This window comes from Doryrhamphus excisus, linkage group LG15 (genome assembly GCF_037039965.1).
Source record: "Doryrhamphus excisus strain RoL-2023G ecotype Guam linkage group LG15, RoL_Dexc_Guam_v1.1, whole genome shotgun sequence".
Classification (NCBI taxonomy): Eukaryota; Metazoa; Chordata; class Actinopteri; order Syngnathiformes; family Syngnathidae; genus Doryrhamphus; species Doryrhamphus excisus.
Window position 1 is genome coordinate 17,615,709 of NC_136371.1, and position 72,089 is coordinate 17,687,797.

Consider the following 72,089-nt stretch of genomic DNA (forward strand, 5'->3'; position numbering starts at 1 on the left):
ATAATGTCAAAAAGTGTTTTAGAAGGTGATAAACAGGTTTTCACTGTCTTATATTGTCTTATAATGTCCACTATACTAGGTAACACAAGTGTAAAGGTGACTATAGGGGTGTTATTTCATGTCTGGAGGGCTCTAATAATGTCAAAAAGTGTTTTAGAAGGTGATAAACAGGTTTTCACTGTCTTATATTGTCTTATAATGTCCACTATACTAGGTAACACAAGTGTAAAGGTGACTATAGGGGTGTTATTTCATGTCTGGAGGGCTCTAATAATATTAAAAAGTGTTTTAGAAGATGATAAACAGGTTTTCTATGTCTTATACACTTTTGTAATGTCCACTATACTAAGCAACACAAGTGTAAAGGTGACTATAGGGGTGTTATTTTATGTCTAGAGGGCTCTAATTTAATGTCAAAAAGTGTTTTAGAAGGTCATAAACAGGTTTTCACTGTCTTATATTGTCTTATAATGTCCACTATACTAAGCAACACAAGTGTAAAGGTGACTATAGGGGTGTTATTTTATGTCTAGAGGGCTCTAATTTAATGTCAAAAAGTGTTTTAGAAGGTCATAAACAGGTTTTCACTGTCTTATATTGTCTTATAATGTCCACTATACTAGGTAACACAAGTGTAAAGGTGACTATAGGGGTGTTATTTCATGTCTAGAGGGCTCTAATAATGTCAAAAAGTGTTTTAGAAGGTGATAAACAAGTTTTCAGAGTCTTATATTGTCTTATAATGTCCACTATACTAGGTAACACAAGTGTAAAGGTGACTATAGGGGTGTTATTTTATGTCTAGAGGGCTCTAATAATGTCAAAAAGTGTTTTAGACGGTGATAAACAGGTTTTCCAAGTCTTATATTGTCTTATAATGTCCACTATACTAGGTAACACAAGTGTAAAGGTGACTATAGGGGTGTTAGTTCATGTCTAGAGGGCTCTAATAATATTAAAAAGTGTTTTAGAAGGTGATAAACAGGTTTTCTATGTCTTATACACTTTTGTAATACCCACTATACGAAGCAACACAAGTGTAAGGGTGACTATAGGGGTGTTACTTCATGTCTAGAGGGCTCTAATTTAATGTCAAAAAGTGTTTTAGAAGGTCACAAACAGGTTTTCACTGTCTTATATTGTCTTATAATGTCCACTATACTAGGTAACACAAGTGTAAAGGTGACTATAGGGGTGTTATTTCATGTCTAGAGGGCTCTAATAATGTCAAAAAGTGTTTTAGAAGGTCATAAACAGGTTTTCACTGTCTTATATTGTCTTATAATGTCCACTATACTAGGTAACACAAGTGTAAAGGTGACTATAGGGGTGTTATTTCATGTCTAGAGGGCTCTAATTTAATGTCAAAAAGTGTTTTAGAAGGTCATAAACAGGTTTTCACTGTCTTATATTGTCTTATAATGTCCACTATACTAGGTAACACAAGTGTAAAGGTGACTATAGGGGTGTTATTTTATGTCTAGAGGGCTCTAATAATGTCAAAAAGTGTTTTAGAAGGTAAACAGGTTTTCAGTGTCTTATATTGTCTTATAATGTCCACTATACTAGGTAACACAAGTGTAAAGGTGACTATAGGGGTGTTAGTTCATGTCTAGAGGGCTCTGATAATATTAAAAAGTGTTTTAGAAGGTGATACACAGGTTTTCTATGTCTTATACACTTTTGTAATGCCCACTATACTAAGTAACACAAGTGGAAGGGTGACTATAGGGGTGTTATATCATGTCTAGAGGGCTCTAATAATGTCAGAGTGTTTTAGAAGGTGATATACAGGTTTTCAGTGTCTTATATTGTCTTATAATGTCCACTATACTAGGTAACAGGAGTGTAAGGGTGACTATAGGGGTGTTATTTCATGTCTAGAGGGCTCTAATAATGTCAAAAAGTGTTTTAGAAGGTGATAAACAAGTTTTCAGAGTCTTATATTGTCTTATAATGTCCACTATACTAGGTAACACAAGTGTAAAGGTGACTATAGGGGTGTTATTTTATGTCTAGAGGGCTCTAATAATGTCAAAAAGTGTTTTAGAAGGTGATAAACAGGTTTTCTATGTCTTATACACTTTTGTAATGTCCACTATACTAAGCAACACAAGTGTAAAGGTGACTATAGGGGTGTTATTTTATGTCTAGAGGGCTCTAATAATGTCAAAAAGTGTTTTAGAAGGTGATAAACAAGTTTTCAGAGTCTTATATTGTCTTATAATGTCCACTATACTAGGTAACACAAGTGTAAAGGTGACTATAGGGGTGTTATTTTATGTCTAGAGGGCTCTAATAATGTCAAAAAGTGTTTTAGACGGTGATAAACAGGTTTTCCAAGTCTTATATTGTCTTATAATGTCCACTATACTAGGTAACACAAGTGTAAAGGTGACTATAGGGGTGTTAGTTCATGTCTAGAGGGCTCTAATAATATTAAAAAGTGTTTTAGAAGGTGATAAACAGGTTTTCTATGTCTTATACACTTTTGTAATACCCACTATACGAAGCAACACAAGTGTAAGGGTGACTATAGGGGTGTTACTTCATGTCTAGAGGGCTCTAATTTAATGTCAAAAAGTGTTTTAGAAGGTCATAAACAGGTTTTCACTGTCTTATATTGTCTTATAATGTCCACTATACTAGGTAACACAAGTGTAAAGGTGACTATAGGGGTGTTATTTCATGTCTAGAGGGCTCTAATAATGTCAAAAAGTGTTTTAGAAGGTCATAAACAGGTTTTCACTGTCTTATATTGTCTTATAATGTCCACTATACTAGGTAACACAAGTGTAAAGGTGACTATAGGGGTGTTATTTCATGTCTAGAGGGCTCTAATTTAATGTCAAAAAGTGTTTTAGAAGGTCATAAACAGGTTTTCACTGTCTTATATTGTCTTATAATGTCCACTATACTAGGTAACACAAGTGTAAAGGTGACTATAGGGGTGTTATTTTATGTCTAGAGGGCTCTAATAATGTCAAAAAGTGTTTTAGAAGGTAAACAGGTTTTCAGTGTCTTATATTGTCTTATAATGTCCACTATACTAGTTAACAGGAGTGTAAAGGTGACTATAGGGGTGTTATTTCATGTCTGGAGGGCTCTAATAATATTAAAAAGTGTTTTAGAAGGTGATAAACAGGTTTTCTATGTCATACACTTTTGTAATGTCCACTATACTAAGCAACACAAGTGTAAAGGTGACTATAGGGATGTTATTTTATGTCTAGAGGGCTCTAATAATGTCAAAAAGTGTTTTAGAAGGTGATAAACAGGTTTTCTATGTCTTATACACTTTTGTAATGTCCACTATACTAAGTAACACAAGTGTAAAGGTGACTATAGGGGTGTTATTTCATGTCTAGAGGGCTCTAATTTAATGTCAAGTGTTTTAGAAGGTCATAAACAGGTTTTCACTGTCTTATATTGTCTTATAATGTCCACTATACTAGGTAACACAAGTGTAAAGGTGACTATAGGGGTGTTATTTCATGTCTAGAGGGCTCTAATTTAATGTCAAAAAGTGTCCACTATACTAGGTAACACAAGTGTAAAGGTGACTATAGTGTAAAGGTGACTATAGGGGTGTTATTTCATGTCTAGAGGGCTCTAATTTAATGTCAAAAAGTGTTTTAGAAGGTCATAAACAGGTTTTCACTGTCTTATATTGTCTTATAATGTCCACTATACTAGGTAACACAAGTGTAAAGGTGACTATAGGGGTGTTATTTCATGTCTAGAGGGCTCTAATAATATTAAAAAGTGTTTTAGAAGGTGATAAACAGGTTTTCTATGTCTTATACACTTTTGTAATGTCCACTATACGAAGCAACACAAGTGGAAGGGTGACTATAGGGGTGTTACTTCATGTCTAGAGGGCTCTAATTTAATGTCAAAAAGTGTTTTAGAAGGTCATAAACAGGTTTTCACTGTCTTATATTGTCTTATAATGTCCACTATACTAGGTAACACAAGTGTAAAGGTGACTATAGGGGTGTTAGTTCATGTCTAGAGGGCTCTAATAATATTAAAAAGTGTTTTAGAAGGTGATAAACAGGTTTTCTATGTCTTATACACTTTTGTAATACCCACTATACGAAGCAACACAAGTGTAAGGGTGACTATAGGGGTGTTACTTCATGTCTAGAGGGCTCTAATTTAATGTCAAAAAGTGTTTTAGAAGGTCATAAACAGGTTTTCACTGTCTTATATTGTCTTATAATGTCCACTATACTAGGTAACACAAGTGTAAAGGTGACTATAGGGGTGTTATTTCATGTCTAGAGGGCTCTAATAATGTCAAAAAGTGTTTTAGAAGGTCATAAACAGGTTTTCACTGTCTTATATTGTCTTATAATGTCCACTATACTAGGTAACACAAGTGTAAAGGTGACTATAGGGGTGTTATTTCATGTCTAGAGGGCTCTAATTTAATGTCAAAAAGTGTTTTAGAAGGTCATAAACAGGTTTTCACTGTCTTATATTGTCTTATAATGTCCACTATACTAGGTAACACAAGTGTAAAGGTGACTATAGGGGTGTTATTTTATGTCTAGAGGGCTCTAATAATGTCAAAAAGTGTTTTAGAAGGTAAACAGGTTTTCAGTGTCTTATATTGTCTTATAATGTCCACTATACTAGTTAACAGGAGTGTAAAGGTGACTATAGGGGTGTTATTTCATGTCTGGAGGGCTCTAATAATATTAAAAAGTGTTTTAGAAGGTGATAAACAGGTTTTCTATGTCATACACTTTTGTAATGTCCACTATACTAAGCAACACAAGTGTAAAGGTGACTATAGGGATGTTATTTTATGTCTAGAGGGCTCTAATAATGTCAAAAAGTGTTTTAGAAGGTGATAAACAGGTTTTCTATGTCTTATACACTTTTGTAATGTCCACTATACTAAGTAACACAAGTGTAAAGGTGACTATAGGGGTGTTATTTCATGTCTAGAGGGCTCTAATTTAATGTCAAGTGTTTTAGAAGGTCATAAACAGGTTTTCACTGTCTTATATTGTCTTATAATGTCCACTATACTAGGTAACACAAGTGTAAAGGTGACTATAGGGGTGTTATTTCATGTCTAGAGGGCTCTAATTTAATGTCAAAAAGTGTCCACTATACTAGGTAACACAAGTGTAAAGGTGACTATAGTGTAAAGGTGACTATAGGGGTGTTATTTCATGTCTAGAGGGCTCTAATTTAATGTCAAAAAGTGTTTTAGAAGGTCATAAACAGGTTTTCACTGTCTTATATTGTCTTATAATGTCCACTATACTAGGTAACACAAGTGTAAAGGTGACTATAGGGGTGTTATTTCATGTCTAGAGGGCTCTAATAATATTAAAAAGTGTTTTAGAAGGTGATAAACAGGTTTTCTATGTCTTATACACTTTTGTAATGTCCACTATACGAAGCAACACAAGTGGAAGGGTGACTATAGGGGTGTTACTTCATGTCTAGAGGGCTCTAATTTAATGTCAAAAAGTGTTTTAGAAGGTCATAAACAGGTTTTCACTGTCTTATATTGTCTTATAATGTCCACTATACTAGGTAACACAAGTGTAAAGGTGACTATAGGGGTGTTAGTTCATGTCTAGAGGGCTCTAATAATATTAAAAAGTGTTTTAGAAGGTGATAAACAGGTTTTCTATGTCTTATACACTTTTGTAATGCCCACTATACGAAGCAACACAAGTGTAAAGGTGACTATAGGGGTGTTACTTCATGTCTAGAGGGCTCTAATTTAATGTCAAAAAGTGTTTTAGAAGGTGATAAACAGGTTTTCAGTGTCTTATATTGTCTTATAATGTCCACTATACTAGGTAACACAAGTGTAAAGGTGACTATAGGGGTGTTATTTTATGTCTAGAGGGCTCTAATTTAATGTCAAAAAGTGTTTTAGAAGGTCATAAACAGGTTTTCACTGTCTTATATTGTCTTATAATGTCCACTATACTAGGTAACACAAGTGTAAAGGTGACTATAGGGGTGTTATTTTATGTCTAGAGGGCTCTAATAATGTCAAAAAGTGTTTTAGAAGGTGATAAACAGGTTTTCTATGTCTTATATTGTTTTATAATGTCCACTATACTAAGCAACACAAGTGTAAAGGTGACTATAGGGGTGTTATTTCATGTCTAGAGGGCTCTAATAATGTCAAAAAGTGTTTTAGAAGGTGATAAACAAGTTTTCAGAGTCTTATATTGTCTTATAATGTCCACTATACTAGGTAACACAAGTGTAAAGGTGACTATAGGGGTGTTATTTTATGTCTAGAGGGCTCTAATAATGTCAAAAAGTGTTTTAGAAGGTCATAAACAGGTTTTCCAAGTCTTATATTGTCTTATAATGTCCACTATACTAGGTAACACAAGTGTAAAGGTGACTATAGGGGTGTTAGTTCATGTCTAGAGGGCTCTAATAATATTAAAAAGTGTTTTAGAAGGTGATAAACAGGTTTTCTATGTCTTATACACTTTTGTAATGCCCACTATACGAAGCAACACAAGTGTAAAGGTGACTATAGGGGTGTTATTTCATGTCTAGAGGGCTCTAATTTAATGTCAAAAAGTGTTTTAGAAGGTCATAAACAGGTTTTCACTGTCTTATATTGTCTTATAATGTCCACTATACTAGGTAACACAAGTGTAAAGGTGACTATAGGGGTGTTATTTTATGTCTAGAGGGCTCTAATAATGTCAAAAAGTGTTTTAGAAGGTGATAAACAGGTTTTCTATGTCTTATATTGTTTTATAATGTCCACTATACTAAGCAACACAAGTGTAAAGGTGACTATAGGGGTGTTATTTCATGTCTAGAGGGCTCTAATAATATTAAAAAGTGTTTTAGAAGGTGATAAACAAGTTTTCAGTGTCTTATATTGTCTTATAATGTCCACTATACTAGGTAACACAAGTGTAAGGGTGACTATAGGGGTGTTATTTCATGTCTAGAGGGCTCTAATTTAATGTCAAAAAGTGTTTTAGAAGGTCATAAACAGGTTTTCACTGTCTTATATTGTCTTATAATGTCCACTATACTAGGTAACACAAGTGTAAAGGTGACTATAGGGGTGTTATTTCATGTCTAGAGGGCTCTAATTTAATGTCAAAAAGTGTTTTAGAAGGTGATAAACAGGTTTTCTATGTCTTATACACTTTTGTAATGCCCACTATACTAAGTAACACAAGTGGAAGGGTGACTATAGGGGTGTTATATCATGTCTAGAGGGCTCTAATAATGTCAGAGTGTTTTAGAAGGTGATATACAGGTTTTCAGTGTCTTATATTGTCTTATAATGTCCACTATACTAGGTAACACAAGTGTAAGGGTGACTATAGGGGTGTTATATCATGCCTAGAGGGCTCTAATAATATTAAAAAGTGTTTTAGAAGGTGATAAACAGGTTTTCAATGTCACAAAGATGTTTTAATATGTTTATTTAAAAATGTAAAAAATATGCATATAAATATATATACAGACATTGTAGACATTTATTTTCTTTATTAAAAATAATATATATGCATATATTTTATTTTTATGTATTGTTAAATGTAAATAAATAACAAAAAAATTAGAACAACATTTTTTCAATTTATAACTTTTTTCTAATGCTACTCAAATGTATTTTATTTCACATATATAGTTTTTCTTCTTTTTCTACAATTTATAATTAAGAAATATTACTGAATAAATATACACATTATTTAATTACTTAATATACAATATCAAGTATTTTATTCCTAATATTACAATACTTTTTTTCTCATCATGGTTTTATTCATAGAATGACTTTTTTCCCAAAATTATCTTTTTTTTTTTTTAATAACTCACGTGAGTTCCCACGGCGCGACGGAAGAGTTTCCGAGGTCGGACACGTGCTGGAAGTGCGTGCGCTGATACTTGCTGGTGCGCGTGCACTCGTGTGGACAAACGCGAGTACTGCACGCCGCTCCCAGCAAAAGCGTCAACATCTGAAGACCCTGACGAGTCCACAAAAAGCAGGTCAGCACGTGAGGTGACAGTCGGCCGGCTTCCCGCTGCTCACCACAGGGGTGAGTTGGGTCAAGAAAAAGAAACAGGAGTTCAGAACTCACCAGGAGCAGAGGAGCGGATGAGGCGGCGGTCATGCTGAAGTGAGAAGACGCTAGCGGGTCTTGAAAACGGTGTGTGGAGTCACGGTGTGTCCAGTATGCAAAAAAGAGAGAGCGCTTGTGGTGGACTTCGGGCTGCGCCGCTGGGTTTTATGAACAACGGCGGCCATGACGCCTGCCGATATTTGCATGGCGGGAAAACGAGCGCTGACAGACCGCAGGCCCGAAAGAAATACCCCAACGACTTTAAATGTAACAATTTAAAATTCAACAAATCTTTAGAGTACCCGGAGAAAACCCACACATGCACGGGCAAACTCCACACAATGGAATTGAACTCAGGTCTCCTAGCTGTGAGGTCTGCACGCTAACCACTCAGCCCTTATTTTCCATTATTATTATTATTATTTATACATTTTAAATATTTTCCCCCATAACATTTCTTTAAATTAAAATTAGAAAATGTTTCTTCACATTCCAACTTCAGTATGTTAAAACTTAATATTTATTATTATGACTGTACGATACATGTCGATGTTATGTTGCCATAACACGTGTGTCACTGTATCGGTAACACACAGCATCAGCAGCAAAAGTTGTGATTCACGTTAAGCGTGAGTCAAACATAGCAACACAGCAAACACTGTGAAACCCTGTTTTACATATCGGTGTGCGTGTGAGAGGGATTCCCTGCCCGCAAACTTTAAAGCAAAACAATCAAAACATCAATACTGACTATATCTGCCTAGTTGTCATCTAGAATAATAGATTGAAATGTTTCCAAAAGGGGGAAAAGCATGATTTTGGGTGATTGCGTAATCCCAGCAGGGATATCAACAATATAAGTTACAGATATGGGTGGGACTCGTTAAGACCTTTATTTTGAGATATGACTCAATGTGGTTTGCCTCAAAGTGACCCCCCGCCCCCACCACCCACCTCCTGAACTTTGATCATTGGGGATCTTTTTAAGGTCTGAAAGTCTATCGTGAACAATAAGTCACCAGATTAAGTACCAATATAGTACCTGTGTACTACATGTACACATTCGGAAATGACTGGACAAAAATTGTGGGAAAATTTGTGTCATTTTTTTCAATGAAACCTTTAAAAATATTATTTTTGTGTGATTATGTAATCTTATTAGAAAATATCAAACATTTAGACACAGATGTAGAAAGAGGTCATCTAGACCTTTAATTTGAGATATGACTCAAGGTAGTTTGTTTTTATTTTTTTCCCCAGTAAATGTTCTTTGGATACGTGATTCTATGAAGCAATATTAAGGATATTGACACATATGTAGAACGTGTTCCTTAGGGCCTTTAATTCGTCAACAGTAACTCCCCAGATGAGCACCTGACAGCCAATCAACCAAGTTTAAAAATAACTGAACAAACGTTAACCAAAACGTATGACCAAAATTCAACAATGTTTACATTTTCAATCAAAAAAATATATATTTTGCTGATTACATCATCCTGTGCGGTAATATCCACAAACTAATAGCACCCCTAGAAAGCGCTCATCAAGACCTTTAATTTGAGGTGCTACTCAACAGTCGCAAATTGAGTCGATATTTAGTCGTAAATTACGACAAAGACAAACCGAGTTGAAACAATTGTTTATTGGATGTCAATCACAAAAGAAGCCTTTCACATCACGAGGCAGCAGGACAGAGAACAAGCACCAGCCTCCAGAACCCATCGATGACAACTCAAAACGTGTCAACTTGGTTTTTGTTTCTCTGCCGATGTGATAAAGAAAAACTAGCATTGTTTGACTCGTTTTTACACACAAACACAATTATCGTACAGATACACGACAATAAGTTTGACTCATCCCCCCTTGCCCACCAATGACGCAACAATGTCGGGCAGTCGCCGTATGATCTGTTGCCCCAATCTGCAGCTTCCAAAAAAAAAAAAAGGAAAAATTTAACAGAAAAAACTAGCATAAAAAAATCCGAAATTTATAATTATGTAAAATTGCTGAAAACTAAATAAATTCAAGGACATTTTTGGCCCAAGTCGACATCACAAGTATCGCCACGAACACACGACAATTTGAATGCGATCCAAATAAAACTGTGACCCAAAAAAAAAAAATCGATCCAATCGTCAGATAACGCTGCAGTAACGCCACTTGGACAAAAGAGGGCGCAAAAGTGCAACGGCAGATTGGGGCTTCAGGCGAAACGTTCCCGTTTTTTTTTCTACGTTGTCGTTGATGTGCAGTCGACGTAATAGTGCGGTGGTGAAGTGTACATTCTTGGGTTGGATTTCCGCGCCACAAACCTGGTAATAGTGGAGGTCCGACTCGGCTGTGAGGAATGTTTCGTTAGCATCACGCATTAGCATCACGCTCTATTGTGTCTTTTTCCGTGATTTTTTTGGTTGTTTTATATGAAACAGTAGAAAAAGAGGGCGCTGGCTGTTTGTTATGCTAAGCTAATCTCGAGTGTCATGTAGGAAGGAGGGCTAATGTTCCTGAAAGGAGCACCCCTGCTGGCTGCTGGGGTGAATTACACCTGCATTCAAATGACATTGTTATATACAATACATACACATAGCCGTTAAAAGCAAAGATTTTTTTACATTTTGGTCTTTTTTTTCCTGTTTTGACTTTTATTATAAATAAATTGTCCAGCTCCAACAACAACCGAGGAGATTTTTGTTGGGATTTTTTAAGGTCTTCTTTTTTTTAAAAAAAAAAAACAAAAAACGTGTCTGCGTGCCACATTTTCACCTGGGTGGTTTGAGCGATTTACACGAGGAACCGGGAAGGACGAACGTGGGTGGATGTCGTCTTCTCTCGTCGCTCGTCTCTTCGTCTGTTAGGTGGTCTGCGGGGGTGGATAGTGGAGTGTCACAGCAATGATTACAACCAATAAGGTCTTTACTACGAGTAAAAGTATAGCCATGATATAGAGGGGAGGGAGCCAGCGGCTGTGGCCCAGCAAAGTGCACTATAATCGGACACATAGTCCCGGCAGCTGGTCTGCTGCTGTGGAGGTCAGGAGAATAGTATAGAGCCCTCACAGTACGATTATGGAATACTAGAATAATTAATGACTGTTTTAAAAAATAAAAATAATTTATTGTTGTTTTATAATTTAAAAAAATATTTCTGAACAATGTCTAAATTTTTTAAATTTTTATTAAGAGTTTTACACTTGACTAAAATGGTGTTTGACATTTCTTCACAAAGGTTAAATATGCTGCAAGTGCATCACATCCCCTATTGTACTAAAGATGCAACAGATGCATTATGGGAGGTGACTCCTTCCTTCCTGTGTGTGTGCGAACCGCCACCGCCACCGCCGCCGCAGTGTTTGCATAGTTTGCGGTGCAAAACCTGTTTTGGATTTTGTCCACTGCAAGCACAGCAACTGGACTTGAATCCATAACACACATGACGCAATACTGCATGTGTCGCCATAGCGACCTGAGCAAATAGGTATGTATAGTATCGATAACATAAGCGGCAGCTTTTCATTGTATGGTACTTCCTGTTCATTTCTGATGGCTACACATACATGACATCATTGTATTGAGCTGTGGACTCCTATAAAGCAGCAACATACGATAACCCCCGCAGGAAGCTTTCTTGACCTTCCAGAATCTGCACCTATTCCTCTGTATTTCCTTGGCTTGACCCCGAAACAGATGGTTTGTTTTCACATTATTCTTAACAGTGGTTCACATCTTTATGAACTTGTACGACAGTTAAGAATTTTAAAATGTGTCCTGTACACTTTGTTTGTTTGACCCTGGAACAGACTATTTGTATTTACATACTAACTAGTAAAGGGAGCCAACTTCCTGTTACACTAGTGTGACAAATACAAATGTTAAAGTGTGACATAAAACATTACTAAGACACTTAATAAAGCTTTTATGGCGACCACAGTTTAACCCCGGAACAGACTATTTCTACTTACATTATTATTAAGAGTGGTTATCTTCTTTTTACACTTATATAATAGATAAAAATGCGACTTAATACATTTCTTGTACACTAAAAGCTTTTATGATGACTCCAGCTTGACCCTGGAACAGACTATTTGTATTTACATTACTAGTAAGGGGGACGAACTTCCTGTTACACTAGTGTGACGAATACAAATGTTAAAATGTGACTTAAAACATTACTAAGACACTTAATAAAGCTTTTATAACGACCGCAGTTTAACCCCGGAACAGACTATTTCCACTTACATTTTTAATAAGAGTGGTTATCTTATATAATAGATAAAAATGTGACTTAATACATTGCCTGTACACTAAAAGCTTTTATGATGACCACAGCTTGACCCTGGAACAGACTATTTCTATTTACATCATTGGTGGGCAATGACGACTTCGCCATATATCGTGATATTTTTATGACATATCATATGATGATATAAATTCTGCTGAATCTTGTATAAAAAGCTACAACCCTTAAGCCATATAATGTAATACGCTTGACTCAAATTATGTATATTTTATATTTATTCATGGCAAAAGTTCAAAAGGTTTTTTTTTAAACCCTAATTTACATTACCGGTGCTCAACTTCTTTTTACACTTGTGACTTAAATCATGTCTATAGACTTAATAAAGCTTCATGATGGCCACAGTTTGACCCTGGAGCAGACTATTTCCAAGAAAACAGACGTGACTGACCTCTGCGCTCTGTCTCTGCATCTTGTGGATGGAGCAGGATGAAGACTCTTCCTCGCCCGAGCCCTCGCGTTCCGACTCCCGCTCGCGTTTTCCTGTGATGCTGCCCCTGATGTGGGTCAGACCTGAGGGTACAAAGTCCGTTGTAAAAAAAAATTGCTTTTTTTTGGTGCCCGATCGGAAGTCTGGAAGTTCGCGTCGCCGCATCCTACCTGGATGCTGAGGCACCGCAAACTCGTGGTACAGTTGGCTGCCGGCAACAGCGGTGTTGTTTTCTGGCACTGTGTGGTATCCTGGCAACACGTTAACACTTAGCATTAACACTTTAACCGCAACCGAACCCGCAATGCACGTGTCACGTGACCCACCGTGCTGCTGCACCATTGGCTGCGGTCGCTGCTGGCCGACACCGCCGGGCCCCCTCGACTGCTCCTCGCTGTCAAAATTCAACAGGATGCTCCCGCTGCCGTTTCCGGTGGCGACGGGGCCTCCCGATACGCCGGGCACTGCGAGAAGCGATGGCGGATGAGCTGGTGGTCAAATGTGACGCCATCACGACAGGGGACTTACTGTGGGGGGAGCTGTTATTGTTGCCGGCGTTGGGGACCGCTGGCTGCTCCCCGGGCGAGTAGACCATCATTCCCCCGTTTCCGTTGCCGTTAGTGGACGGGACCGATGCCAGCAGACCTGAACGACACACATGTGGATGTCACTAAAGTATCAAAGTGACGCATGACTGGAAATGACATTAGCGGTGCCCCCTTATGGGTTGTGATGATACGGTGCTACTATTAGCACAATAGCTGCTGGACAATTAGCTGCTAAGCCCCACCCACATTTTATTTGATGTGCAGCGTGACGCCGCGTTTGCCATTACCGAGTCCTCGGTATCGGCTGAGCTGCTGGTAGATTTGCTTCATCCTCTCGATGTTGAGGCGGCTGGCCTCGGCGTGGTGCACCATGGGCTTGGGGTAGTGGACGCCGATGACGCACCTGGCGGCCGCCTGCACCGACTGGGGCGCGTTCCAGGGGTCGTAGATGAACTTGGCGGGGAAACCTCGGAGAATGGGCAAGTAACGTCTGGAAACAGAAATAAATCAGTCATTCATTTTCTACTGCTTTTCCTCACGAGGGTCGCGGGGGGTGCTGGAGCCTATCACAGCTGTCTTCGGGCGAGAGGCGGGGTACACCCTGGACTGGTCGCCGGCCAATCACAGCAGAAATAAATCATAAACCACATTCTAAGGAGAAAAACCGACCAATCAATGGGGGACACAGTCTAGCATTGGTGTAGTCGTCAGCAGGTAGAAGAAGGGTGCCCACCTGATGAAGTCCCCGTTGGGGTCGGTGCGTCGGCCGAAGCCCACGGGACAGTAGCAGTGGAAGAACTGCTGGAAGAAGGAGCTACAGGAGAGCCACATCCAACTGCCGGCGTTCACGCTCCAGTCGGCGTCCAGAAGCAGCTCCTCGAAGACCTGCCGTGAGGACGAGCGCTTAAAAGATTTGAATGGACGACAAACCCCGCCCCTCCGGCGTGGGGCTCACCTTCATGCCTTCCTCCCAGCTGATCCACAGGTCGCCTCGGGTGAGGAAGCAGGCGACGGCGTGGCGAGCCAGGTGGTGGATCCAGCCCTCCTGCCTCAGTTGAGTCATAATGGCGTCGATCCACGGGAAGCCAGTCTTGGCCTCCGCCCACTTGGCAAGCGCCTCGGGGTTTTTGTCCCAGGGGATTCGGACGCAGATGGGGTTGCCCTCCATTTTGTCGAAGCGCGGGTTGTTAGTGGCGGCCGTGTAGAAGAACTCCCGCCACAGCAGCTGTCCGTACAGCGACAGCGGAGGGGAACTGTTCTTTTTCACCTGAGATGACAAAAAAGACAGGAAGTGACGGCCGGCGGGGGGATGATATCGGGCGTGTCGCGGTCGAGAGCCCCACCTTGCGGTAGAGGTCAGTGAGTTTGAAGTAGAAAAGGCGGCAGGAGAGGCAGCCGAAGCGAAGGTAAGGGCTGAGGCCCGTCGGGCTCGCCAGCAGCGAGTTGGCGTTCATCCTGGGACGCTCGAAGTTGGCCACCCACGCCTGTGAGGTGCACAAGGAGAGCGGGGGAGGGGAGGTGCAGAGCATCCCACAGCAACCAACAGTAAGGCGATGTCCACATATGCGCGGGTATTTTTTTTTAAAAAAAACACAAGAGATCTCCATGCCAAAAAATAAATAAAACAGATCACGCGTTGTCAAGAGCGACGTTTCATTCAATCAGAAGCCTGAAGAAAGCCCTTGGAAGAAACCGCGACTAAAAATGGACCGCAGCTTTACGTTTTTTGAATAAAGAGCCCTTTTTTTTAATCAATTCCCATTAGGGCACGTGATAAAAAAAACTCCAATGTATCGTATGGATGACAAAAAAAACCTTTAAAAAAAAATACCCGTTGTTCTTTGTGGACATGGCCTTACGCCGGGCTCACACTGACTACGCCGCAGCTCCGCTCCGGCTGCAGAAACCATGTTGGCGAGATCAGATGTATTACGCAATAACTAGCCTCGTATCCAGGACGTTCTTGTAAACATTAGCTGGATCCCTCAAAGCCACGGTGTCGTAGATTTCTGTGTCATACAAAATGCCTACAACAGGGATTTCAACCTTGCGGAATGCTTCCAGCGGCCGCAACGGAGCCGCAACGGATTCAGTGTGAGCCCGGGTTACGCTGCATTCCAAAAAAAAAAAAACTGTAAAGTCCTGAATTTCATTTCTTTGATGTGAACTTTGGCGATGCATTTAGTTTATTAATAAAACAGTAAAGCCTTTTCAAACCAACGAGATAGACATTAAGTTACGATTTTTAAAATGGCCGCCATACTGCGCCGCTTACGGACTGGACTGACCAAGCTAATTGCCACTAGCCAGCTAACAACGTTTTACAAAAAAATAAAAACCGGAAAGTGTCATTTCGACAGTCAAAATACACCGCTGATTATTGTTAGCAAAATTTGAGTCCAAGCAACGCTAACAGAGGGGCTGCGTGATGCTAACAGAGGGGCTGCGTGATGCTAACAGAGGGGCTGCGTGATGCTAACAGAGGGGCTGCGTGATGCTAACAGAGGGGCTAGGTGGGGGCTAACAGAGGGGCTAGGTGGGGGCTAACAGAGGGGCTAGGTGGGGGCTAACAGAGGGGCTAGGTGGGGGCTAACAGAGGGGCTACGTGGGGGCTAACAGAGTGGCTAAGTGGGGGCTAACAGAGGGGCTAAATGGGGGCTAACAGAGGGGCTATGTGAGCGCTAACAGAGGGTCTATGTGAGCGCTAACAGAGGGGCTACGTGAGCGCTAACAGAGGGGCTACGTGGGCGCTAACAGAGGGGCTACGTGAGCGCTAACAGAGGGGCTAAGTGAGCGCTAACAGAGGGGCTGCGTGAGCGCTAACAGAGGGGTTACGTGAGCGCTAACAGAGGGGCTGCGTGAGCGCTAACAGAGGGGCTGCGTGAGCGCTAACAGAGTGGCTATGTGAGCGCTAACAGAGGGCTACGTGAGCGCTAACAGAGGGGCTACGTTAGTGCTCACAGAGGGGCTATGTGAGCGCTAACAGAGGGGCTAAGTGAGCGCTAACAGAGGGGTTATGTGAGCGCTAACAGAGGGGCTACGTGAGCGCTAACAGAGGGGCTACGTGAGCGCTAACAGAGGGGCTGCGTGAGCGCTAACAGAGGGGCTGCGTGAGCGCTAACAGAGGGGCTACGTGAGCGCTAACAGAAGGGTTATGTGAGCGCTAACAGAGGGGCTGCGTGAGCGCTAACAGAGGGGCTGCGTGAGTGCTAACAGAGTGGCTATGTGAGCGCTAACAGAGGGCTACGTGAGCGCTAACAGAGGGGCTACGTTAGTGCTCACAGAGGGACTATGTGAGCGCTAACAGAGGGGCTACGTGAGCGCTAACAGAGGGGCTACGTGAGCGCTAACAGAGGGGCTACGTGAGCGCTAACAGAGGGGCTACGTGAGCGCTAACAGAGGGGCTACGTGAGCGCTAACAGAGGGGTTATGTGAGCGCTAACAGAGGGGCTGCGTGAGCGCTAACAGAGGGGCTGCGTGAGCGCTAACAGAGTGGCTATGTGAGCGCTAACAGAGGGGCTACGTGGGCGCTAACAGAGGGGCCACATGAATGCTAACATGGAATTACATCAAGACAGTTGCCAATGCATTCTGGGTCTTGTAGTTCCAACTGGGTATGTTTTCAAGGCCAAAAATCAATATGCGGATCAAAAAGACCCGCTGTCGCGACTCCCAAACTTCCCAGTTTATTTTTGGAATGCAGCACTAATGTCGTTGAGGTTACTTTGGGGGACGTTCATGACAAAACGGAAGCACAACCAAATAAAACACCAAAGACGATACTGACTTTTCTCTCTAGATGGCGCTCTATCCGAGTCAGAGCCTCGGTCTCGCCACCCGGCCACACGGCGGTTGGCAGGCCCTCGGTGTCGAAGCCTGAATGCAACAATGTCACTCATTAGCCGTCCAATTAAAACAGCAAAGACAAATAATTGAAGCGTACAGTAATCCCTCATTGGCTGTGGCTAATTGGCTCGGCTTGGATGGTGTACCACATGCAGCACTCATTCATTTAGACACACGCTGCCACCTGGTACCTGAAGTACACGTATGAATGAAGCTCCAGGTGCGTGTGGCAGATGGGCTAACAAAGAGGATGATTGACACGGCGGGGGGGGGGCAGAGACTTTAAATACGCGAGAAGACTGAAGAGTGGCACAGGTGGCGGCAGCAGGTTAAACCTTTGCCAAAAAAAACCCAAACATCTGTGAATGGAAACAAGACATCTGACATAATGAATCCAATAGTCGGCTTTAGACGGCTTTTAGGCCTCAGCCTCCATTTGGCTAAGTTGCTAAATTGACTATCATAGAAACAAGCGACAGCAAACAAAACTTTTATGGAAGTTATCATCTGATCATCCCAAAACTGCCGTCTGGGATAATCTGCGGTACCTTCTCAAAGTTTCGTTTTTCCCCTGATGGGTTTTGAGTTTTTCCTTGCCTGGATGGGGGGTTCAGATCAGGGGATGTCGTCCATCATCTACTGTGCTTGAGGTGATAAATTGGTGATATATTTTAATTTTATTATATTTTTATTTATCTTTATTTTTTACACTTTTATTGAATTTTTTTTGCAATTTAATTAAATCCTTTTCCTTTTAATTTTAGTCTTGTTATGTTTACACTTTTTAGTTTTAAAAATATTTTTTTATCTTTAAATTTGTGTATTTTTAATATATTTGTCAAAGCCCTTTTTTCAACACCTTTATTGAATTGTTTTTTACTCTAATTTAGTTTTATTTAAGTTGAAAAATTTTTGATTCATTTGTATTGTATTTTATTTTTACTTTTATTTTACTTGGATTTAGTTATTCAAGTTATTTTGAATTTGTTTTTATTTACTTTTAAATGGTTTTATCGGAGTTATTTTTCACTTCATTTTTTTGTATTTTATTCAATTATTCTTGTTTTAATTTGGTTTTATTTTTCAAGCTTATACTTTTAGTGTTTTTGTATTATTTTTTACATTGTTATGTTTTATTTGTCATATGTCATTTTTATTTATTCATATTTGTTCAATTCATTTTAGTTACAGTTTTATTAAATTGTTGTTATTCTAATTTAGTTTTATTTTTACTTTAGTCATTTTATTCATTCATTTAAATTGTATTTATAATTTTTACTGTTTGTGTTTTTTATATTACTTACAGTACTTATTTTGGATGAGTGGCTAGCGCGCAGGCCACACAGCTAAGAGACCTGAGTTCGATTCCATCAATTGCATTTGTATTTATGTGTACTACTTTGTTTTTATTTTTTTTATTTGTTTGTATGTTTTTGTCTTTTTAAAAATACTTAACAAATAGTTTCGTTTTTTTGTTTAACCTTTATTCAAATTAAACGGACTATCAGAGAAACAAGCCAATCAAAGCCTTGCTCACCAAGCTCCTCTAGTGACGGCACCCCGTACTTGTCCCCGTGGTCCTCCGAGACGGGGGTGACGCAGTGCGCCATCAGGCTCTCCGACAGCGTCTCGGCGGGCATCTCGGGAGGATCCAGCCGACTGATCAAGGTCTGGAAACGCTTATATGTGAGAGGGGGCTGCCCGCCGTTCAACTCGATGATCCTGAAAGGAAAACACAAAGCGTCCGCCAACGTCACAACTACTTCTGGAGAAGGTTTTGAGCAAGCGTCCGAAGGTCTCTAGAAACGTACTTGTCCAGGTCGTAGAGAGTGTGTGATATCTTTACGATGACCTCCACCCCTGCCTCCATCGCCAGCTTCTTGATGGCGGCGTCTCTCTCCTTCCCAAACGGCTCCGAGTCGTACTCAAAGGTTAGTCGGGAGATCTTCCACTCCTGATGCACACAAACACACACACACCAAAAACCACGTCCACGCTTAATGAATGAGGCAATGAGTCCAGAAGGTCCTTTTGAGGAGACGCTGACCTTAAAGAGCCGTGGGAACACGTTGGCTGGTTGACCCCGGATGACAAAGAGGCGGGAGTTGAGTTTCCGAAGGTTAGCATCCAGGTCCTCCAAACACTGGAGGAGAAACCTGGTGGACACAGAGGGACGAATGCCATCAGTTACATGCTACAAACCTACAAATAAAGGTCATAGTCAGGTTTTCTATGTCTTATTTTCTCTTATATGTCTTATTTTTATCTTATTATGTCTACTATATTGTGTCATACAAATGTATTAGTTCATGTCTAAGGGCTCTAATCATGGTAAAATCCATATTTACAAGGTCAAACAGGCTTTCTATGTCTTATATGTCTTATTTTTATCTTATTATGTCTACAATATTGTGTCATACAAATGTATTAGTTCACGTCTAAGGGCTCTAATCATGGTAAAATCCATATTTACAAGGTCAAACAGGCTTTTTTATGTCTTATATGTCTTATTTTTATCTTATTATGTCTACTATATTGGGTCATACAAATGTATTAGTTCACGTCTAAGGCCTCTAATCATGGTAAAATCCATATTTACAAGGTCAAACAGGCTTTTTTATGTCTTATATGTCTTATTTTTATCTTATTATGTCTACTATATTGGGTCATACAAATGTATTCATGTCTAAGGGCTTTAATCATGGTAAAATCCATATTTACAAGGTCAAACAGGCTTTTTTATGTCTTATATGTCTTATTTTTATCTTATTATGTCTACTATATTGGGTTATACAAATGTATTAGTTCACGTCTAAGGATTCTAATCATGGTAAAATCCATATTTACAAGGTCAAACAGGCTTTCCATGTCTTATATGTCTTATTTTTATCTTATTATGTCTACTATATTGTGTCATACAAATGTATTAGTTCATGTCTAAGGATTCTAATCATGGTAAAATCCATGTTTACAAGGTCAAACAGGCTTTTTTATGTCTTATATGTCTTATTTTTATCTTATTATGTCTACTATATTGTGTCATACAGATGTATTAGTTCACGTCTAAGGGTTCTAATCATGGTAAAATCCATATTTACAAGGTCAAACAGGCTTTCTATATCTTATATGTCTTATTTTTTATCTTATTATGTATACTATATTGGGTAATAGGAGTGTAAAGTTGACTATAGGGGTGTTATTTTATGTTTGGAGGGCTCTAAGAATGTTAAAAACCATATTTAGACGATTGTAAACAGGCTTTGTCTGTCTTATAGGTCTTGTTATGTATACTATATTGGGTAATAGGAGTGTAAAGTTGACTATAGGGGTGTTATTTTATGTTTGGAGGGCTCTAAGAATGTTAAAAACCATATTTAGAAGATTGTAAACAGGTTTTCTATGTCTTATATGCTATACTCTTGTACTATGTTTTATTTTCACTCCTTATGTGGACTATATTTGGTAATAGTTATTTTATGTTTAGAGGGATCTAACATTATTAAAAACCATATTTAGAAGATTGTAAACAGGTTAGGTAATAGTGTAAAGGTGACTATGGGGTGTCTACCGGGCTCTAATGTTTAAAAAAACATATTTAGAAGTTTCGAAAAGTGTCGAAAGTGTTATATTTTCTTACAAAATGTCTACTATATTAGGTGATATTTTTCCATATGATGACCATTGTGTTAAGTAATAGTGTATAAGCGACTGTAGGGGTATTAGTTCATGTCTAGAGAGCTCTAATAATGTTAAAAAGCATATGTCTTAAAAGTCTTATGTGTTATATTTGGTGTTATTATGTATACTATACTGTATTTGGGTAAGAGGAGTGTAAACGTTCACCTATTTCACCCCTACTTGAAATGATCTCCCATGGCTTTGTCAGGATAGCAAATCACATAAATTCACATGATTTTTAATTTCAAGTCATTTTGATACCTCCCTCATCCAAGCTGATTATTATTATTAGTCAATGTGTCATCTATTTGTCATATTCGACAACAACAGGGAGTATTCTTTCCAAGGTTGCAGTCAGGCTTCAGTGATGTCCGCACAGCCGACACAAAGCAGCAGCCTGAAGGTCGCGTGTGGCTGTAGATGCCCACGCGACGTTCTTAAAGACGCCCATATCTGTGTTTACATTTGTGCCACGTGCTGTCTAGATTAGCCGCGCTTGTGTCTTATAGTCGTGTCGCTTGAGAGCGACTGTAAAAAAAAGTCATCTGCGCAACTTTTTGGAGTGCATGGTCAGACCCGTGAACGGCAGGCTTTGCTACACATCCTAAAAAGGTATTGTTTGTCACCCACAGATCACTTAGTTTGAAGTTTTCAGGCTAATGTTAGCACCGTAGCGCACATGCAACAGTGCATTTTTATGTCTTTTGTCTTATTTTGTTTTCTGTACGGGGTCATAAGAGCGTAAAGGTGACTATAGGGGTGCTAGTTCATGTCTAGAGATTTCTAATAACATTAAAAACACGTATTTACAAGGTTACAAGGACTTCTATGTCTTACTTTCCCTTATTATATCTATATTCTGGTTAATGGTAGTGTAAAGGTGACTATAGGGGTGCTAGTTCATGTCTAGAGATTTCTAATAACATTAAAAACACGTATTTACAAGGTTACAATGACTTCTATGTCTTACTTTCCCTTATTATATCTATATTCTGGTTAATGAGAGTGTAAAGGTGACTATAGGGGTGCTAGTTCATGTCTAGAGATTTCTAATAACATTAAAAACACGTATTTACAAGGTTACAAGGACTTCTATGTCTCACTTTCCCTTATTATATCTATATTCTGGTTAATGGTAGTGTAAAGGTGACTATAGGGGTGCTAGTTCATGTCTAGAGATTTCTAATAACATTAAAAACACGTATTTACAAGGTTACAAGGACTTCTATGTCTTACTTTCCCTTATTATATCTATATTCTGGTTAATGAGAGTGTAAAAGTGACTATAGGGGTGCTAGTTCATGTCTAGAGATTTCTAATAACATTAAAAACACGTATTTACAAGGTTACAAGGACTTCTATACCTTACTTTCCCTTATTATATCTATATTCTGGTTAATAAGAGTATAAAGGTGACTATAGGGGTGTTAGTTCATTTTGAGGGCGCTTTAATAATATTAAAATCAGTATTTAGAAGGTCGTATACAGGTTATTTTCTCATATTATATTCTCATAGAATATTTTTGACTTTGTAACTTCTTTTGCAATGTTCATTTTCCATTAATTGTTGTTTTCGTTATTTGTCGTAATATATAATATATAATATTTTTTTTCCTCAAAAGAATTTTTTTCTTTTAATAAACATTTTTTGATTTGTTGTTTTCACTCCTCGTAATCATGTCTTTTCTCCCAGAATGTTTTCATTTCATCCTTGTAAGATTACAACTTCTTTTGCAAAGTAATTTTTCAAAAATGACATCAATGTTTTGTTTTTCATATTACAAATGAAAAGAAAACCCTACAAATTACTCATAATATTACAAGTTTATTCTCACAAAATTGGGAATTTTCCTTGTTAGAATATGATTTTATTCTTGATATTGTAACATTATTTTAATGAAATGATGCCGTGAAATCACAGTGTTTTGCTTATTAGTTTTTGTCATTTTTTCTCCTCATAATTCTGACTTTACTCCCAGAATATTTTGACATCATCCTTTAGTTTGTGATCCAATTTTCCCAAAACAACATTAGCCTTTTAAAAAAATATATATTTACAATATTACAACTAATTCTGACGTCATTCTGTTGTTGCGTGTATACAATTTTATCTGGAAGTTGGTTCATATGTTTGGTAAATGTAACCATGGTGACCAGAAAAATGGTATTTAAAAAAAAATCGAATTCAGGCACTAAAAAGGGCAACATCATGGACGCCAAATGCGGATCCTGAGTCATGTTTTCCCACCCCCGACGTGGGCCGTGCTTGCTGTTGTGCGTTAGCGTCGAGGCTAAACAAATCCTTCTGGGTGGCGTGCAAGAATTGCGTGTTCGCGTGCACGTGAGTGTGCATGTGCAGTCCACGTGCACACGTGATCCTCCACAAGGTGTGCGCCTTAGGAGTGTGTACTTTCTGTTAATGCTGTGTGTGTGTGTGTGTGTGTTGGCTCAGTCCTTATATAACTGTACTGGCCTACATCTGTTGGTGCAAACACACTTTAGTTTCCGCCAGACCACAACACAATCCCTTAGCCCAGTAACCTCATTCCTGCTCCAAAAATCCTACACATGCGCTCTCTCTCTCTCGCTTTTCCGAGCAAATATCTTTTCAAAAAAGTGAAATTAGCGTGTAAATGACATTTAAAGATGTTATAATGTAGCTGGCAAAACTCAGGAGTCGTGGGTGTACGGCTGTACGTATTCATAAAAATTCCGACAAATGGAATGTGACAACAGTGTGAAGGAAATTACGCGACTGAATTGATTTATTTATTTTTTTAATCACTTGGGAGAAATTGTGATATTTCACAGAATCAATGAGTCAACTTGTTTGGATTATTTTTTGGTAAATTTATTTTTCAAAAATAATTTTACAAATAGATTTTTTAAGTAATAATCAATTAGTTGATTGAAATAATTTATTATATTAATTTATTTTATAATCACCGTTATTGTGTTGCAATGTTTTCCAGTGAGGCCCTTTATTAAAAATATAAAATAGGTATTCACAACTAAGATTATGGTTGATATTTTGGGTAATTACTTTATTATTTTTCTAAGTAATAAAAAAAAATAATACTTAAAAGAGTAATACATTATTATTGTTTATAATTATTTTATAATATTTTATACTGTTATTCATTGTTATTATTATGGTTAATCATGCTTACCGGGGGGATTAAAGATACAAATAACTTTGGTCTTGCTACAAGAGCCATCTGCCAAGGCTAACTTTACCAATCTAAATACTAATAAAGAAAACTTAAATAATACAAAAAATAATACAATATTAAAACTAATAATAAAATAAATATATCCTTTATTGTATTATTTCCTTTTATGACCATTTCAATACAGTTCTTTCGAGAAGGGTTCGTTTGCTGACAAACAAAATGAAGATTTAAACAAATTGTAAATAAAAAAAAATAAATTTCCCTCCTCCCGGCTCGCTTGTACTACGAGTTCAGAACTCCTTGCAGTCCTTTTGTGAGACGAGAGTGTGAACACACCCCACATAGGGTGCCGCCGCACGTTTTTGGACAGATCCGCTTCCCTTCATGGAGGCCGCGGAGGCGGTCGCGCTTTGCCTGAAGCCTTTTTCCAGGCGGCGCACCGAGCGCCCCCCCGTCTCAAGTAGGTCACCATCACGTAACTCCTCACAAGTTGCACGCCGCTTGCCTGGCACACTAACCTACATCTGAATCCCGGCTCGCTCCACGGGGAGGGAATACGCCGCTGATGAGACTCGGCTCAGCACTTTTAGCCCCAAAATGACTCACAGTCTGGACAAAACGTTGGGAGGTTTTCATTGACAATACAGGACAGGAGAAACAGCGCTCCATAATCCCCACGGCACTTGGTCACCCGTTACAGGCACGCCAAAACGCTTCCATTCATGGATTCCAGCAAGAGCGAAGCGACGCTGCCAGGTGACCCTATGACCTTCTGTCCCTCTGGATTAACCTTCTGTCAGCCATTTTGCATTTACCTTTATTTCTTGAGTGACGCCTGTTGTCCATGCTTGAATATAAGGGTTCTCAAATGGGCTCTTCCTGAGACCCTCATTTCCCAATGATCACCAAGTTTTTCTTTTTTTTTTTTTTCCACACAAAAATATTTTTTATTCCAATATAGTTTCCCCTTCACTTTTATTTAAGTACTATTCAGAGTCATTTTTATTTTATATGTTTTATTATTTATATTATATTTATATTTGTTGTCATTTTATATGGCTCAGTCATTTTGAATTTATATTTATTTTTATTAATATTTATTGTCATTTTTATTTTGTTATTTTTTGTTATTTGATTAGTTTTTATTCTGATTTTTGTGTTGCTTTACAACATTATTCAACGGTTTCTTTATTCATTTTCTTTTATTATTTTTATATTTATTATTATATTTTTGAGTCGTTTTTATTTTTTACAGTTGTATTAAATTGTAAAAAATTGTAAAAAAAATTGTAAATTGTAAAAAATTGAGGTTTGCTATTTTTTTAATTTTAAAAAATATTATTTGAGTAATTTCTACTTTTTACATTGAAATTGCAAATGAAAAAAAATTGTCATTTTAATTGAAATTCTTTTATTAAATAATAATTAATAATAATTAATTAATAATAATTAATAAAAATTTATTAAATAATTTATTAAATAATTTTTGAAATTATTTTATTAAATAATTTTATTCAAGTTCTGTTCAGTTAATTTTACTTTTAATTGTATTTGTATTGTTGATGCGGTGTAGCAAATGGATGTATGGTTTTTACTTGAGTAATTTTTCCTTATTTTACTTTTATTGAAGTCATTCCTACTGTTTTTTTACACTGTGGTAGTGCATTACGCTGACATTATAGGATATAATGTACCATATTTATAAATGATCACCGACTAGGGGTGCATGAGATGGGTTTTCTGCCACAATAATTCCATATTTAAAAAAAAAAAATCAATAATCCATCAATTTGCGCAACGTGTTGTGTTTTCTTGCTGTCGTTGGAAGATCCTGCCTGAGGTACATGGTGGAAAGTGGGAATGGGGTTGGGAAAGCCCTTCTTGGTCGGATACCTGCACTGGAGCACCTCACCCCTTGCAAAGACCATTCTATTGTAAAAGTTCTTCCTTTTGGCACAACAGTGACCTAGAAGTGAAAACGTCGCAGCGACGTGCATGTGCGCTTCCTGTTTTGTGGACCGGGGTCTGTGCCGGGCCGCCGCAGCCTTTTATAACGCTTACGTGAAGTTCACGTGGAGCCTGCAGACTCAGACAGGGGTGACCCGCTTCTAAACTGGATGTTCCAGATGGATTATGGGAGCTTCTCGGGGCCGCCAGATGCATTTAGGTCACATCTGCTCCAGCTGTGCATTCGTCCAACCACAAATAGATTTGGCTCTACCTGTTGGCCCCCGCTCATCCACACATTATAATGGGGGGGTCTGTTTATGGAGTACCGTATGCAAGTAAGTATAAGTATAGTTATGATATGGAAACACTCATAGTAGAAATATTTACCAAATTAAAAAACATTCATAGGAAAAAAAAATGTCATAATATTGTGAAAAAAGTTATATTATAGGAATAAAGTCATAATATTACAGGAATAAAGTCAAAATATAATGAGGAAAAAGTCTGAATATTACAAAAAATATATTGATACGGATCATTCAAGAAAGTTTACTTTTCTGTAATATAAAAAAGTAATAATTTTAGGATATAAATAATAAATAATAAATAATAAATAATAAATAATAAATAATAAATAATAAATAATAAATAATAAATAATAAATAATAAATAATAAATAATAAATTTATATATATATAAAATAAAACATTAAGAGAAAAAAATAACAAAAAAAGTAAAAAAATTACAAGAATGTTATGAAGAAAACAAAGTTGACAAACATAAAGAGCATAAAGTTGACATATTAAATATCAGTTTTTTAAGGTTTTGATAAAATGAGAAACAAAGAAAGTAAAAGTTCTTTTGGGGGGGATTTGGTTAGAGATATAATAATATTTTGGAAATAAAGTCATATTACACTCACAATGACACCACTGGCTACCCAAAGCCACAAATAGATTGCAGTCCTGTGGGAAATACTGCAATTCACATTCCTCTTCAGGAGCCGATCACTCCAGCTAACTGGGCGAGCGTCCCGCCTCGGCGTTACTGCGCTAAAATAAGCACCGTGTGCTATTTTAAATGTAGCGTCTCCATACCTACACGCTGTGTACAGGATATCATCTGCCAGGACTGGTGCTGGTCTACTTATTCAGAGCTGCTGTTAGTAGCTTCTTTTGTCTACGCAGCACGTCTTACCTCCACCTGTTAACCCCGACGTTGGAGGAGCCCGCAAACCAAGGGTCCAGGAAGTAAACGCAGCGTACCGTGCCCGCTCCGTGGACCGCCTCCCTCAGGGCCGGGTTGTCATGGAGACGCAGGCCCTTCCGGAACCAGTGGATGGAATTGGGGGCCATGTTTGTCTGAGGGAGCGATGAAGATGATGCGTATTAGCAACAGTTTGACCCTGGAATGGACAGCAACCCAGCTGAGAGTGACTCAACAGCACCTCTGCTGGTTGTGACCAGGTGGTGCACTCCATTTATTTTTTAAAAATGGATGCCTTCAAAAACCTCAATAAACACATTAAAAAAATTACATTTATTTTGAAAAAAATCTACAAAAATATAACTCTATATAGGAAATAAAACACACTCATAATAATTTATTTATAAAATGTTTTGTAATATTTAAATAATAAAATCAAGCCCATTGTTAAAAGGAAAAAAAAGTCATAATATTGTGAAAAAAGTTATATTATAGGAATAAAGTCATAATATTACAGGAATAAAGTCAAAATATAATGAGGAAAAAGTCTGAATATTACAAAAAATATATTGATACGGATCATTCAAGAAAGTTTACTTTTCTGTAATATAAAAAAGTAATAATTTTAGGATATAATAATAAATAATAAATAATAAATAATAAATAATAAATAATAAATAATAAATAATAAATAATAAATAATAAATAATAAATAATAAATAATAAATAATAAATAATAAATAATAAATAAATTTATATATATATATATAAAATAAAAATATTAAGAGAAAAAAATAACAAAAAGTAAAAACTTTACAAGAATGTTATGAAGAAAACAAAGTTAACAAACATAAAGAGCATAAAGTTGACATATTAAATATCAGTTTTTTAAGGTTGTGATAAAATGAGAAACAAAGAAAGAGTTATAATCATCATTTATGAAGAATAAATTATATCATTTTATATTTTTTTTATAAAAAGGATGCCTTCAAAAACCTCAATAAACACATTTAAAAAATTAAATTTATTTTGAAAAAAAATCTACAAAAATATAACTCTATATAGGAAATAAAACACACTCGTAATAATTTCTTTATAAAATGTTTTTAATATATTTAAATAATAAAATAAAGCCCATTGTTAAACATACTGCAAGTCATTATCGAAATTATTATTATCATTATTATCGAAAAAAAACATCTCATCACTGTTGATTTTTTTCCCCTTCAGTGACCTCTCACACGCCACGCTCGCCAAGACGCTTTTTCAGCGTGGTCTTGGCTTGACATTTATCCAAGAAAACCAAACGCAGCGACAGCCTGCTGTGGGTGGATGGAGGCCCTCTGATGACGCCAACAACAACCTGATGGCGGCATCTGACAAAACTATTTTTACCCTCCGTCCAATATTATACTGTTTTTATACACCAATGTGCTAGCCTTGCTGCCGGAATTCAGACAATTTCAAAGTTGTTTGTAGCTTTAATGCTAATATGTAGCATTTTATCATTTCATTTATTGGCGTGGACCTAAGTATCCGGAGGTCCTCGGGAGCAACTGAAAGTGTGACCAGTCAAAATGCGTGTAGCTAGTGGAGGGCCGTGACTGGAGTAAATTAAAAACACCACATATGGGTCGGAAGCAGGACGTCCATGGAAAGAGGTGCAGAATCTGGAAGATCTAGAAAGCTTTCTATGCGGGTTATCGTGTGTAGCTGCTCTATAGGAGCCAAAAATGAGCATAATAGGGTTGGGATATGTTAACAACAATAGCATAGCTACTGTATGTGATGCTAAAGGACTTACATTACATTAATAACATTACAGTCATATTGTAAGCGCTGAATGAAAAACATAATCAAAACCCTACATTGGATTAATTTTAGATTTTTTAATTTGATTGAAGAATGACCTGCTCACATCCCTAGGGATCAGTGCACTGTGGTGGCTGCTAAGTCAACTTCCTTCTGGTGGAAAGTAGGTCATGTCTATGTTGTGCATTGGAAACCGGAACTTCCTCCACAATCCCAAAATGTACCGGTGCCACACAGTCCATGTGTGAGTGTGTTTGGTTGTATATTATTATTATTATTATTATTTCGGAATAATCGAGCCCCACAGAAAAGCAGAACATTGTGACTCATTGGAGCTCCTGTCGGTAGAAAGCAGGTCAGCAGAGCGCCGCTTATGTAAGCCGTGAGCATGAGCCGATGTAGCTTCGTAATAAAAGTTCTTTTCGCCGCCTCAGCCAAACAAAGTCAGCCGTCTTACCTCGCACTGGCGCCCCGCAGCTGTTATTTAAGTCAGGCCCAAACTAAGGAGCATTCCGTCCTCTTGTCGTCCGTCGGACTGCCGAAGTGTCCCTCTTGCCACTTTACCTGTGGACCGCTTGGTTTCATAACAGCTGAGCCCACTGCGCATGCGTGGAGTCCTTGTCCTCGACTGCTGCTGCATTCAATGCTTATAGCGAAATCTTGGGATTCACATTCACCCGCGGATCACATTCACAATCAGATAAATAAATAAAATAACAAGCACGTGGTATAAAACCACAAAGTAACGTGACTACAATTTAATCAAATAACCAAACTCAGCAAATGCGACTGGCGCGGAGACGTAATAAATTCTGCTTTACGACGGAACACGAACGCAGCACGAGCTCAAGCACACTAATGACGCTAAGCTCCGCTGCGTTCTTATTGGTCGGTTTGCACCCTGACGTCACAGACCCGGTCACGTTTGAGCAGCGTGGAAATGCGGAAGTTCGCAGGCTGACGCCGCGACACATTAGCATTTATATATATTTATATATACACAGGGAGTGAGTCTAATAATACACCCGATAACTGACATGGTGGCCATTTCGCGTCAGTAAAGGACGTTGCTCTTTATTTGGCCACGTAATAATCCCGAAAATGGAGGTAAACTACGATACTAACACAGTTAACACCGACAGACGACTGACACTTCGTGGAATGACAACAACTTACATAACATTAGCCTGTTTGCAACCCAGGGTGACCCATTGTAATACAAACATCAAAGAAAACCTGACAGTTTCTCATAAATACTGTAAGTAAACGCCATTATACAGTATTGTGTTCAAGTTATATAACTGCGGAGGTGGTGGGACATGACTCAAACGTTTGATCTTTGCACTAGAATGTGCGGCATATTGAACATGTCCATCCCAAAAAATGCTTGTGTATAGCGGGTTGCTCTGCTCCAAATGTCAACACGAATCCATCCAGTAGATGGCAGTCTTGTGAAAAAAGAACACAATTTTATTTTTAATTTAATTAATTTAATTAAATTTTTAAAACACACGCATGCACTGGGAGAACATGCAAACTCCACACAGAGATGGCCAAGGGAATCAAACTCGGGTCTCATAGCTGTGAGGCCTGCGCACTAACCACTTGCAGCCTATTGTCTACTCTTTTAAGTTAATTTGATTTTTAATCAGATTGTTTGTATTTGTTTTAATTGTTATGTACACTTTATTTTTATCTACTAAGAAACACACAGAATTTTATTTTTATTATTATTTTTTTTTCTTAATGACTTTTTTTTCCTACACTTTTAAGTAAATGTTTTTATTTTTACACCTTTTAGACAATTTTTTTAACATTTTAAAATTGTGTTTCTATTTATTATTTTTGATACTTTAATTTTATAATCAGGCTGCACAGTGTACAAGTGGTTAGCTGCAGGCCTCACACCTAGGAGACCCGGGTTAGATTCCCCCCTCGGCCATCTCTGTGTAGAGTTTGCATGTTCTCCCCGTGCATGCGTGGGTTTTCCCTGGGTATGCCGGTTTCCTCCCACATTCCAAAAACATGCTAGCTTCATTAGCCACACAAGATTGTCCATAGGTATGAATGTGAGTGTGAATGGTTGTTTGTCTATATGTGCCCTGATGTCACCTCCCACGCGCCCGTACACGGTGAGCTGTGCGTCAACCTAATTGTGGACAATTCCTCTTGATTTTCAGCATCAAGTCCTGGCTTTCCCCTTGTTCCTCTGCCTCCTCCTCTTCCTCCCGCTGAGCTGGGCGGATGTGGAAAAAGTGCAAGTGCAGGTGGTCACCAACAGCACGCCCTGCAGCGTCACCTGCGGCCTGGGGGTCAAAGTGCAAAGGGTGTGCAGCATGAGGGATGCGGAAAGCGAGGACGGACGTGACGAATTGGAGCCGTCGTCCACCCTCCAGGTGACGGAGCAATGTCACGACGAGAAGGTCAAGTGTATGGAGTCGTGGCAGTGTGGCCTCACGACCTTTACCGTGACGACCGGGGAGAGGGTGGAGCTGGACTGCCTGGTGGAGAACGCCAAGATGATGGAGAAGCTCTCGTGGAGGTGAGGAGCATTTTTTAACACTTGTATTGTCAGGAGGAAGATGACTACAATAATGCCCAATTTAAGATAAGGTACCTGTCTTTGATATCATGTGACATGTGGTGGCCCTCAGGGTATCATGGTCTCGAGCTCCGGGGGTGATCAGCTCCGACAACGCGCTCTTCACCCGCTGGCACAGTCCGAGGTTGGACCTGCTGGTCCTGGACCCTGTGGAGGAGCAGCACGCAGGTATCCTCACACACCTCCTCTGGCCGTGCGATGGCGTCATCGTAAGCGGCGTGCGTCTCCACCAGGTACCTACCGCTGCGACGTGCTGGACGCCGACACCAGGAGGCTGAAGACGGCTTACTGGGGGGTCCGAGTGCTGCCCAGAGGGGTCTTGAATCTGGACTACGACCACGCTGAGGGCGTGTGGGAGTCCGGCTGGGTCAACCCGACTGTGCCCATCCCGAAGAGCCTGTGGGTGATCTATGTGGTAGGCCACCTTCAGCATTCCCATCATTTTATGGCATCTTTTCTCCCCTTTTCTCCCCCTTTGGTCTTTATTCTTGGGAAATGACTACTTTATTCTAGTTAACTTACTATATTAGTTCAAATGTTCAAAATGCATTTTCCCATATTACCATGTCATTTTCTTCACATTATATACTGGAATTTAGTTGTACTATTATGTTTTCTTCCAAAAACTTGAAAAAAATGTGTAAAATTATGAGAATAGAGTTAAAAAAAATTACATGTACAGTTGTACATTTTAAGAAAAAAGTCTTAATATTACGGCAATAAAAAAAACATACATTTACATAAAAAGTTCTAAATTTACCAGGATGAATTCAGCCAAAAAAACAAAACTTCTATTTCAGAGAAAAATTGTTAATATTACGAGAATAAAGTTCTAAATTTATGTGAATAAAGTCATAAATTTACAAGAAAAAAATTTGCAATATTACAAGCATAGTCATAAATTTACGAGAAAAAAATGTACATTTACAAATTTATTTCAAGTAGTATTGCGAGAGAATTATACACTTCTGAGAAAACAAGTCAGAATACTAGAAGAATAGAATAAAGTCATACGTTTACAAGAAAAAAGTAGTAATTTACGAGAATAAAACATGTACATTTCAAAGGAAAAATTCCTATATTATGAGAATAAAGTGGAAAATTTACGAGAAAAAAGAAAAGAACCTTAAAAAAAATATTACGAAAATAAAGTTGTAAATAAGAAAGTTGTCAATTTTGAGAATAAAGTCAGAAATTTAGAGGAAAAACATGTCAATTTGCAAGAAAAAAAGACAGAATATTACAAGAATAAATCAAGTTGTAAATTAATGAGAAAAATGTGTAAATTAATGAGGAAAAAAGTTGAATATTTACAAGTCATAAATGTACTAGAAAATACTATTTGACAGGCATTGCCTGAGACAGCTATGAAAGGGGGGCGGGGTAATATAGAAGGGCTAGCTAGCCACATGCTAATCTAAACGCTAAACGACTCTGCTTTGCTGCCATGGTATAAATAAAAAGGGCTCTAACCTATCTCCTCGTCTGGTGTGTGTTGGTTCCTACCACGTAGATGCTACCCCTTCTGTGCATTTTTGACCTGGCGGTGATGGTCGCCCTGGCGGTGATGATTATGAAGAACAAGGGTTTGTACCGAGTGGACGAGGACGCCGTCGCCGACGAGGAGAAGTCGGAGGGCGGCTCGCTTCACAGCGAAAGCACGGTGTGACATTGCCGACATGGCCCCCCGGGGCGGTCTTGAATCCCATTTCATTTTACTGCTTGTGTTTCAATCCCTTTCAATTAACGCCGATTGTTTGCAAAACGTCTTCTTTCCAAAGTCAATATTAGACTCACTAAATGTACCAAGCGATGTGTAGTCACAGGATTTAGCTGCCCCGCCTACCGACAACATGACCTGAATGCCTCAAAGTGATGGGAAATAAAAGCAGTGGTGCAATAAAAATGCTAATTTTCTCCTTAAACCTGCACCAACCTCCATGAAGCTTTGCTGAAGAAGAAAAACTCCAATAGATGACATATACGTATAAATTATGGTTGTTCACACATTTAAAACATAACTACCACAGCACGAGGTGTGTAAACATTTGCAAAAGGCGGAAGTGCTGTAGGTCTCGCGCATGTGCAGAACAGATAGCGGTTTTGGTACGAATAGCGTAGTGACCATTATTTGCTAACATATACGATAAAAAAGACCACATTTGTCATTTTTCGAGTCCCCCAGAAACAAAGACAAGTGTGTCTGATACAAATGTTGTGTATTTAGAACACCAGTTGACAAGACTTAAGTGTATATTTGCATGGGACTCCCACACGATATAGCTTTAAGCTAATTAGCTTCTCTGGGTGATTAGCTGAATTAATGACATGTCAGTGATGATAATGATTTTCATTATAGTCACATTAACACTATTAAAATATCCATATAATATAAGCACTTTTATATTGAATTTCTGTTTCTTATGGTCAGGAAAAAGTTTTTTAGGAAATGTATGTAGTTAGTTCAGAGCTAGTGAATACAATGTATTATATTGGCGTCTAGCCCCGCCCACCTGTTTTGCTTTCTATCATGGCGGACGTTCATTCCTTGTTAGTGACGTCACAATTGCCATTGTGATCCCTGTTATTCAGCGACCTGGACCAAATAAGCTAATACAGCTACAAAGACCGCCGTTAGCCAAATTTTATATTACACAGAATACACTTATATGTAAACAGAAACCGATATATAACAAATTTAGCAGTAAAACGACCAACCTAAGGTTGTTGGAAGTTGCCCTTCAAGCTAATGAGGCTGGACTTCCTTAGAGGGGAGGGGCTACGGAAGCTGGTAAGCTACAACAGCGTAGTGTGTGGAATGAAAAGACACTTAAAGAAATGCAGAACAACTTCAACTTCAACATTTAAACTTCGTTACGTTTGCACACAAACGTTTTAGACACCGTTTATTATGTCTATTGTGATTATGACCGGAATGACAGACATTTTGTTGTTGTTCGATAATCAGCCACAAGATGGCAGTGTTGGCCCACATCAATTCAAGGCCCTCAACTAACGTCAACGCGTCGTATAGTGTAATTAATACATGTCATTATAACGTCAACATTCATTTAATTACCCTCAAATATATATTGTAATAACTCAGAAGTACTACAATAGATATAATATAAAGATACATTAAATATGATGTAAACATTAACGGTGAGTCCACACATAATATTATTGTTAGAGCCCTTTTGGAGCAAAGGGAGAGAAGTGGTATCATTTTATGACACATGGTATCAGTGTGACCTAGCCCATGCTGTGAAGTAAATAGATACTTCACTACACAGTACTACTACTACTACTACTACTGATAACAGCCAACTTTCATAATATGCAATGTTTAAAAGCCAATTATCAGTTATTATGTTGAATGCTAAAGAAATCACATGATAGAACTTGCACACACGTTGCATGATGGATGACCTTTTCCCAAAGTGCTGCTGTGAAATTGGACACAGTGGCAGCGTAGAGAGGGTGGGGGGTCCCACGGGGGGGGGGTCCCCCGCAGTCATGACAGAGCACATTAAGCGCATAGCAGTCGAGGTGTGGCATTTTCCTTCCCCGGTGAGTGGCCGCGAATGCCTGGCGTGATGTGAGCGTGTCAGACAGGTAACCATCGTCTCTCAGCGTGGCCTTTAGCGCACACACCCAGACAGCTCAAGACAAGACCTCAGGACAAGACTAAAACTGGGACCGGGACTAATGACATCTTTCTTTCTGGATTCAAGTGTTGACTAATCCAAATTAACACATTTTCACATCACGTGTGTGGAGCCATTAAGAAAATTGGTCATTTCTGCAAATCAGCTTTTAATGTGGTGATCCTGTCCTTCCACCTGATATAACGACTACCTATTATAGTCTCTAACTAATTCTAAAATCAGGACTAAAACTAGGACCAGGGCTCGGCCTAAGACCAGGACTAACACTAAGACTAGGGCTAAAACCAAGACTAAAACCAGGATCAGAACTAAGACTAAGTCCAGAGCAGGATTAAAACTAGGACCAGTTCTTATACAAACTCCAAGACTAACACTAAGACCAGTATCAAAGCTAACTCTAAAATCAGGACTAAAACTAGGACCAGGACTCAATCTAAGACCAGGACTAACACTAAGACCAGGGCTAAAACCAAGACTAAAACCAGGATCAGAACTAAGACTAAGTCCAGAGCAGGATTAAAACTAGGACCAGTTCTTAGACAAACACCAATACTAACGGTAAGACCAGGACCAAAACTAACTGTAAAATCAGGACTAAAACTAGGACCAGGACTCTGTCTAAGACCAGGACTAATACTAAGACTAGTGCTAAAACCAAGACTAAAACCAGGATCAGAACTAAGACTAAGACCAGAGCAGGATTAAAACTAGGACCAGTTCTTAGACAAACACCAAGACAAACACTAAGACCAGGACCAGAGCTAACTCTAAAATCAGGACTAAAACTAGAACGAGGACTCCGTCTGTGACAGGACTAACACTAAAGCTAGGGCTAAAACCAAGACTAAAACCAGGATCAGAACTAAGACAAAGACCAGAGCAGGATTAAAACTAGGACCAGTTCTTAGACAAACACCAAGACTAACACTTAGACCAGGACCAAAACTAACTCTAAAATCAGGACTAAAACTAGGACCAGGACTCTGTCTAAGATCAGGACTAATACTAAGACTAGTGCTAAAACAAAGACTAAAAACAGGATCACAACTAAGACCAGCGCAGGATTAAGGCTAGGACCAGTTCTTAGACAAACAGCAAGACTAACACTAAGACCAGGACCAAAACTAATTCTAAAATCAGGACTAAAACTAGGACCAGGACTCAGTCTAAGACCAGGACTAACACTAAGACTAGAACTAAAACCAAGAATAAAACCAGGATAAGAACTTAAACTAAGACCAAAGCAGGAGTAGGACCAGGACTAAGTGTAACCCTAAATCAGGACTAAGGTCTAGGACTAAGTCCAGGACTAAGACTAAGACAAGGAATAACACTAGGACTGTGGCTAAAAGACTAAAAGCAGGACCAGAACTAAGACTAGTACCAGAGCAGGACTAAAACTGGAACCAGGACAAACACTAAGGCCAAGACGAACACCAAGACTGAAATTATGACCAGGAATAAGACAATAGGACCAGAACTAGGTCGAAGACGACAAATCGCGGTAGGACTAGAGGACTAAAACCCAGCCAGAACTAAGACTAGGACGAGGGCAGGGACAAACACTAAGACCAAGACTGTAATTTTAGGAATTGGGTAAAGGCAGTTAAGGCTATTTTTCCAGTGTTGAAATTTTCTCCATTTGATTTTCTGGGGATGCAAATAGCAAATAGCTAATAGCTAATAGCTAATAGCTAATAGCTAATAGCTAATAGCTAATAGCTAATAGCTAATAGCTAATAGCTAATAGCAAATAGCTAATAGGTAAGAGCTAATAGCAAATAGCAAATAGCAAATAGCAAATAGCTAATAGCTAAAAGCAAATAGCAAATAGCAAATAGCAAATAGCTAATAGCAAATAGCTAATAGCTAATAGCTAATAGCAAATAGCAAATAGCTAATAGCAAATAGCAAATAGCAAATAGCTAAAAGCTAATAGCTAATAGCTAATAGCTAATAGCTAATAGCTAATAGCAAATAGCAAATAGCAAATAGCAAATAGCTAATAGCAAATAGCAAATAGCAAATAGCTAATAGCTAGTAGCTAGTAGCTAGTAGCTAGTAGCTAATAGCTAATAGCTAATAGCAAATAGCAAATAGCAAATAGCTAATAGCTAATAGCAAATAGCAAATAGCAAATAGCAAATAGCTAATAGCTAATTGCAAATAGCAAATAGCAAATAGCAAATAGCTAATAGCTAAAAGCTAATAGCAAATAGCAAATAGCAAATAGCAAATAGCAAATAGCTAATAGCTAAAAGCTAATAGCAAATAGCAAATAGCAAATAGCAAATAGCAAATAGCTAATAGCAAATAGCAAATAGCAAATAGCAAATAGCAAATAGCTAATAGCTAATAGCTAATAGCTAATAGCTAATAGCTAATAGCTAATAGCTAATAGCTAATTGCAAATAGCAAATAGGAAATAGCTAATAGCTAATAGCTAATAGCTAATAGCTAATAGCTAATAGCTAATAGCTAATAGCTAATAGCTAATAGCTAATAGCTAATAGCAAATAGCTAATAGCTAATAGCTAATAGGAAATAGCAAATAGCAAATAGCAAATAGCAAATAGCTACTAGCTACTAGCTAATAGCTAATAGCTATATGAATGTGATTGGACGTCTGGAGGCGATGGGAGATGCCGTAGGCGCGAACTGGCAGCCACTCTTCCGTCACTCTACGTCAGCTGTGGTTTCCCACCGCCGGAGTGTAACTGAGGAGCGAATAAATAATAGCTTCACTTCGCCGCGAAGCGCTTCGGCCGGCACGAAAAAGCGTTTGCGTCATCAACGCTGTCCTCTCATCATTCACAGATTCAATTCCGCGCCAGTGTTTTGTTCCGACATGTTAATTAAGATCCATTCTGTCACGATGACATTTCCATCACATCGTCTTTATCTGGAAGTCCACACTTGACATGTGGACAAATACATCAACTTGGTTTAGTTCTTTCAATGAGCCGTCAAGTGGCCTCTCATCTCCTGTTGGTTTACTTAAGGACTTCATCAAACATTCAGCAGCCTTTAAAGGCACAGTAAGGAATATTACTCCAGCTCAGTGCCTCTCAAATAGTGGGGCGTCTTCACTGATAAAACATAACTCAGATGAATTGAACTCTATCAGTGTGGAAATACTTCCAAAGCTTTGGGACTCCACCAAACCACAGCGAGAGCCATTATCAACAAAACAGGGAACGGTGGTGAACCTTTCCGGGAGTGGCCGGCCAAATAAGATGACCCCAAGAGCGCAGCAACGACTCATCCAAGAGGTCACAAAAGACCCCACAACAACATCCAAAGAACCACAGTTAAGGTCAGAGTTCATGATTCCGCCATAAAAACGGACTCCCAAGACCAAAACCGCATGCTTGTGTCAGTTTTCCCAGAAAAATCTTTCTGGGAAATGATCCCCAAGACCTTTGGGAAAATCTGTCGGATTTCAGAAAAAGAACATAAACACACCAGTAAAACCTGATGGTGGTAGTGTGATGGTCTAGGGCCCTTTTGCTGCTTCGGGACCTGGAAGACTTGCCGTCATAAATGGAACCACGGATTCTGCTGTCTAGCAGGACTATGATCCAAGACACACTAGCAAGTCCACTTTTAAATGGCTGAAGAAAAACCAAATGAAGACTTTGGAGTGGCCTAGTCCAAGTCCTGACCTGAATCCCAGATGAGATGCTGTGGCAGGGACTCATTGCAAGTTATCTCAAACGCTTGATTGCGGTTGTTGCTGCTAAGGGATTATTAATTAAAATTTAAATTAAAAAAAAAAAAGCTAGCTTCTTTTTACACTTGTATGACACTTAAAATGAGTTAAAACATAAAACATAACTTCCATAAAAGCTTTTATGGTGGCCACAGCTTGAACCCGGAACAGACTATTTTACATTATTAACTTCTTTTTACACTTTTATAACAGTTAAGAATATTAACAATGTGACTTAAATCATTGCCTTTCCACTTAAATATGTTTTTCTGAAGGACTCAGTTGGACCCTGGAACAGATTATTATTATTTTTTAATTATTTTTATTACCAACAGTGGTTAACGTTTTTCTATAATTTGTTAATAAAATCAAAATGTAACTTTTCAAACATTTCCTACACACCTCATAATCTCTCACCTCTTTTATGATGGCCACAGTTTGACCCTGTAACAGACAATGAGTCTTTATATTATTATTAAGTTCTTATTACTAGTCAGGGCATAAAAGGGTTAATAAAATGTAGAAATGTTCATAAAAATCGCATCTTTTGGAGGCGGTCCCCGATTGGGGCGGCGGCGAGTCCAACTCACCCCCGAGCGTGACCAATCGGTCCCAGTGGCGTTTTCATAATCAAGCATCGCCTTGTTCTCGTACGGCGTACAAGCACACATTCACTCTGCGTCACGAGGGTTTCTGAAGAGACCCGTGGGGACGGCGGGGGGGAAGGGGGGGGGGGCGGCTGGAGAAACACACGCACTTGAGCCATCACTTGAAAGACGACAGCGAAAGATTGAGAGAGGAGGGTTATTTTCTACGCTATGGGAGATTCTGTCGTTTGTTGTCTTCAATGTTTACACAAAAGCAACATGGGTCGAGTGGGTCCATTTGGGGGGGGGGGGGGGGGGGGGCTCATCAGGCTGTGACCTTCCGTGTTTACTGGGGTTTGGTCAGGTAACGCTACAAAAGGGTTTTGTCTACTACTATCGCATTGACTCAAATACAACATGTGCATAAATATACAGTGAGATCGTCCTTAATATAAGAGTCGTCTTATATTCTTATAGTCACTTCTGATGGAACAATGTACCCTATTTTCTGGACTATAAGTCGCTCCGCAGTATAAGTCGCACAAGGCCAAAAATGCATAATTAGGTAGAAAAAAACATACATAAGATGCACTGGTGTATAATTCTTAATTTTATAATAATTATAATAATTAATCAATAATAAAAGTAATTAACAATTAATAATTTATTATCACAATTATTACATTATTATTATTATTATAAATAATAATAATAATACTCATAATATTTAATAATAAATTAATAATATATCATTATTATTATTATATTATAATAATATATAATACATAATATATTATATAATATATATTATATAATAATATATTATATTCTTATTTAATAAAAAATTAATAATAATATAATAATATTATGATTATTATATATATATTATTAATATTAATATTAATAACAATAATAATAATTTTTTGCAGGTAATTTATTTTCCAAACTACTTACAATTACTAACTAATTACGTCCTCTTGGAAGTCAAGTTATAACAACAAAATAATAGCCAACAGGCTGAATAGGTGTAAGATATGCTAACACAATGCTTATTCAGCTACACAAAAAATAAACATGAACAGAAAAGGTGTCGCTCTGGAGTATAAGTCGCAGGAACAGCCAACCTATGAAAAAAAATATATTCCCAAAAAATACATGCTATGGAGTATAAGAGTTTTTTACCGCGTGTTGTTTTGCAAAGGTCATAAAAACTGCCAAAATATGGCACCATGACCTCCGTCAGGTGCTTATTTCACGCGCAAACTCGATTCTATTATTTCTTCATGGCCGCCATTAGCATGCCGTATGTATGATGCAATACCACCAACAATAACTACCTTAGCTTTTTAAATACTAATTTTTTTTGTTGAATTTTTGGCATATTCAAACTTTGAAGTGATGACAACACAACAGCTCTTGACAAAAAAGATCTTAGCAGAATCCATGATATAAACAGCTCCAAACATCATGTAGAATAACCGTGCAATAAACCGTGCAATAAACTGTGCAATAAACTGTGCAATAACATGAAATCCTGTAAACCTGAGACCTGGCCGACAGGCGTTTGAAGCTTTGTGCTCATGCAAACTGAAGAAGGACCAAACAGTCGGCTCTCAAGCTTCAAACTGCTGCATATAAATCGTCATTTCCACTTCCTGTATTGTCGCACCGTGACAAAGGACCACCCGGGACGCCAGCCAGCACGCTTCTTCTCGCATCCGTGGACACAAAGTAGAAAATAATGCGAGGCTTTGACCGTGAAGGCCTGCGTTTGATTGCATTTCCTCCTCAGACGGACAGTTGGGGAATTTTACCCGCATGTTGTTACTCGTGATTCGATGCGGCGGAGGCGGCTGATTGCTGGAACTTTGGACTCTTGAGGACATCTGACTCCGCCTCCCTGTCGCCTCAGCGTGGCGTCGCAAGCAACAATTCACTTCCACTTCCCACGGCGGGGACCGAGGTCGGAGATTGTCTCGCGCCGTCCATAAAATTCCGAACACATCAACATTCGTTCATTCATTTTGGAATTGAACTCGGGTCACCTAGCTGTGTGGCCTGCACACTAACCACTCCCTCACCGTGCAGCTCATATATATAAATATAATTTATTCATTCATTTTCTACTGCTTATCCTCACGAGGGTCGTGCGTGATGCTGGAGCCTATCCCAGCTATTTTCGAGCGAGAGGCGGGGTCCACCCTGGACTGGTGGCAAAAACGCCAATATCGGACATCCCATGTTATTATCTTATAGCCAGATTTAAAAAAATTATATTTTAAAGATACATTTATTCATTCATTTTGGAATTGAACTCGGGTCACCTAGCAGTGTGGCCTGCACACTAACCACTCAACCACTATATAAATACAATTCATTCATTCATTTTCTACCGCTTATTCTCACAAGGGTCGCGGGTGGTGCTGGAGCCTATCCCAGCTGTCTTCCACCCTGGACTGGTATCCAGCCAATCACAGGGCACATATAGTCAAACAACCATTCACACTCACATTCATACCTATGGACAATTTGGAGTCGCTAATTAACCTAGCATGTTTTCGGAATGTGGGAGGAAACCGGAGTAACCGGAGAAAACACACAGAGATGGCCGAGGGTGGAATTGAACCCTGGTCTCCTAGCTGTGAGATAACCACTTGTCCACCGCGCAGCCATACAGCAACATTTATTTATTTATTTATTTATTTATCAATATCCATGTATACATGGACTCCAATATTACAATTGAATTCGGTTTATTTGCTCAAACGGAAGGAATTGAACCTTTGTATACATCTCAGTAACTCAAAAAAACTTAAAAAAAAAGGAGGTGGTTCTCCTGCAGAGCTCCACGTTGGTGGACGGCCCGCATCTTCTCAGCAGTCGTTTGCACGGTGACGCACCTGGTCAAGATGTTCTCCGCCTCTTAGGTGACGTGCCAAACTTCATCAGCGGAGCCTCTGTTGAGGGCTCTTCACCATCTGGGTGCCGGCCAGCTCCGGTCCTTTCTGATGCCAGCACGCCGGTACTTGAGGTTCCTACTTTAAGCTCTCGGAACAACATCTGTTTTTTCATGGGTTCATCAGTCTCCAGCCTTGCAGGAGGTCTTTCTCTCCGCTGATGAGGACGTATTTGTTTAGCAGGCCAATCCTGATTGGTCGTAATGATGCTGTCCCGTTGCGGCCATTAGGCAGGAAAAAGTACAAAGCGACATCGTTTCATCAAAGTGGGCCCTCCAAGGGGTTGATGGTGTTTTATGGTGTAAACACACAAACACGTGTTTGTCATGAACTTGTGTGCGTGTCCACCAAAGGGGGAGGAAGATAAATTGACACCTGTCATTCAAATAGAATTATCAGAAAAAGAATGACCTCAAGGGAATAAACAATTTTAGGTAATAAATACAAGTCTTTGTTTTGGCTGTATGTTCTAAAGATACACAAACAGATAAAAGAGACAGCTAAGAATGCACATTATGGGACGCACCTATTCCGTCCATAAACATGACCTGCATATGAACCAAGCAACATTGTTATTATTATGATTATGAACATTACTTCATCATAGAGCTATCGAACCTGCGTAGTGACGCCTCGCCAGACGACTTCCATGCGAATGGTGCAGGAAAACGCTTAGCTTTATTTCTTTAGAACAGGCGACATCAGCACTGGCATCCAACACGTAGCAAAGAACCAAGAACAAACAACAATGCACCAACAAAAACAAGACGCACCCGGCTGAACTAAATACAAGGATCAAATTGGAAACAGGTGCGCGTAGAACGGGAAAGTAAAAATGACGAAACGCAGGACAGACCAACACAGGAAGAACAACAAAATAAAAGCATGAAAGCAGGAACTAAGGCAAACAACGTGAAACACAAAACTGTCACACAGGAGGCGATGCGGATTGTGACATCGGTACAGGACAAAAAAAAGACAAAACCTTAAACTATATTAGGAAAGCAGGAAGTGAACAAATGTAACAGTTAGTGATTGTAAAAGTACCAGATGGAAGGGTAGGATTTAATAAGCTTTGCTTCTTCCTACTCCTTTTGGACATGTGGAACTGGGAACTGATTATGTGATGCATTCAATTGTAATCTGATGCATGTTCAAATGAAATTAAACCATTACCATTACCATTACCATTACCATTACCATTACCATTACCATTACCTTTACTATTCCCATTACCATTACATTACCATTACCATTACCTTTACTATTCCCATTACCATTACCATTACATTACCATTACCATTACCATTACCATTACCATTACCATTACCATTACCATTTCTATTACCATTACCATTCACTTTACTATTACATTACCATTACCATTACCATTACCATTACCATTACCATTACCATTACCATTACATTACCATTATCTTTACGATTGCCATTACCATTACCATTACCTTTACTATTACCATTACCATTACCATTACTATTACCATTACCGTTACCGTTACCGTTACCGTTACCGTTACCGTTACCGTTACCGTTACCGTTACCGTTACCGTTACCGTTACCGTTACCATTACCATTACCATTACATTACCATTACCATTACCTTTACTATTCCCATTCCCATTACCATTACATTCCCATTCCCATTACCATTAGCATTACCATTACCATTACCATTACCTTTACTATTCCATTCCCATTCCCATTCCCATTCCCATTACATTACCATTACCATTACCATTACCATTACCATTACCATTACCATTACCATTACCATTACCATTACCATTACATTACCATTACCATTACCATTACCTTTACTATTCCCATTACCATTACATTACCATTACCATTACCATTACCATTACCATTACCATTACCTTTACTATTCCCATTACCATTACCATTACCTTTACTATTCCCATTACCATTACATTACCATTACATTATATTACCATTACCATTACCATTACCATTACCATTACCATTACCATTACCATTACCATTACCATTACTTTTACTATTCCCATTCCCATTACCATTACCATTACCATTACCATTACCATTACATTACCATTACCATTACCATTCCCATTACATTACCATTACCATTACATTATCATTACGTTACCTTTACTATTCCCATTCCCATTCCCATTACATTACCATTACCATAACCATTACCATTACCATTACCATTACCATTACTATTCCCATTACCATTACATTACCATTACCATTACCATTACCATTACCATTACATTACCATTACCTTTACTATTCCCATTACCATTACATTACCATTATCATTACCATTACCATTACCATTACCATTACCATTACCATTACCATTACCATTACCATTACATTACATTACCATTACCATTGCTATTACCATTACCATTACCATTACCATTACATTACCATTACCATTGCTATTACCATTACCATTACCATTACCATTACCATTGCTATTACCAAAAACATGTACATCAGGTTTAACGAAGGCTAAGTTGTTTACCAAAACATGGAATTTCGGTGAATCAGGAATCGAAATTGAATACTTAAGTTTAATGCCCAACGTTAGCGTCTGGGATGGACAGATTCCAAGTCTGTCTTTTCGAAGTAACCTTCCAAGTGGTTTCTCCCAAACGGTTTCCTGAAGCTCTCCACGTGTCGTGAGGTTTTATCCGACCAAGCATCTGCCGTGTGAGCTTCACATCTTGTCTCTAGCGGACTTATGAGCCCATCTGGCATCGAACAATGGGCTTTATCTCCTCAACCTCCTCCACCAGTGGACCCAGGTGTCCGGCCCTTTATCTCCCTTTAATTATGCTGCGCTTGTTTTCATCCCCCTGCCTTCACGCTGCGGTCATCAGGCCTCGTTATTACATCTCCACCTTCGCTCTTTTGTGCTGCCTTCTGCCTATCATCCTTGTTCTTATCGCTGCCATCCTTCCTGACACACCATGTTATTTCCAACGAGCCTGGCTTTGACTGAGCTGGATGGAGAAGGTCGTCGGGATGACTTCCGACATCGACAAAAAGTTGTGCAGAAAATGGACACAAAACAAAAGGACACCAAGAGTTTGAAGGGTTAGATGTTACTGGGCAAGAGCGGAGCGGTGTCGCCATGGCAACAATGCTATCATCGCTATGACGGCGTTTCTGTATGTGTGTGTGTCTTCAGGGACCGCCAACGTCTTGGCTAGTCCCGGCTTTATGATCAATGTTGCTATTGTGGAATCGAGCTTTTCGTGACAGGAGCCCCGCCCCCAGCTGGTTGGAAAGCCACCCGGGGGGGGGGGCACTTTAAGATTTGGACCATTCCCAAGGTGGTTGACATTATCCATTATCCGTTTTCTTACGCTTATCAAAGTTCTGGGTCTGACTCCGTGGAAGTCCTAGTACAGGGGTCAGCAACCAGTGGCTCCAGAGCCACATGTGCCTTTTTGTCGTGGCTCCTTTTGCAATGCTCCAATATTAGTGTGGAAATTGCACGTTTTAAAAATCCAACTTTGTGTGAGACCATGAATGCATCCTGGCTGAGTTCTGCTGTTCAGTTCTCTCTCACGCGAGTAAACATGGAGGAAAAAAATGAAGATGAAGGCTTCAGAAGCCCACGGCGATGTTAGCGCTACATTAGCGCTACATTAGCATTACATTAGCGCTATGTGATGATAACATAATGTGGTTTTGTGGGCCTGAAGCCGCACGTTTTCCACAGAAAAAAGAGATGGGTGGATCCAAATCCCAACAAATATTTGCATAATATTTGTATTGTATGTACAGCATTTATTATTGAATAATTCTTATTATAATTACCGTATTTTCCACACTATAAGGCATATTTAAAAGTCATTAATTTTCTCAAAAATCGATGATGCGCCTTTTAATGTGATGCGCTCAGCTTGAGTGAGTGTAGACCAATTCCTATAATTTCCTAATATTTTTACTGAATAGATATTATTTATTAATAATATAATTTATATTATTTGCATATCATATTTTATACTATACTGTATAAAAAATATATAGTTATATGTTAATAATTATATATATATTTGTTACACTGTAATACAATGGAATACTATAAAATATTATCATTAAATAAATACAGTATATTTATTTAACTAAAAATAAATAGATATCAAATAAAAATTATAAATAAATATAATAATAATATGATAATTTATATAATATAATAATAATATATTATAATATATATAATATAATAATATAAAATAATATAAATAATATATATAAATAATAATAATATAAAACATAATAATATTAACAATTAATACTTGTTTATATAATTTATCATGATATATTATGTTTACACATGCAGAATTTACATTCATAATTTAATACAATATTATATTCATGTTATTGTTGTATTAAAAAGCACAATAAAAATACATTTGTCATAAGAATATAACATGTCTCACAAATAAGTGTGTTTATTAAATTTAAAAAAATCACAATTTCATGCAATAATCTTGAAAAATATCCAAATAAAAGCGTCCAAGTATCGCTATTAATGTAATATCATTTGTAATATTTCATGAAATGATATTGTTTTTAATGTTGTGTTGTGGTTTAAAGAATTGAAAAGGAGGCAGCAGCTCCGTGGTCTCCTTGAGGGCCATGAAGACATAAAAAATGTAATGTTCTCATCTTCAGGCAGGATCAATTAAATGGCAGGCGAGACGATACAATCCGACATTAGCAAGACGCTTTCATGCTAATGAGATCTTTGACAAGCGTGTGACGGTTGCTTGACTCATTGCAAGAAAATAATAAGATGTCAGAATGAGGGTCGTTGTCTTGGCGGCGCCACAGGAAGCCTACGACTGAGAAGCGTCCAGGGAACACTCACTGAACTGAACTCACTGATGGACGTCCATATTAGCGCCCATGATTGGACCCGTACTCGTCTCAACTGCTAATCCCTGGAATGACGTCATTTGCGTGTGGCTTCGTGCTTCCTCTCTTCTGTGGGTTTGAAGGCTGCCGTGGAAACACAGGAGATGTCGGAGGACCGCTCCATGTTGTAACGAGACACCGTTAGAGCCATCATTAGCTGGGATGCCATCAATGGCCACTTTATGTGAAAGGGGGGGGGGGTTCTAATTAATTTATTTAGCTAAAGCACGGACAAGACTTTGGAGGCAGGAAGATCAGAGAGGAGAGGGGCTGTTCATTTGGAAATGTTCTCATTAAAAAAACTCCTGATAGATAACAAGCTCATCTTGCAATCATGATTCAGAGTGCATGAGAAAGTGGAAAGGAAAACCTGAGAAAAACTGACTTTAACAGACTCCACAAAGACTCCAGTTTCACTGAGTCACGGGTACTCAATGAAAACCTGAGTTTCATTGATTCATGGGTACTTCACAAAGACCTGAGTTTCACTGACTCATGGGTACTTGACAAAGACTCGAGTTTCACTGGCTCACAGGTACTCAACGAAGACCTGAGTTTCATTGATTCATGGGTACTTGACAAAGACCTGAGTTACACTGACTCATGGGTACTTGACAAAGACTCGAGTTTCACTGGCTCACAGGTACTCAATGGAGACCTGAGTTTCACTGACTCATGGGTACTTGACAAAGACTTGAGTTTCACTGACTCACGGGTACTCAATGAAATCTGAGTGTCACTGACTCATGGGTACTTGACAAAGACTCAAGTTTCACTGACTCATGGGTATTTGACAAAGATTCAAGTTTCACTGACTCATGGGTACTAAATGAAGACCTGAGTTTCACTGACTCATGGGTACTTGACAAAGACTCGAGTTTCACTGACTCACGTGTACTCAATGAAACCTGAGTGTCACTGACTCATGGGTACTTGACAAAGACTCGAGTTTCACTGACTCGTGGGTACTAAATGAAGACCTGAGCTTCACTGACTCATGGGTCCTTGACAAAAACTCAAGTTTCACTGACTCATGGGTACTAAATGAAGACCTGAGTTACACACTGACTCATGGGTACTTGACAAAGACTCGAGTTTCACTGACTCATGGGTACTTGACAAAGACCTGAGTTTCACTGACTCATGGGTACTTGACAAAGACCTGAGTTACACTGACTCATGGGTACTTGACAAAGACTTGAGTTTCACTGACTCACGGGTACTCAATGAAACCTGAGTGTCACTGACTCATGGGTACTTGACAAAGACTCAAGTTTCACTGACTCATGGGTATTTGACAAAGATTCAAGTTTCACTGACTCATGGGTACTAAATGAAGACCTGAGTTACACTGACTCATGGGTACTTGACAAAGACCTGAGTTTCACTAACTCATGGGTACTTGACAAAGACTTGAGTTTCACTGACTCACGGGTACTCAATGAAATCTGAGTGTCACTGACTCATGGGTACTTGACAAAGACTCAAGTTTCACTGACTCATGGGTATTTGACAAAGATTCAAGTTTCACTGACTCATGGGTACTAAATGAAGACCTGAGTTTCACTGACTCATGGGTACTTGACAAAGACTCGAGTTTCACTGACTCACGGGTACTCAATGAAACCTGAGTGTCACTGACTCATGGGTACTTGACAAAGACTCGAGTTTCACTGATTCACGGGTACTCAATGAAACCTGAGTGTCACTGACTCATGGGTACTTGACAAAGACTCGAGTTTCACTGACTCGTGGGTACTAAATGAAGACCTGAGCTTCACTGACTCATGGGTCCTTGACAAAAACTCAAGTTTCACTGACTCATGGGTACTAAATGAAGACCTGAGTTACACACTGACTCATGGGTACTTGACAAAGACTCGAGTTTCACTGACTCATGGGTACTTGACAAAGACCTGAGTTTCACTGACTCATGGGTACTTGACAAAGACCTGAGTTACACTGACTCATGGGTACTTGACAAAGACTTGAGTTTCACTGACTCACGGGTACTCAATGAAACCTGAGTGTCACTGACTCATGGGTACTTGACAAAGACTCAAGTTTCACTGACTCATGGGTATTTGACAAAGATTCAAGTTTCACTGACTCATGGGTACTAAATGAAGACCTGAGTTACACTGACTCATGGGTACTTGACAAAGACCTGAGTTTCACTAACTCATGGGTACTTGACAAAGACTTGAGTTTCACTGACTCATAGGTACTCAATGAAGACCCGAGTTTCACCGACTCATGGGTACTTGACAAGGACCTGAGTTTCACTGACTCACGGGTACACAATGAAGACCTGAGTTTCACTGACTCACGGGTACACAATGAAGACCTGAGTTTCACTGACTCATGGGTACTTGACAAATGTTTGAGTTTCACTGACTCATGGGTACTCAATGAAGACCTGAGTTACACACTGACTCATGGGTACTTGACAAAGACTCGAGTTTCACTGACTCATGGGTACTTGACAAGTACCTGAGTTTCACTGACTCATGGGTACTTGACAAAGACCTGAGTTACACTGACTCATGGGTACTTGACAAAGACTTGAGTTTCACTGACTCACGGGTACTCAATGAAACCTGAGTGTCACTGACTCATGGGTACTTGACAAAGACTCAAGTTTCACTGACTCATGGGTATTTGACAAAGATTCAAGTTTCACTGACTCATGGGTACTAAATGAAGACCTGAGTTACACTGACTCATGGGTACTTGACAAAGACCTGAGTTTCACTAACTCATGGGTACTTGACAAAGACTCGAGTTTCACTGACTCATAGTTACTCAATGAAGACCCGAGTTTCACCGACTCATGGGTACTTGACAAGGACCTGAGTTTCACTGACTCACGGGTACACAATGAAGACCTGAGTTTCACTGACTCATGGGTACTTGACAAATGTTTGAGTTTCACTGACTCATGGGTACTAAATGAAGACCTGAGTTACACACTGACTCATGGGTACTTGACAAAGACTCGAGTTTCACTGACTCATGGGTACTTGACAAGTACCTGAGTTTCACTGACTCATGGGTACTTGACAAAGACCTGAGTTACACTGACTCATGGGTACTTGACAAAGACTTGAGTTTCACTGACTCACGGGTACTCAATGAAACCTGAGTGTCACTGACTCATGGGTACTTGACAAAGACTCAATTTTCACTGACTCATGGGTATTTGACAAAGATTCAAGTTTCACTGACTCATGGGTACTAAATGAAGACCTGAGTTACACTGACTCATGGGTACTTGACAAAGACCTGAGTTTCACTAACTCATGGGTACTTGACAAAGACTCGAGTTTCACTGACTCATAGTTACTCAATGAAGACCCGAGTTTCACCGACTCATGGGTACTTGACAAGGACCTGAGTTTCACTGACTCACGGGTACACAATGAAGACCTGAGTTTCACTGACTCATGGGTACTTGACAAAGACCTGACTTTCAATGACTCATGGGTACTTGACAAAGACCTGAATTTCACTGACTCGTGGGTACTTGGCAAAGACTCGAGTTTCACTGACTCACGGATACTCAATGAAGACCTGAGTTTCACTGACTGATGGGTACTTGACAAAGACTCGAGTTTCACTGACTCACGGATACTCAATGAAGACCTGAGTTTCACTGACTCATGGGCACTTGACAAAGACTCGAGTTTCACTGACTCATGGGTACTTGACAAAGACTCGAGTTTCACTGACTCATGGGTACTTGACAAAGACCTGAATTTCACTGACTCGTGGGTACTTGGCAAAGACTCGAGTTTCACTGACTCATAGGTACTCAATGAAGACCTGAGTTTCACTGACTCATGGGTACTTGACAAAGACTCGAGTTTCACTGACTCATGGGTACTTGACAAAGACTCGAGTTTCACTGACTCATGGGTACTTGACAAAGACTCGAGTTTCACTGACTCACGGATACTTGATGAGGACTTGTGTTTTACTCACCGGGTACTCAACAAAGACTCGCGTTCCACTGAGCCACGGGTGCTGGATGAAGAATCGTATCTCAGCGACTCAAGAGCACAGCTTGAGTCGGTGACTCATACGAAGTGGAATCAATAAAAGTCGATAAAAGTTTCCCGTCTTTGAGGAAGTAAGAATGGCGATCATTTGAAAAGTCAAGCGCTATAAAAAATGTTATTTTCTTTTATGAGAAAGGAATATAAAACGCTCTTCATCAAGAGGATGATTACGACCACCAGCCTCATCTTTTCCAACGGCAGCCATTTTTTTATGTTTATGTTTCTTCCATCATCCCTCACTTTCTTATTGCCTTTTATTACTCGGCACAACTTGCTCAATTTTATCCTCAAACCTTTCCATGATTTTTTTATTGTTGCTGGACGGACGTGCTGCAAGCAAGTAGGGATCAATAAAGTTAATGAATCTGAAAAAGTGTCAGCTTTATTGATCATTTTTGCACAGCTTGGATCATTCCCGTGAAAGTGATGGAATTCCCCAGACGCACGTCACATGATTTCTTTTCAGGCATGATTTCATTCATTATTAGATGATACTTAAGAAAAGTGGAGTCATAATGTAGCATATTTTATATTATTATATTATGCTAATGGTAATGGTTTTATTTCATTTGAACGTGCATCAGATTACAATTGAATGCATCACATAATCAGTTCCCAGTTCCACATTAAATCCTACCCCTCCATCTGGTACTTTTACAATCAGTAACTATTACATTTGTTCACTTCCTGCTTTCCTAATATAGTTAAATTTTTTTTGTTTCAATTTTTTTTTCGTCATATATAATATATATGGTGATATGACCATTTATATTATTATATGTTTATTATATATTTACTATTTGTTTATTATTTATTATAAATGTATTATTGTTTTGATATATGAAAAAAAAATTACTAGGAGGGTACCTAGCATTAAAAAAATAATTTATTAATTACTGAAAATTTTGCCAGAAGAAGACGCAAAGCTTATTAAATCCTACTTCTCCATCTGGTACTTTTACAATCAGTAACTGTTACATTTGTTCACTTCCTGCTTTCCTAATATAGTTTAATTTTTTTTTGTTTAAAATTTTTTTTTATTTTTTTGTCATATATAATATATATGGTGATATGACCATTTATATTATTATATGTTTATTATATATTTACTATTTGTTTATTTATTATGAATTTATTAATATATTGATATATGAAAAAAATACTAGGGGGGTACCTAGCATTAAAAAAATAATTTATTAATTAATGAAAATTTTGCAATCAGTAACTGTTACATTTGTTCACTTCCTGCTTTCCTAATTTGTTTAAGTTGTTTTTTTTTTTTTGTCACGTACCGAAGTACCATAGTAGCTGTCAATATATTATATTATATTAGAATATTAGTAATTGATGAGTAATTATAATAATTATTATTACACAAGGCTACCCCTTAATGAAGGGAGGAAAAGCTTGTAAGGAATTATTAGAGCACTCTTGGCATGAACTAACAGCACCATAGTTGCATTTACATGAATGTCCCGCCCCACAAATAATAGGCAGGTTGTGGAGGGAAGCATGGGGGGAGGGGGGGGGCTCATTAGGATGGCACAGATACACATAATCAACTTTTTCATTCTTCTAATCACATGAGCCTCATTTCCTGATGCAGCTGCCGGTCCCGCTCTGGCAAAGTCTCTCCTTTCAGGAGAAACCATCCTGCTCTCGGATCATAAATCCACATCAGTGTCCTTCTCAGGGGCGGCCATTACGGTGAGCATACCCAACGTATGCTGAAACCCGACCCAGCCCCGCTTTTTAACTCATTTACTAATAAATGATAAATGCAGTTTTTTTAAGCTGGTTTAGGGCGAATCTGAGTTGGTGCCAGTTGATGCCAGTTGGTGCCAGTTGATGCCAGTTGGTGCCAGTTCGCGCCAATGCAAAAGTGTCCACCAAGTGGGACCAAATGTCGCAAACAATCCACCTATTGGAATCCACTGGAATGTAATGGCACAAGCCAAGTTGCGCTAATCATGCTAAGAGTCCACTGGACCGGCGCCAGTTGGTGCCAGTTGGCGCCAGTTCGCGCCAGTTTGCGCCAAAGATTATGTGATTGGCACATAGTGGCCCGCTGTGGCACCAACTGCCGCAAACTGGCACCAACTGGCGCCGGCCCAGTGGACTCCTAGCATAAATAGGATCCATAGTCTGTTCCAGGGTCAAACTGTGGCCATCGTACATGTGTTAAAAAGTGTGCAGGCTACCTTTTTAGCATTCTTAAGCATCATACAAGTGTAAAAATAAGTTAAACCCTAGTTCAAAATAATGTAAATAGAAATGGTCTGTTCCAGGGTCAAACTGTGGCCACCATGAAAGGCTCACTACGCAACCAGGCAATGTTTTAAGTCTCTTTTTAAGCATTCTTAAGTGTCATACAAGTGTAAAAATAAGTTAAACCCTTGTTCAAAATGATGTGAATAGAAATGGTCTGTTCCAGGGTCAAACTGTGGCCACCATTAAGCACTTCACTACCTGTGAAACGTTTTAAGTCACTTTTTAAGCATTCATAAGTGTCATAAAAGCGTAAAAAAAAAGTTAAACCCCTGTTCAAAATAATGTAAATAGAAATGGTCTGTTCCAGGGTCAAACTGTGGCCACCATGAAAGGCTCACTACGCAACCAGGCAACCTTTTAAGTCTCTTTTTAAGCATTCTTAAGTGTCATACAAGTGTAAAAATAAGTTAAACCCTTGTTCAAAATAATGTAAATAGAAATGGTCTGTTCCAGGGTCAAACTGTGGCCACCATGAAAGGCTCACTACGCAACCAGGCAATGTTTTAAGTCTCTTTTTAAGCATTCTTAAGTGTCATACAAGTGTAAAAAGAAGTTAAACCCTTGTTCAAAATGATGTGAATAGAAATGGTCTGTTCCAGGGTCAAACTGTGGCCACCATTAAGCACTTCACTACCCGTGAAACGTTTTAAGTCACTTTTTAAGCATTCATAAGTGTCATAAAAGCGTAAAAAAAAGTTAAACCCCTGTTCAAAATAATGTAAATAGAAATGGTCTGTTCCAGGGTCAAACTATGGCCACCATATATGCGTTAGAAAGCGGACAGGCTAATTTTAAGTCGCATTTTACCATTTCTAAGTAACATAAACGTGTGAAAAGAAGTTAAAAGTGCTTGTCCAAACTTTGTATTTATTGATGTACTTTTTAAAGTATACAGGGTACTTGAATTAAAAAACTTCATTTATCACAGCAAAGTTTTGCCAGGAAATACTTGGTAGTGAAAAACATATTTCATTTGATTGTACGCTCACATAATCTGTTTTTTTATGTATTTATTCATTAAATGTGTGTGTAATTCACGCTTTGGTACGTTCCAGTATTACCGATTCCCCCCGCGGCCCGTGGTAAAAAAATACATTTGGGTTGCAAATAAACTCCAAATAAAAAACCTGATTGGGATCCGAGCGGCTGGGGGTCGAATCAACGATCTCCATCCTCCCAGATTCATCGTCACCTTCTGGACGGCGTTTTGTCAGATCAGCACTTCCTGGAAGCCCATCAACGCCCGCCGGATGGGGCCGAGCGGCGGCGTCTAATGAGGCTGTCGGACCCAGGCGGGACGTCAGGTACCCACGGCGCTCGTCTGTCTTCCAAGATTTAATGAGACACGACTTAACACGGCTTCTTCTTTCATGGCGCCACCCGCCTGCTTTTATTGCATCCTGATTGGCTCCCGGAAGCAAACTTCTCTTCATCTGCAAATCTCTCTCATCCACTCGTCAGGCCTCAGAGCGACTCCACTAACCAGCTCGGCCGAGTTGTAAAAAATAATAAATATATATTATACTCATAACATTCATTTTTAAATTCATTTTAAGTTAAATCACATTCTAAAATAAATTTTAAAATAAAGTCAAAATTATCATGATATATCAATATAATTTATTTTTAAATAAATAAATCAATTTTAAATAAAATAAAATGTGAAAATGAATTCATAAAAAATATAAAAATATGTATTTAATATTTAAATATACATTTAGAAAAATAAGATTATAAAATAAAAATATTTTAAATATATTGAAATTTTTAAATACTTAAATTCATATTTTACAATTTATTATTTGAAAATGAATTTTAGAATAAGTTAAAATACATTAAAATACATTTAAAAATATATACATCTTTAATACAATAACATTTGTAAGTATATTATAAAAATAATTGTATATTACCATGATATATCAATATAAATTATTTTTAAATAAATAAATCAATTTAAAATAAAATAAATGTGAAAATGAATTTATAAAAATTATAAAAATATGTATTTCATATTTAAATATACATTTAGAAAAATAAGATGATAAAATAAATATATTTTAAAAATATAAAAATTTAAATACTTACATTCATATTTTACAATTTATTATTTGAAAATGAATTTGAAAATAAATGTTAGAATAAGTTAAAATATGTTAAAACACATTTTAAAATATATACATCTTAAATACAATAACATTCGTAAATATATTATAAAAATAATTGTATATAATCATAATATATTAATCTAATTATTATGTCAAATGAAAAAAAATCAAAAAAATTATACAATTTAAAAACAAAAAATAGTAAATAATTTTTAAAATAAATTATATATTATTATAATATATTCTAATGGGTATCATAAGTTAAATAAGATTTATTAAAATTGTAAAATAAATGCTGTATTATTATAATGTTAAAATATAATTTTACAAGACGAAGATTGTTAACACTCCAAGTGTATGTGATGAAAGGCAATCAAGTTATGTTTTAGAGCGCCCCCTGCTGCTCTGGCATGCATTGTAACCTTGTGGTGACCACCTTGTCTTTTCCCTAAACACATTTTGACAAATAAATATAATAAAAAAGTTCCATGCATGGACTTTCTCCTCTCGCTGTGTGGAGGGTGCTGAGGGTTCCTGAGCTTCCTGTGTTGCCGTGTGTGTGTGTGTGTGTGTGTGTGTGTGTGTCAGTGTGTGTGTGTGTGTGTGTCAGTGTGTGTGTGTGTGTGTCAGCTTCAAAGTGCTTCTTCGTCACGTGACTCCTCCTGCAGCCTCAACATTCCTCAACATCACCTCCTCCCTCCTCCGCTGGGCTTCCAGCATCTTCCATTCAGGTCAGGTTCTCCTCCATCTGATCTTTCATGTTCTCTGAGACCTCCCACCTGACAACCCCCCCGCCCCCCCTCACCATTCCTCTGTCTTTTGTGTTGATCACACTCCACAGGGCTCACATCACATTCATTTTCACAGCACGGGTGTTTTGATTCCTCTTATCGGATGCGGTGGCGCATTCACTCGTCCCGGCGGCCATATTAGCCATGAACCCCCCCCAAAAAGGGAACATTTCTGACTGCAAGTGAAGGAAAAGTGTCAATAAATGCAAAACATTCCTGTCGACTCTCCCGTTTTGCCCAGGAAACTCCTGTACTTTGCCCTTATTTTTGTCTTTCTCCAGTGTAAACCATTTCCTGTAGCTTTTATGTATCATTTCCTGTAGCTTTTTATGTATCATAAGTGTAGAAATAGTGTCTGTGACTGTAAACTCTACCTGTCAACGCTCACGTTTTGCTTGGGAAACTCCTAGATTTAGCCCATAATGCGAAATAAAGTGAATAGAAATGGTCTGTTCCAGGGTCAAACTGTGGCCACCATGAAACACTTCACTACCCGTGAAAAGTTTTAAGTCACTTTTTAAGCATTCGTAAGTGTCATAGAAGTGTAAAAAGAAGTTAAACCCCTGTTCAAAATAATGTAAATAGAAATGGTCTGTTCCAGGGTCAACCTGTGGCCACCATGAAATGCTTCACTATGCGTCCATGAAACGTTTTAAGTCACTTTTTAAGCATTCTTAAGTGTCATACAAGTGTAAAAAGAAGTTAAACCCTTGTTCAAAAAAATGTAAATAGAAATGGTCAGTTCCAGGGTCAAACTGTGGCCATTGTATGTGTTAAAAAGTGTACAGGCTACTTTTTAAATTACTTTTTAGCATTCTTAAGTGTCATACAAGTGTAAAAAAAAATAAATCCTTGTTCAAAATAATGTGAATAGAAATGGTCTGTTCCAGGGTCAAACTGTGGCCACCATGAAATGCTTCACTACACGCCCAGGCAAAGTTTTAAGTCACTTTTTAAGCATTCTTAAGTGTCATACAAGTGTACAAAGAAGTTAAACCCCTATTCAAAAATAATGTAAATAGAAATGGTCTGTTCCAGGGTCAAACTGTGGCCACCATGAAACGCTTCACTATGCGTCCATGAAACGTTTTAAGTCACTTTTTAAGCATTCTTAAATGTCATACAAGTGTAAAAAGAAGTTAAACCCTTGTTCAAAAAAATGTAAATAGAAATGGTCTGTTCCAGGGTCAAACTGTGGCCATTGTATGTGTTAAAAAGTGTACAGACTACTTTTTAAATTACTTTTTAGCATTCTTAAGTGTCATACAAGTGTAAAAAAAAAATCAAATCCTTGTTCAAAATAATGTGAATAGAAATGGTCTGTTCCAGGGTCAAACTGTGGCCACCATGAAACACTTCACTACCCGTGAAATGTTTTAAGTCACTTTTTAAGCATTCGTAAGTGTCATACAAGTGTAAAAATAAGTTAACCCCCTGTTCAAAATAATGTAAATAGAAATGGTCTGTTCCAGGGTCAAACTGTGGCCACCATACATGCGTTAGAAAGCGGACAGGCTAAGTTAAAGTGAAAGTTACTTGAGGCTTCCAAGTCCTCTCATGTATGAGAGTCAAGAATGTTAAAACGGGAAACAAAACAGTGCCTGTACACTCCATAAAGCTTTTAGGATGCAGTTATGATGCGTTTTCAGGATGGCTGCGGTTTGATTCCAAATATAATTGATCTCCAAGGGAGAGTTCTCCAGCACTGACTTCATTGAAAATGTAGAATTTCATTTGAAATCCTTCAACTATCAGCCTCCTCTCATGTGGAATCATCTTTCTCATTCAGTCCAGAGGGGGAGGACACCATTTGCATATTTATGACTTGATAAATTGAGCTAAGTAAGAAACATAACCGGAGGAAGGATAAGCTAGCTCACAGTGACCTTGACCAAAAGGCGATGAAGGAGGCGACAATCTTTCTCTTGGAAGTTGACAAAATGCATGCATGTAGAGAAAGACTTTTGACTTTTGTCTCTTTGTTCCTTGGAAACTACAAGGCGGATCATTATAAGCAGCTGGTGGCAAATAAAGCCCTTGGCTGCAATACGTCACCGAAGATGCATTTTTTTTTTTTTTGCATTCCCATCCAGATTTTTTTCCATTGAACTGTGGAGAACTGTTTACACCCTGGACTGGTGGCCAGCCAATCACAGGGCACATATAGACAAACAACCATTCACACTCACATTCATACCTATGGACAATTTGGAGTGGCTAATTAACCTAGCATGTTTTTGGAATGTGGGAGGAAACCGGAGTACTCGGAGAAAACCCACAAATACACAGGGAGAACATGCAAACTCCAAACAGAGATGGCCGAAGGGGGAATTGAACTTGGGTCTCCTTGCTGTGAGGCCTGCGTGCTAACCACTTGTCCACCGTGTAGCCATTTTTAGATATTTCTTGTTTATTTCCTGACAGATATTTTCAAACTATAAATATTATTTTTAAACAAAAATGCCTAAATCTATTTTGGGGGACTTGACTGCCCCCCCGGCCCCCCGCCCCCCGCCCCCCGTCCTACATTGTTGACCCCCACACGTAAGCGTAAGCATCTATATAAGCAACAGAGTGAAGCTCCTGTTGAATTATTCAGCAAGCAAGGTCCCAACCGGCTGCTGGCCTCCAGGCTGAATCCCGACACAGGCTTCAGAACCCGATCCAGGAAGTTCTCCGCCTCCGTGTGGGATCTTCCCCGGGATTTGCACATTTCCCTTCTCGCCTTTGACAAAGTTCTTCTGACATTAAAGAACTTCTGACTAATTAAAGATCCTCTCTGGGCGCCTTGGCAAAGTAGGTCTCGCTGAACTTTTGGGGTTTTTTCATCCATCCGTTCATCCATCTATCCATCCATCCATCCGTCCATCCGTTCATCCATCCATTCATCCATTCATCCATCCATCCATCGTCCATCCATTCATCCATCAATCCGTCCATCCATCCATCCGTCCGTTCATCCATCTGTTCATCCATCCATCCGTCCATCCGTTCATCCATCAATCCATCCGTCGTCCATCCATTCATCCATCCATTCATCCATCCGTTCATCCATCTATCCATCCATCCATCCATCCATCCGTTCATCCATCCGTCATCCATCCATTCATCCGTCCGTCCATCCATCCATCCATCCATCCGTTCATCCATCAATCCATCCATCCATCCATCCGTCCGTTCATCCATCCGTTCATCCATCCATCCGTCGTCCATCCATTCATCCGTCCGTCCATCCATCCATCCATCCATCCATCCATCCATCCATTCATCCGTCTGTCCATTCATCCATCCATTCATTCATTCATCCATCCATCCATCCATCCGTCGTCCATTCATCCGTCCGTCCATCCATCCATCCATCCATCCATTCATCCGTCTGTCCATTCATCCATCCATTCATTCATTCATCCACCCATCCATCCATCCATCCACCCATCCATCCATCCATCCGTCCATCCATCCGTCCATCCATCCATCCATCCATCTGTTCGTCCACCCATCCACCCATCCCTCCGTTGTCCATCCATTCATCCAACCGTCTGTCCATCCATCTATCCATTCATCCATCCATCCATCCATCCATCCATCCATCTGTCCGTCCACCCATCCACCCATCCCTCCGTTGTCCATCCATTCATCCAACCATCTGTCTATCCATCTATCCATCTATCCATCTATCCATCTATCCATCTATCCATCTATCCATCTATCCATCTATCCATCTATCCATCTATCCATCTATCCATCTATCCATCTATCCATCTATCCATCTATCCATCTATCCATCTATCCATCTATCCATCTATCCATCTATCCATCTATCATCTATCCACCCATCCATCTATCATCTATCCATCCATCAGTCCATCTGTCCGTCCATCCATCCATCTTCTTCTACGAATCACCCATCTGCTTCATCCAGCTCTTCCCTGTGAATCCCGAGGTATTCCCAGGTCAGTGGAGGGTCCAGTTTTCCAAGTCCAATAGTAAACCATTTAACCATTCCTATTTTTATTCTTTGAATAAATCTTTGATCCATTGGTAGCCAACCCTTGTCAGACTGGAAGTAATACGACTCATAAGAAGTACTGAGGGGGTATGTGGAGGTAAATGCCTTCATTCCTACTAATTCATTACACTCTTATTTCATTTCCCTGAGGTTTACTGCCCTTTAGCAGGGCATATTTTATATTTATTCATTGTTCCTGTGCCGCTCATCCCACGTAATGTATTTTAATAAAAGTATGTGGAACATAGGCAAATGTTCTATCTCTGTAGCAGGTGTTTATAAGTACAGTAGAACCTCTGTTAGCATCCGCTGGAAATAACTCATGGCAAAACAGGAAGGTGGCATTGATGTCGCTGCCACAATGAACATAAATGTTTATGTATCCTTTCTTTCATCGTTTGGATTTATTTGAATTTCATCTTGTTTTCTGTGTGTAAAACTATAATTGTGATTCATTGGATTTACAAATGGATTTGGTTAGAGTCCGTTTTGGTTAGAGTTGGACCTTCTGGAATAAATTTATGATGCTAACTAAGGTTGCATTGTTTTTTTTTTTCTTAATATTGTAATTTCTCCCCATTTTATTACTCTTTGTGATGTTAAAACTGTGGAACTGACTTGAAATTTCTCACACGGCTCCGCAAAGCACCCACTGTAACTTTGAGGTTTTTTGCCCAATCAGCTAGAAATTTGGTACACACCTACAGGGAAGTGACAAGCACGAGTGTGTCCAATTTCAGCAAGATTGGTTGACAAAAAGGGGTGGGGCTTAGCAACCAACTCTCCATGAGTCATTTAGCATTTGTTCAAGGATGACAAAACTCAGAAGATATCTGTATGACACGCACGCTAGCACGTCTCGCACGTCTCGCCAAGAATTTGTCAACACAACCCACAGGGGGGGGGCGCCGTACGTGTCATTTACATGAGATGACCACATGGGGCCTTGACGGTACGCATCAACGCTTCTTCAGACACATGAAAAATGAAATATGGTGATTTGTGGCTTTGTGGTGTGTTGACACAAACTGGTGAAGGTTTGTCACCGGATGCCCTTCAAAGGACGCACACACGCAGAGATGACATTTTCTTACCGCCTGCTGCCACACACACACACACACACACACACACACACACACATATAGAAGGGGGGATAATAAAATTGTATCTATTATCCACATATTTGTTCCACAGGCAATTACTTAGCCATTCTATGTGATAGTATTTAGGATGTAGTATAATTGGATGAAAACTCGCTATCATTTCTTGTGCCTTTTGTTTGAAGGGTGTGAAAAAAAAACCAAATAAAACAATTATATTCAATATTGCGCCACAATTCATGCAGCACAATACCTTTTTTTTTAGGTGGTGATGGATGTCATGGTTTTCTTTTAAAAACAAAGTCAGTCCTCCATTCTCACCTCAAAAAATTTGTTTTGTTTTGTTTCATTTTATTTATTTATGTTTTAAAAAATATTACCCCCCTAAAAAAAGTACTTAATTTAACTGTATTTTACTTTATTGTTACTTTATATATTGAAAATATCTTTCCCACAATTTTTTTGTTTTGTTATGATTTGCTTTTTAAAAATGTTAATTCATATTATTTATTTATTTATTTATTTATTTATTTATTTATTTATTTATTTATTTATTTATTTATTTATTTATTTATTTATTTATTTATTTATGACATCAAAAAAGGTTTGTTTTGTTTTGTTTCATTTTATTTATTTATGTTTTAAAAAATATTACCCCCCTAAAAATGTATTTAATTTAACTGTATTTTACTTTATTTTTACTTTATATTTTGAAAATATCTTTCCCACAACTTTTTTTGTTTTGTTATGATTTGCTTTTTAAAAAATTTAATTCATGTTATTTTATGTATTTATGTATTTATGTATTTATGTATTTATGTATTTATGTATTTATGTATTTATTTATTTATTTATTTATTTATTTATTTATTACATCAAAAAAGGTTTGTTTTGTTTTGTTTCATTTTATTTATTTATGTTTTAAAAAATATTACCCCCCTAAAAATGTATTTAATTTAACTGTATTTTACTTTATTTTTACTTTATATTTTGAAAATATTTTTCCCACAATTTTTTTTGTTTTATGATTTGCTTTTTAAAAAATTTAATTCATGTTATTTTATGTATTTATGTATTTATGTATTTATGTATTTATTTATGTATTTATGTATTTATGTATTTATGTATTTATTTATTTATTTATTTATTTATTTATTTATTTATTTATTTATTTATTTATTCATTCATTTTAATGACACCAAAAAAGGTTTGTTTTGTTTTGTTTCATTTTATTTATTTATGTTTTAAAAAATATTACCACCCTAAAAAAGTATTTAATTTAATTTAACTGTATTTTACTTTATTTTTACTTTATATTTTGAAAATATCTTTCCCACAATTTTTTTTGTTTTGGCATGATTTTCTTTTTAAAAATTTTAATTCTTTTTTTTTCTTGTTTATTTATTTATTATTATTTTTTAATGACACCAAAAAAGGTTGGTTTTGTTTTGTTTCATTTTATTTATTTATGTTTTAAAACATATTACCCCCCTAAAAAAAAGTATTTAATTTAATTTAACTGTATTTTACGTTATTTTTACTTTATATTTTGAAAATATCTTTCCCACAATTTTATTTTGTTTTGTTATGATTTGCTTTTTAAAAATTTTAATTCATGTTATTTTTTCATGTTATTTTATTTCTTAAAAATATTTTTCCCCACAAAAAAATGTTTGTTTAGGTTTGAAAATGTATGAAATTAATGAATAATAAATACATTTCTTAAAAATATTGGTTAGTGGTTAGCACGCAGGCCTCACAGCTAGGAGACCCGAGTTCAATTCATTCATGAATAATAATAATAATAATAATGAACATGAATTCATGCATCAATGCATGAATAAAATGAATTGATTCTTAATAATCTATATTACTGGCTTTGACACATGTGACATAAGACGTTGCGGTTCTGACGGGTGTGGATTTGACCCGGGGGCACTGAAGGACACCTGATCACAGGGACAAAAACAGCTCCACGTTGCTTTGAGGGAGACTGAAAATTAGCTTGTTTATTTTCACACCTTATTTAAAACGATATTCCAAGTATTAAAAAACAGCGTTAGGCCAATGAGGCGTCACTTGAGTGTATTTGTGCCTCAGGAATTGAACCTTTCAGCCGGAAAGATGCCCCCCTTCCTGTCAGTCAGGCAGTGAATCCCCCTAGAAAGGCCGCCCGATGCAGAAAAATAGCACATCATTTATTAATTGGATTTACATGATCCCAGGGAGGAAAAATGGATTTGGTTAGAGTCCGTTTTGGTTAGAGTTGGACTTTCTGCAACAAATTTATGATGATAACTAATGTTGCATTGTTTTTCAGCCGGAAAGATGCCCCCCTTCCTGTCAGTCAGGCAGTGAACCCCCCCCGGAAAAGCCGCCCGATGCAGAAAAATAGCACATCATTTATTAATTGGATTCATACATGATCCCTGGGAGGAAAAATGGATTTGGTTAGAGTCCGTTTTGGTTAGAGTTGGACTTTCTGCAACAAATTTATGATGCTAACTAATGTTGCATTGTTTTTCAGCCGGAAAGATGCCCCCCTTCCTGTCAGTCAGGCAGTGAATCCCCCCCGGAAAGGCCGCCCGATGCAGAAAAATAGCACATCAAAAATTCAAAAGGTCAAAAAAAGGATGGTCAAAGGAGCAGAGAAAAGAAGTCCAAGTCCCAAGAAAGACGTGGACTCATCTCAGAACAACAACCTCGGCGTTGGAGGTCGCAGGCGGGACCAATAAAGAGCGAAACAGGACATGAATACGTAAAACACTTGAGTCGATTGGTCGTTTTCTAAGCGAATGAAATAACAAGGTCGTCGTCCTCCACCTCTCCTTGGTGGCGTTTATTCTTTTCTTTTCAGCTGAAGAACAACAAGGACGAATCCTACGCGTCTTTCTTTACCGTGCCCACGACGATAAAGCCCACCGACGTCGTGACTCCCCGCCGGGAGACCCTCGCTCTTTATCGTTTGTCCCCAAATGCCACCACGACTTAGATAGCACTTTTAAAGGTCATTTTTTGTCAACAATTTGGTCCTTGACGCTGGATTTTAGACGGGCTTTTAGAAGGTGACTTTAGTAAGGCCCACGTTTCTGTGGGAGGTACCATGAGTAAAAGATGCTAACGTGAAGATGTGGTCTCACGCCTCCACGTCCAGTGGAGAACTTTCCTGGCAGCAAAGAGAGAAACGGTCGTGTTGCTCCGCAGCCTCGGCAACGGCAGCCGACTCGTCATTCTACCTTTTCTCTGACAGTCGGGTCACTGTGAACTGATCAAGAGGGTTTTGTTTCCTCAGTGGGCCTTAAAGGGACCCACACCCAGACTCTTCTTCTTCTTCTTCTTATTATTATTATAAAATAAAATACTCTATTTTAAGATACATGCCATATAAAATGAATGGATGTTTGTGTATATATAAATATTATTGTTATTTATTATTATTTAATTATCATTATTATTGTTGTTGTTGTTGTTTTTATTATTATTGTTATTATAAAATAAAAATACTCTATTTTAAGATATTTGGCATATAAAATGAATGGATGTTTTTGTTTATATAAATATTATTGTTATTGTTGTTGTTGTTATTCTTGTTATTATTATTATTGTTGTTGTTATTATTATTGTTGTTGTTTTTATTATTATTGTTATTATAAAATAAAAATACTCTATTTTAAGATATTGGGCATATAAAATGAATGGATGTTTTTGTTTATATAAATATTATTGTTATTGTCGTTGTTGTTATTCTTGTTATTATTATTATTGTTGTTGTTATTATTATTGTTATTGTTGTTGTATTATTATTATTTTAATTATTATTATTATTATTATTATTATTATTATTATTATATTATTATTATTAAATAAAAATACTCTATTTTAACATACATGGCATATGAATGGATGTTTGTTTATATAAATATTATTATTATTGTTGTTATTATTGTTATTACTATTGTTGTTATTATTATTATTATTATTATTATTATTATTATTATTATTATTATTATTATTATTATAAAATAAAAATACTCTATTTTATGATACATGGCACATAAAATGAATGGATGTTTGTTTATAAAAATATTATTTTTATTGTTGTTATTATTGTTATTATTATTATTATTGTTGTTATTATTATTATTATTGTTATTATTATTATTATTTTAAATTATTATTATTGTTGTTGTTATTATTATTATTGTTATTATTATGATTATTATTATTATTATTATAAAATAAAAATACTCTATTTTAAGATACATGGCAAATAAAATGAATGGATGTTTCTTTATATAAATATTATTTTTATTGTTGTTATTACTGTTATTATTATTATTGTTGTTGTTATTATTATTATTACTATTATTTTAAATTATCATTATTATTGTTGTTGTTATTATTATTATTTTAATTATCATTATTAATGTTGTTGTTATTATTATTGTTGTTATTATTATTATGATTATGATTATTATTATTACAAAATAAAAATACTCTATTTTAAGATACATGGATAAAATGAATGGATGTTTATGTGTATATGAATGATGCCCATAGTAACGCAATATTGATTCATATTTATTTATTAATAATTTCATATTTATTAATGATAAATTAATGACCTCACTAATGATGAATAACCAAAGCATAAATAAATATAGAAATGAAATAACCTTCATTTCTTTTAAAGATTGAATGTTTACTTATGTGTTATTGTTGTTTAGTTGAATCCATTTTCTATCCGTACGTAAACACCGAGTATCATTTGAGTATTTCATATGGTCACCCTAACTTGTAGTAGTAGTAGTAGTAGTAGTAGTAGTAGTAGTAGTAGCAGTAGCAGCACCAACCTTCAAGTAAATCCTGTCACAGCTTTAAAAGCAGTTAGCAGGAGCAGGTTGGCAACGTTTGGATAAGATCTGGCTCCTGCCATCCATCCTCCATCCATCCTCCATCCATCCTCCATCCGTCTTCCATCCATCTTCCATCCATCCTCCATCCATCTTCCATCCATTAGCGCTAAGGACAGATTTCCCGGAAAGAAAAACATCCTGACACGTCGGCCATGATGGATCACTCAACACCATGACGACGGCTGGGAAAGGGCAGGATGTGCCGTCCCGAACGGCCCCCGTGGTACCTTGGGTGGCCACGGCAGCGCCTTCTCATCGTCTCATCACTCGTTCAATTGTTTTCCCCTTGCCACGACGGTGCCCAAAGCGCGGCCCGGGGGCCACTTCCGGTCAAAACATTGAGGCTCTTTAATAAAGTTACACTTTTGACCTCCCTCCTTTTCCTATTGTTTAAAAATCCATATTGTTTAGATTTAGAAATTATTATTATTTAATTTTTTTTAATCCAATTGTCTTTTTTGACAAACATATGTTATGTTTATTAGATTTGATTTCAAAAAATCAAATTTTGACCAGATCAGATTACTTTGTGTGTTTTTTTTCACTTTCATTTTTTCAATTTCAACAACTTCAAGCCTAACATTTACATTTTTTAAGGTTTATTTAATCATATTTATTCATTTCTTTATTTTTTGTATTTATTTTTGAGCTCTCCTTTTTCCATTTTTATTTCAGAATTTTTAAATATTGGATTTTTAAATATATATATTATTATTAGATATTAGATTTTGTATTTGTCTTTTGTTAAAATCATAATAATTAATAATTATAATTAATTAATAATTATAATTGGAATTAAAAATTAACATAAAAAAAAAATTATAATTAAAATCAGAGTATATAGCATATATTATACTGTGGAGGGGATCGACATTTTAATGCAAGTATCGGCCGCCGATGTCGATACCGAGCTTTTTCAATGATATCGACCAATGCCGATCGGTAGCCAATTTATCGGAGCACCATAACGTTCCATATGACTTGGAAAAATCATAAAAATCAAATGAGACAAATGTATTCTTTATTCTTATTATTCTTATGTATTCTTTATTATTATTATTATTATTTTTCCCAGCCCATTTCTAGTTCACACACGGCAACTGGTCATGCTTTGTAAACACACTTGTGGAGTGATATATACCATACCACACACACACACACACACACACACACACACGGTGTTATTTATGTCTTGTTCAAACTCCATTAAGGCCAGCAGTAATTGACTGGCTGCTGAGAGACGACCAGTAGTGAAAAGAATAATAGAGGCCAGAAAGCAGTCATTTCTAAAAATATCTCTCAATATAATATTCATATGTTATTCCAATGTATTTATCACCAGCACACATAACACAAAATATAAAAAAACACTAAGAATCAAAGTGATAGCACATGAGAATAATATGAAGATGTTTCCACTCACCTCCATCACTGCCTGGTAACCATCTAATGACTGGTTTGGGTCAACACGTATGCTGACTGGAGCATGCTTGTGTTGTCAGTGTTACGGGTACAGGTACGGGTACGGGGCGCTATGGAGGTTCTGATGAGGGAGATGAGGGATTTTCATCAGGTTTGGTACGTTCCAACACATATTGATGTTACTCCATGATTTGTTTGTCTGATCACGGTCATCACATTCATCTACTACGTGTTGGCCGCTCAATGTAATCTGCCCGCAGCCTTCACAATGACTCATACTGTGTGAACCATAATGAGTTTTTTAATGTAGACGTTTATCCATCCATCTTGGTCAGGTTGGGGGGGTCAATGGCCTCCTCCAGGCTAATCATCCAGCTCTTCCCGGCGGATTCCGAGGCGTTATCCAGGCCAGTTGACATGCGTCTTGGGTTAATGTTAGCGTTAGCCTTAGCGCTAGCGTTAGCCTTAGCGCTAGCGTTAGCCTTAGCGCTAGCGTTAGCCTTAGCGCTAGCGTTAGCCTTAGCGCTAGCGTTAGCCTTAGCGCTAGCGTTAGCCTTAGCGCTAGCGTTAGCCTTAGCGCTAGCGTTAGCCTTAGCGCTAGCGTTAGCCTTAGCCTTAGCCTTAGCCTTAGCCTTAGCCTTAGCCTTAGCCTTAGCCTTAGCCTTAGCGCTAGCGTTAGCTAACCCTAAATGAGCCAATCATTCTGACACTTGAGACATGGTCGTTCCAACGTGCCCTTGGTCTTGGGTTAGCGTTAGCGTTAGTGCTAGCTCTAGCGTTAGCATTAGCATTAGCTAACCCTAAATGAGCCAGTCATTCTGACACTTGAGACATGGTCGTTCCAACGTGCCCTTGGTCTTGGGTTAGCGTTAGCGTTAGTGCTAGCGTTGGCATTAGCATTAGCGTTAGCTAACCCTAAATGAGCCAATCATTCTGACACTTAAGACATGGTTGTTCCAATGTGCCCTTGGTCTTGGGTTAGCGTTAGTGCTAGCGTTAGCATTAACATTAGCATTAGCATTAGCTAACCCTAAATGAGCCAATCATTCTGACACTTGAGACATGGTTGTTCCAACGTGCCCCTGGTCTTGGGTTAGCGTAGGCATTAGCTTTAGCGCTAGTGTTAGCATTAGCTAACCCTAAATGAGCCAATCATTCTGACACTTGAGACATGGTCGTTCCAACGTGCCCTTGGTCTTGGGTTAGCACTAGCTGTAGCATTAGCCTTAGCGGTAGCATTAACATTAGCATTAGCCTTAGCGGTAGCATTAGCCTTAGCGCTAGCGTTAGCTAACCCTAAATGAGCCAATCATTCTGACACTTGAGACATGGTCGTTCCAACGTGCCCTTGGTCTTGTGTTAGCGTTAGCATTAGCATTAGCGTACCCTAAATGAGCCAATCATTCTGAAACTTGAGACATGGTCTTTCCAACGTGCCGTTGGTCTTGAGTTGGTGTTAGCGTTAGTGCTAGCGTTAGCATTAGCATTAGCTAACCCTAAATGAGCCAATCATTCTGACACTTGAGACATGGTCATTCCAATGTGCCCTTGGTCTTGGGTTAGCGTTAGTGCTAGCGTTAGCATTAACATTAGCATTAGCATTAGCTAACCCTAAATGAGCCAATCATTCTGACACTTGAGACATGGTCGTTCCAACGTGCCCTTGGTCTTGGGTTAGCGTTAGCATTAGTGTTAGCGTTAACATTAGCGTTAGCTAACCCTAAATGAGCCAATCATTCTGACACTTGAGACATGGTTGTTCCAACGTGCCCTGGGTCTTGGGTTAGTGCTAGCGTTAGCATTAGCCTTAGCACTCGCATTAGCGTTAGCATTAGCCAACCCTAAATGAGGCTGCCAATCTTCTGACATTTATTCGGCGTCCACAAGGATTTTAAATATTCAAAGGAGGCAATGGAAGAGAAAATGAGGAAGCTGGCGGTGTGTTGGAATGTCTCAGGTGTCTCCGGACGTCTTAGGACACGTCGCCATGACAACAGTGCCTCTAGCAACTCCAGCTGCCGTTCTGGCTTTTATTGCCGGCAGCTGGAGACAACTTTTCTGTTTGTAATTATAGAAGCTAATCACAGGTGACAGACGTCTTGGCAGCACACTTTATTTGAAATATGTATTTCTTTCTTTCTTGAAACGTATTTGAGGCTTTTAACTTACTGGAAAACGTACCACACGTAGGATGGATGCCTCCTTCAGGCGGGAACAGGGACTCCAGCACCGCCCACACAAAGTGGATCAAACCAAACTCAAATTGCCTGGGGGGGTGTGTTCGCCCTTGGGCCTCAGCTCTCAGGTTAAAAAAGGAAATTACAACAGAAATTTTGAGTCAATATGCACAAATTGACATTGTGATGGTGGGGGACGTCTAACAAAAACCAAGTCCAAGCCCAGCAAGTCCCGATGCCGTCTCACCTCCTGGTGGGATGTCCCTTCTGATGGCGACGTTTCTCTGAGTTCCAGTGAACCAACGATTCTGGAGGGAGAGGACGACAGCTCAAACAGAGTCCGATTCCAAGCGTAAATGTTAGCATTTGGGTGGCGTGCAGTTATCCACTAACCACAGGGTCAGAGGTTTGAATCCTGCTTCTTCCAGCCAAGTCGCTGTTGCTCTGGTTTTATTGAAAATAGTGTTAATATTTTCGTTGTCTGGTAGGGATTCCTTGGATTTGAAAAGTTTTACAAAGAAACGTTTACAAAGAAAAGAAGCTTTGTCTTCCGAGGTTTCAGGGTTTTTCAGGGTTTTTTCATGCTTTTGCGAACAAAAGAATCATTTGAATTGGATTCCAAATGTATCTGCTAAGTTTAATCTGTATAAAAATTGCACAAAATTGTCATGGTCATGGTCAGGGGCTGCATGACTACTGCCGGTACGGAGGAGCTGCGGTTTATTGGTGAGAAACATGGATTGCAACATGTATTGTGACATTCTGAAGTTCTGTTACTTTGGTGGTGGTAGCACCGCAGTCTGGGGATGCATGAGTGCTGCTAGTACAGGGGGAGCTGTGGTTCATTAGTGAGAAGCATAAAACCCGACATGTAATGTGATATATTGAAGATCTCATCCATTGGTGAGGGTAGCATCATGGTCTAGGGATGCACAAGTGCTGCATGCACGGGTGGATCTATGGTTTATTGAGGAAAAATGTAATTGTAAATTCACGCTCTGGAGCTGCATGACTACTGCCGGTACGGAGGAGTTGTGGTTCATTGGTGAGAAGCATAAAGGCCTACATGTGCTGTGATATACTGAAAATCACGTCCATTGTTGGTGGTGGCATCATAGTCTGGAGATGCACGAGTGCTGCTGACACCGGTAGAGCTGCGGTTCATTGAAGAGAAACATGGATTCCAACATCTATTGTGACATTCTGAAGTTCTGTTCCTTTGGTGGTGGTAGCGCCGCGGTCTGGGGATGCATGAGTGCTACTAGTACAGGGGGAGCTGTGGTTCATTGGTGAGAACCATAAAGCCCAACATGTACTGTGATTATATAAATATCATCTATTGGTGGGAGTAGCATGATGGCCAAGGGATGCACGAGTGCTGAATGCACTGGTGGATCTGTGGTTTATTGAGGTAAAATGTTATTGTAAATTCATGTTTGGGAGCTGCATGACTACTGCCGGTACGGAGGAGTTGTGGTTCATTGGTGAGAAGCATAAACGCTAACATGTACTGTGATATACTGAAAATCACGTCCATTGATGGTGGTGACGTCATAGTCTGGAGATGCACGAGTGCTGCTGACACTGGTAGAGCTGCGGTTCATTGAAGAGAAACATGGATTCCAACATGTATTGTGACATTCTGAAGTTCTGTTCCTTTGGTGGTGGTAGCGCCGCGGTCTGGGGATGCATGAGTGCTGCTGGTACAGGGGGAGCTGCGGTTCATTGATTTATGTTT

General features: G+C 38.4%; 2 protein-coding genes across 3 annotated transcripts; one reads left to right on the forward strand and one right to left on the reverse strand.

The window, feature by feature from the left end:
* Positions 1–10,813: 10,813 nt before the first annotated feature.
* LOC131104072 (cryptochrome-1-like) lies at positions 10,814–29,642 on the reverse strand. Of its 2 annotated transcripts, XM_058050837.2 has the most exons (15): positions 29,481–29,642; positions 27,203–27,366; positions 19,252–19,360; positions 19,016–19,158; positions 18,742–18,926; positions 17,146–17,234; positions 14,702–14,842; positions 14,314–14,625; positions 14,092–14,243; positions 13,646–13,848; positions 13,339–13,455; positions 13,137–13,274; positions 12,981–13,061; positions 12,772–12,893; positions 10,814–10,947 (listed from the first exon to the last, which is right to left on the reverse strand). In XM_058050837.2, exons 2-15 carry the CDS (start codon positions 27,358–27,360, stop codon positions 10,939–10,941), a joined length of 1,959 nt encoding a protein of 652 aa, XP_057906820.2. In that variant the 5' UTR covers positions 27,361–27,366; positions 29,481–29,642; the 3' UTR covers positions 10,814–10,938. The 2 variants fall into 2 exon arrangements, with proteins under 2 accessions (XP_057906820.2, XP_078652601.1); XM_078796475.1 differs by having other exon boundaries at positions 12,981–13,274.
* A 1,555-nt stretch (positions 29,643–31,197) lies between these two features.
* On the forward strand, positions 31,198–33,845 carry tmem81 (transmembrane protein 81; the record flags this gene model as incomplete). Its single annotated transcript, XM_058050839.2, has 4 exons — positions 31,198–31,565; positions 31,678–31,793; positions 31,859–32,040; positions 33,139–33,845. Coding segments are annotated over 4 exons (822 nt in total), but the record flags the coding sequence as incomplete, so codon positions are not given.
* Between the last annotated feature and the right edge of the window lie 38,244 nt (positions 33,846–72,089).

What these genes read in the sequence shown, in the direction of transcription:
- LOC131104072 (XM_078796475.1), bottom strand. Translation starts at nt 27,360, where the DNA reads ATGGCCCCCAATTCCATCCACTGGTTCCGGAAGGGCCTGCGTCTCCAT. An exon ending in GTCGGGGTTAACAGGTGGAG is followed by an intron (nt 19,361 to 27,202) that starts GTAAGACGTGCT and finishes TGTGTCCACCAG; the next exon opens with GTTTCTCCTCCAGTGTTTGG. An exon ending in AGCGCCATCTAGAGAGAAAA is followed by an intron (nt 14,843 to 17,145) that starts GTCAGTATCGTC and finishes TGCACCTCACAG; the next exon opens with GCGTGGGTGGCCAACTTCGA.